General features: G+C 52.7%; 2 protein-coding genes across 3 annotated transcripts; one reads left to right on the plus strand and one right to left on the minus strand.

The window, feature by feature from the left end:
- Positions 1 to 6,037: 6,037 nt before the first annotated feature.
- Positions 6,038 to 8,897, plus strand: CRYAA (crystallin alpha A). The gene is made up of 3 exons (XM_075332740.1): positions 6,038 to 6,299; positions 6,618 to 6,740; positions 8,637 to 8,897. Exons 1-3 carry the CDS (start codon positions 6,111 to 6,113, stop codon positions 8,844 to 8,846), a joined length of 522 nt encoding a protein of 173 aa, XP_075188855.1. The 5' UTR covers positions 6,038 to 6,110; the 3' UTR covers positions 8,847 to 8,897.
- A 334-nt stretch (positions 8,898 to 9,231) lies between these two features.
- Positions 9,232 to 47,276, minus strand: SIK1 (salt inducible kinase 1). 2 transcript variants are annotated; one of them, XM_075334812.1, is made up of 14 exons: positions 47,176 to 47,275; positions 40,903 to 41,047; positions 40,703 to 40,819; positions 37,014 to 37,077; positions 36,778 to 36,939; positions 35,811 to 35,935; positions 35,390 to 35,513; positions 31,920 to 32,122; positions 31,719 to 31,844; positions 23,827 to 23,943; positions 22,365 to 22,503; positions 22,054 to 22,281; positions 10,453 to 10,597; positions 9,232 to 10,376 (listed from the first exon to the last, which is right to left on the minus strand). In XM_075334812.1, the coding sequence occupies exons 2-14, from the start codon at positions 41,044 to 41,046 to the stop codon at positions 10,211 to 10,213; spliced, it is 1,860 nt and encodes a 619-aa protein (XP_075190927.1). In that variant the 5' UTR covers position 41,047; positions 47,176 to 47,275; the 3' UTR covers positions 9,232 to 10,210. The 2 variants fall into 2 exon arrangements, with proteins under 2 accessions (XP_075190927.1, XP_075190928.1); XM_075334813.1 differs by lacking the exon at positions 23,827 to 23,943 and having other exon boundaries at positions 47,176 to 47,276.
- Positions 47,277 to 72,089: the final 24,813 nt, after the last annotated feature.

The following is a 72,089-nucleotide window of genomic DNA, read 5'->3' on the forward strand; positions in this document are numbered from 1 at the left end:
CTTCGTGTATCTGCGAGATGGGATCTGGATTCCTCGTGTATGTGTGAGATGTGATCTGGATTCTTCGTGTATCTGTGAGATGTGATCTGGATTCCTCATGCATATGTGAGATGTGTTCTGGATTCCTCGTGTATCTGTGAGATGTGATCTGGATTCCTCGTTTATGTGTGAGATGTGATCTGGATTCCTCGTGTATGTGTGAGATGTGATCTGGATTCCTCATGCATATGTGAGATGTGATCTGGATTCCTCGTGTATCTCTGAGATATGATCTGATTTCCTCGTGTATCTGTGAGATGGGATCTGGATTCCTCGTGTATCTGTGAGATGGGATTTGGATTCCTCGTGTATCTGAGATGGGATCTGGATTCCTCGTGTGTGAGATCTGATCTGAATTCCTTGTGACAGTTTGAGATCTGATCTGGATTCCTCGTGTGTGTTTGTGTGTGCGTGTGTGTGTGTGAGAGATCTGATCTGGATTCCTCGTGCATGTGTGAGATCTGATCTGGATTCCTCATGGATCTGTGACATGTGATCTGGTCTCCTCGTGTATCTGTGAGATGTGATCTGGATTCCTCATGCATATGTGAGATGTGTCCTGGATTTCTTGTGTATCTGTGAGGTGTGTTCTGGATTCCTCGTGTATCTGTGAGATGGGATCTGGATTCCTCGTGTATCTGTGAGATGGGATCTGGATTCCTCGTGTATCTGTGAGATCTGCTCTGGATTCCTCGTGTATGTGTGAGAGCTGATCTGGATTCCTCGTGTATCTGTGATCTGGATTCCTCATGGATCTGTGATATGTGATTTGGTTTCCTCGTGTATCTGTGAGATGGGATCTGGATTCCTCGTGTATCTGTGAAAACTGATCTGGATTCCTCGTGTATGTGTGAGAGCTGATCTGGATTCCTCGTGTATCTGTGATCTGGATTCCTCATGGATCTGTGATATGTGATTTGGTTTCCTCGTGTATCTGTGAGATGGGATTTGGATTCCTCGTGTATCTGTGAGATGTGATTTGGTTTCCTCATGTATCTGTGAGATGTGATCTGGTTTCATTGTGTAAGTGTGAGATCTGATCTGGATTCCTCGTGTATGTGTGAGATCTGATCTGGATTCCTTGTGTATCTGTGAGATCTGATCTGAATTCCTTGTGAGTATATGAGGGAGGTCTGATCTGGATTCCTTGTATATGTGTGTGAGATCTGATCTGGATTCCTCGTGTATGTGTGAGATGTGATCTGGATTCCTTGTGTATCTGTGAGATGTGATCTAGATTCCTCTTGTATCTGTGAGATCTGCGATCTGGATTCCTCATGGATCTGTGAGATGTGATCTGGTTTCCTCGTGTATCTGTGGGATGTGATCTGGTTTCTTCGTGTATCTGAGATGTGATTTGAATTCCTCGTGGATCTGTGATCTGGATTCCTCGTGTATCTCTGAGATATGATCTGATTTCCTCGTGTATCTGTGAGATGGGATCTGGATTCCTCGTGTATCTGTGAGATGTGATCTGGATTCCTCGTGTATCTGTGAGATGTGATCTGGATTCCTCGTGTATCTGTGAGATGTGTTTTGGATTCTTCGTTGATCTGTGATCTGGATTCCTCGTGTATCTGTGAGATGTGATCTGGATTCCTCGTGTATCTGTGAGATGTGTTTTGGATTCTTCGTGGATCTGTGATCTGGATTCCTCGTGTATCTGTGAGATGTGATCTGGATTCCTCGTGTATGTGTGAGATGTGATCTGGATTCCTCGTGTATGTGTGAGATGTGATCTGGATTACTCGTGTATCTGTGAGATGTGATTTAGATTCTTCGTGGATCTGTGATCTGGTTTCCTCGTGTATCTGTGAGATGTGATTTGGATTTCTCGTGGATCTGTGATCTGGATTCCTCATGTATGTGTGAGATTTGATCTGGTTTTCTCGTGTATCTGTGAGATGTGATCTGGATTCCTCGTGTATCTGTGAGATGTGATCTGGATTCCTCGTGTATCTGTGAGATGTGATCTGTAGTCCTCGTTTATGTGTCTGATGTGATCTGGATTCCTCGTGTATGTGTGAGATGTGATCTGGATTCCTCATGCATATGTGAGATGTATTCTGGATTCCTCGTGTATCTGTGAGATGGGATCTGGATTCCTTGTGTATCTGTGAGATGTGATCTGGATTCCTCGTGTATCTGTGAGATGTGATCTGGATTCCTCGTGTATCTGTGAGATGTGATCTGGATTCCTCGTTTATGTGTGAGATGTGATCTGGATTCCTCGTGTATCTGTGAGATGTGATCTGGATTACTCGTGTATGTGTGAGATGTGATCTGGATTCCTCGTGTATCTGTGACATGTGATCTGGTCTCCTCGAGTATCTCTGAGATGTGATCTGGATTCCTCATGCATATGTGAGATGTGTCCTGTATTTCTCATGTGTCTGTGAGATGTGTTCTGGATTCCTCGTGTATCTGTGAGATGTGTTCTGGATTCCTCGTGTATCTGTGAGATAGGATCTGGATTCCTCGTGTATCTGTGAGATGTGAACTGGATTCCTCGTGTATCTGTGAGATGGGATCTGGATTCCTCGTGTATGTGTGAGATGTGATCTGGATTCCTAGTGTATCTGTGAGATGGGATCTGGATTCCTCGTGTATATGTGAGATGGAATCTGGATTCCTCATGTATCAGAGATATGATTTGGATTCCTCGTGGATCTGTGATCTGGATTCCTCGCGTATCTGTGAGATCTGCTCTGGTTTCCTCGTGTATCTGTGAGATGTGATCTGGATTCCTCGTGTATGTGTGAGATGTGATCTGGATTCCTCGTGTATGTGTGAGATCTGCTCTGGTTTCCTCGTGTATCTGTGAGATGTGATATGGATTCTTCGTGTATGTGTGAGATGTGATCTGGATTCCTCGTGTATCTGTGAGATGGGATCTGGATTCCTCGTGTATGTGTGAGATGTGTTCTGGGTTCCTCGTGTATCTGTGAGATGGGATCTGGATTCCTCGTGTATCTGTGAAAACTGATCTGGATTCCTCGTGTATGTGTGAGAGCTGATCTGGATTCTTCGTGTATCTGTAATCTGGATTCCTCATGGATCTGTGATATGTGATTTGGTTTCCTCGTGTATCTGTGAGATGGGATTTGGATTCCTCGTGTATCTGTGAGATGTGATTTGGTTTCCTCATGTATCTGTGAGATGTGATCTGGTTTCATTGTGTAAGTGTGAGATCTGATCTGGATTCCTCGTGTATGTGTGAGATCTGATCTGGATTCCTTGTGTATCTGTGAGATCTGATCTGAATTCCTTGTGAGTATATGAGGGAGGTCTGATCTGGATTCCTTGTATATGTGTGTGAGATCTGATCTGGATTCCTCGTGTATGTGTGAGATGTGATCTGGATTCCTTGTGTATCTGTGAGATGTGATCTAGATTCCTCTTGTATCTGTGAGATCTGCGATCTGGATTCCTCATGGATCTGTGAGATGTGATCTGGTTTCCTCGTGTATCTGTGGGATGTGATCTGGTTTCTTCGTGTATCTGAGATGTGATTTGAATTCCTCGTGGATCTGTGATCTGGATTCCTCGTGTATCTCTGAGATATGATCTGATTTCCTCGTGTATCTGTGAGCTGGGATCTGGATTCCTCGTGTATCTGTGAGATGTGATCTGGATTCCTCGTGTATCTGTGAGATGTGATCTGGATTCCTCGTGTATCTGTGAGATGTGTTTTGGATTCTTCGTTGATCTGTGATCTGGATTCCTCGTGTATCTGTGAGATGTGATCTGGATTCCTCGTGTATCTGTGAGATGTGTTTTGGATTCTTCGTGGATCTGTGATCTGGATTCCTCGTGTATCTGTGAGATGTGATCTGGATTCCTCGTGTATGTGTGAGATGTGATCTAGATTCCTCGTGTATGTGTGAGATGTGATCTGGATTACTCGTGTATCTGTGAGATGTGCTTTAGATTCTTCGTGGATCTGTGATCTGGTTTCCTCGTGTATCTGTGAGATGTGATTTGGATTTCTCGTGGATCTGTGATCTGGATTCCTCATGTATGTGTGAGATTTGATCTGGTTTTCTCGTGTATCTGTGAGATGTGATCTGGATTCCTCGTGTATCTGTGAGATGTGATCTGGATTCCTCGTGTATCTGTGAGATGTGATCTGTAGTCCTCGTTTATGTGTCTGATGTGATCTGGATTCCTCGTGTATGTGTGAGATGTGATCTGGATTCCTCATGCATATGTGAGATGTATTCTGGATTCCTCGTGTATCTGTGAGATGGGATCTGGATTCCTTGTGTATCTGTGAGATGTGATCTGGATTCCTCGTGTATCTGTGAGATGTGATCTGGATTCCTCGTGTATCTGTGAGATGTGATCTGGATTCCTCGTTTATGTGTGAGATGTGATCTGGATTCCTCGTGTATCTGTGAGATGTGATCTGGATTACTCGTGTATGTGTGAGATGTGATCTGGATTCCTCGTGTATCTGTGACATGTGATCTGGTCTCCTCGAGTATCTCTGAGATGTGATCTGGATTCCTCATGCATATGTGAGATGTGTCCTGTATTTCTCATGTGTCTGTGAGATGTGTTCTGGATTCCTCGTGTATCTGTGAGATGTGTTCTGGATTCCTCGTGTATCTGTGAGATAGGATCTGGATTCCTCGTGTATCTGTGAGATGTGAACTGGATTCCTCGTGTATCTGTGAGATGGGATCTGGATTCCTCGTGTATGTGTGAGATGTGATCTGGATTCCTAGTGTATCTGTGAGATGGGATCTGGATTCCTCGTGTATATGTGAGATGGAATCTGGATTCCTCATGTATCAGAGATATGATTTGGATTCCTCGTGGATCTGTGATCTGGATTCCTCGCGTATCTGTGAGATCTGCTCTGGTTTCCTCGTGTATCTGTGAGATGTGATCTGGATTCCTCGTGTATGTGTGAGATGTGATCTGGATTCCTCGTGTATGTGTGAGATCTGCTCTGGTTTCCTCGTGTATCTGTGAGATGTGATATGGATTCTTCGTGTATGTGTGAGATGTGATCTGGATTCCTCGTGTATCTGTGAGATGGGATCTGGATTCCTCGTGTATGTGTGAGATGTGTTCTGGGTTCCTCGTGTATCTGTGAGATGGGATCTGGATTCCTCGTGTATGTATGTGATCACCCTTTCTTGTGTTTCTTTGCTTTTTTTCCTCTTGTGTATCGCAGTAGGACCGGTGGTGGTCGCAGTAGGACCGGTGGTGGTCGCAGTAAGACAGGTGGAGGTCGCAGTAGGACAGGTGGAGGTCACAGTAGGACAGGTGGCGGGCGCAGTAGGACAGGTGGAGGTCGCAGTAGGACAGGTGGAGGTCGCAGTAGGACAGGTGGAGGTCGCAGTAGGACAGGTGGCGGGCGCAGTAGGACAGGTGGCGGGCGCAGTAGGACAGGTGGAGGTCGCAGTAGGACAGGTGGAGGTCGCAGTAGGACAGGTGGCGGGCGCAGTAGGACAGGTGGAGTTCGCAGTAGGACCGGTGGTGGTCGCAGTCGGACAGGTGGCGGTCGCAGTAGGACAGGTGGCGGTCGCAGTAGGACAGGTGGCGGTCGCAGTCGGACAGGTGGCGGTCGCAGTAGAACAGGTGGCGGTCGCAGTAGGACAGGTGGAGGTCGCAGTAGGACAGGTGGAGGTCGCAGTAGGACAGATGGAGGGCGCAGTAGGACAGGTGGCAGGCGCAGTAGGACAGGTGGCGGTCACAGTAGGACAGGTGGAGGGCGCAGTAGGACAGGTGGAGGGCGCAGTAGGACAGGTGGCGGGCGCAGTAGGACAGGTGGAGGTCGCAGTCTCTAACTTTCCTTCTTGTTTCTCCTGTGACCCGGCCATTTTGCTCCCTCTCAGTGATTTGGGATTTTGCTGGCGCAGGAGAAGCTGGCTGGGCAGACAATGTGCCCCGGGTCAGACAGAGAAATGTGCTGACAGTGGGGTGCGGATGAAGTCATGTCTCTGCGGAAGGCTCTGCATTCCCATGTGAACGGGTGATCCCCTTCTCTTCTCCTGGTATATAAGGGGGTGCCGACACACTGTGGCACATACGACGGTGTCTGGCTTCTCATCTCCGCCATGGACATCACCATTCAGCACCCCTGGATCAAGCGTGCGCTGGGCCCCTTCTATCCCAATCGCCTCTTTGAGCAGATCTTTGGTGAAGGGCTATTTGATTATGACCTTTACCCCTTCTTCTCCTCCACCATCAGCCCTTACTACAGGCAGAGCCTCTTCAGAGGATATATGGATTCTGGCATCTCTGAGGTGAGGGCTCCTTTCATGGCTACTAAAACATGTAGGTCCATGGTCCCTGCTAGAAAGGTACTAGTCCTAGCCGTCCTGACCCTCCCTCCAGCCCTGACCCTCTCCAGCCCTGATGCCCCTCCAGCCCTGACCCCATTCCTGTTAGGCTTCCGTCACGCCCTGCAGTCGGTGGTCTGCCCTTTCTAGGACTTGATCCATGTAGAAATGTCCAATCTCTCTCCCGCTCATCACATTCATTGCAGGCTACTATATGTGACCCCTGGTGTCCGCCCTGGGCAGTCACACGACCTCAGCTCACCTCTGTGTCTATCCTTTCAGGTGCGCTCAGACCGCGAGCGCTTCACCATCAACTTGGATGTGAAGCATTTCGCTCCTGAGGATCTAACTGTGAAACTCCTGGACGACTTTGTGGAGATCCATGGAAAACACAGTGAAAGACAGGTGGGCAATGTGTTCCCAAGATAGAGATGCCAATGGGGGAGTTATGGATAAAAGGATGGATGCATAGATTGATGGATGGATGGGGTGAAGGGACAGACGGATGGGTGGAGGGAGGGATAGATGGACAGGTGGAGCTAGGGATGGATGACGGACAGGTGGAGATAGGGATCGTGGGTTAAAAGACAAAAGGGTGGGTAAAAGGATGGATGGATGGATGGGTGAGGAATGGGACGGATGAGTGGATAGAGGGAAAGATGTGTAAAAGGACATGAGTGTGGGGAGGGACAAACGGGTGAAAATAGGGAGGAATGATGGATGGGTAAAAAAGACGGATGGGTGGGAGAAGGGACAGATAGATGGGGAGGGAGGGGTGGTGGGATGGATGGAAGGGCGGTGGGACAGACGGACGAACAGATGGATGGAGAGAGGGAGGGTGAAGAGTTGGATTGGTAGGGGAAGGGAGGAACGTACGGGTGGAGGGAGGGAAGACGGACGGTTGGAAGGATGGATGGTTGGAAAGAAGGACGGTATGGGGTAAGGGACGGATGAAGGGTGGATAGGTGGGGGAGATACAGATGGGGAAGAGGGGCAGATGGGGGGGGAGAGCTAGACGGACAGATGGTGGAGGAAGGGATGGATGGGTGGTATGAGGAGGGAATGGGGGAAGGGACAGATGGGTGGATGGGGGAAGGGACGACGGGAGGATGGGGGAAGGGACGGACGAGATGGGTGGAAAGAAGGACGTACAGGTGAAGGGAGGAACAGGTGGGTGGATAGAGGGATGAGAGGGAAGGATGAGGAGGGGAGGGACAGACGTGGGACCGATGGGTGGAGAGAGGGACGGACGGGTAAAGGGACGGATGAGTGGATGAATGGGAGACGTGTGGAGAGAGGGATGGGTGGAGGGAGGGACGGATGAGTTTGAGGGATGGACATGTGGAGGGAGGGACGGATGGGTGGACAGAGGGACGGGTGGAGGGAGGGACGGGTGGGTGGACAGAAGGATGGGTGGAGGAGTGGAGGGAAGGACGGACATATGGAGGGAGGGACAGGTGGGTGTATAAAGGAATGGGTGGAGATTGGGACGGATGAGTGGAAAGAGGAATGGGTGCATGAATGGAGGGATGAGTAGAGGGACGGATGGGTGGAGGGAGGGATGGATGGATGAATGGAGAGATGGATGAATGGAGGGAGGGACGGGTGGGTGGACAGAGGGATGGATGGATGGAGGGCCGATTGTTTTTTGGACAGAGGGATGGGTGGAGGGAGGGACAGGTGGGTGGACAGAAGGATGGGTGGATGAGTGGAGGGAAGGACGGACATATGGAGGGAGGGACGGGTGGGTGGACAGAGGGATGGGTGGAGAGTGGGACGGATGAGTGGAAAGAGGGATGGGTGCATGAATGGAGGGATGAGTGGAGGGAGGGATGAGTGGGTGGAGAGAGGGACGGATGGGTGGACAGAGGGATGGATGGATCAGTGGAGGGAGGGATGAGAGGAGAGAGGGATGGGAGGTTGGACAGAGGGATGGGTGGAGAGTGGGACAGATGAGTGGACAGAGGGATGGGTGGATGAATGAATGGAGGGATGAGTGGAGGGAGGGACAGGTGGCGAGAGGAATGGATGGGTTGATAGAGGAATGGAGGGACTGGTGGAGGGATGAATTGATGTAGGCTCCTGCACCTTGGCAGGTGAGTGATGACCGTCCCCACCGCTGCCGGTCTTGGTCACTGGGCCACAATGGGATCGGTATTATCTAGTGCTACAATAGTGTCTCTGCACCCTTAATATGGCGAGTCGCGGGCAGTTGCCGGTTATATGGTGGGAGGATACTGCCACGGGTGTGGTCCAGTCATTGTGGGGGTTACACGTGTATAACATATTCTCTCTGTTCAGGACGATCACGGATACATCTCCCGGGAGTTTCATCGCCGTTATCGCCTCCCACCAAGCCTGGACCAGTCCTCAGTCAGCTGCTCCCTCTCTGCTGACGGCACTTTGACCTTTTCTGGTCCCAAACTACTTTCCAACCTGGATTCAAGCCACAGTGAGAGACCCATCCCTGTATCCCGTGAGGAGAAGCCCACCTCAGCCCCCTCCTCCTAAGCCAGCCCCCCTCCAGTCTCTGCTTTCCTGTGTACAGATTGCAGGGCCAAACCAGCAATAAAGATATCCTGATATCAGTCTTGTGTGTGTCATGTATGGAGCAAGGTCTCTGGATGGAGGGGAGCAGAAGGACCCCTGACCTCATACCCTCTCTCACGGTTCATAGGGGGCAGAAAGGAAAGAGGCCCAAAGCCAAACTAATCGAGGCCCCACGAACGCCGGCCTTTAGTAGCTGCATTATCTATAGCACCAGAAGACAGTAACCCAGTGACAGCCGCCGACATACGTGCAGATGCGAGCGGGGGGCTCCGATCGCCCAATGTCGGGTCACTCTGTGTGAGCCCATCTGCCCCTAGATATTTGGAACATCACGAGAAGAACTCCATCAGGTATGAAAAATAATTTATGTAGTAACATCAGTAGAAATTAGTCATTGACCTGTTAAGTGTCCTCAAGTCCTGCAACATGCAGGAAAATACTCATAACATAAGAGGAGAGACCGCCACAGCAGTCAGATATGGGGGTACAGAGGATGAGGGGCAGCTACGGCCGTCAGATATGGGGGGGTACAGAGGAGGAGCGGTACCTGCGAAGATCAAACATGGGGGAGTACAGAGGAGAGACAGCTGTGGTGGTCAGATATGGGTGGGGTACAGAGAAGAGACAGCTGCAGCGGTCAGATATGGGGGGGTACAGAAAAGAGACAGCTGCAGCGGTCAGATATGGGGGGGTACAGAGAAGAGACAGTTTCGGCGGTCAGATATAAGGGGGTACAGAGGAGAGACAGCTGTGGTGGTCAGATATGGGTGGGGTACAGAAGAGAGACAGCTGCAGCGGTCAGATATGGGGGGGTACAGAAAAGAGACAGCTGCAGCGGTCAGATATGGGGGGGTACAGAGAAGAGACAGTTTCGGCGGTCAGATATAAGGGGGTACAGAGGAGAGACAGTTGTGGCGGTCAGATATGGGTGGGGTACAGAGGAGAGACAGCTGTGATGTCAGATATGGGTGGGGGTACCACAGATGTCAGTGGTAGGGGAGTTCAGATGACGGTGCAGTTGGGGGAGAGGAGTGATCAGACGATTATGAGAAGTTGGAGGACAGAGGAGGAATCGTCTGGTGAGTAGCAGCTTCCTGAGCTCCGCAGTTGGTAGACATTGTGGGGTCATGGCTTCCAGCACTCGTCCTATAGTCATATTGCACACGGGGAGGAGACGTGTGGACGCTTTGTTCTGTGCTTGTGGTTATTGCTTCATCCCGTTCAGTGCTGTGCAGCCTCCTCCAGGGACAGAGTGGCCCCATTGTGCATGGGATATATTGCTAGGCCATCTGCCAAGGAGCAGGTATGAGGTAAAAGTCTAACTCCTACACCCCCCCCTCCGTCACTGCACAGTTCACACTACACGTCATCAGTGGCAGAGGCCACTCGGCTTCTGGGAGGAACTTGTGGTGCAGGTAGCAGTCTGCAGGCTTTCCAGGGAGAAGTGAAGACGGAGCCGTGGCCGGACCGGAGAGGCGAACCTGCAGCAAACTGCAAGAAGAAAGACAATGAGGAGACTCCCCGAGGCTCGGGCAGCGGGACACACATCTGCGGACTGAACACTCACCTCTGCTGCCGCACATCCAGCAGGAACCCTGGGAGGTCCACAGTGCGCCCCCCACAGGTGGAGAGCCCTCGGGGACGCAGCTTACGGAGACACAGAAAGCCACGCACTCGAACAGACCGCCGCAGCTGACGCAGGGTGCTGGCTCCTAACCAAAGAGACGAGGGGTTAATACAGACGATGTGAGCTCCGTACACACAAGAGAATAAACACACAGGCACGGCCAAAACAGCCGGCACCTTCATAATGTCCAGAAAATGAAGTGCTTCTCCCTGAAAGTGACCATAGTTACAGATTGTAATTCACACATTTATTCTCTTTGTAAATACGGGTACACAAAAAAACTGGGGAAACAAAAGCAAATTACATGTAATGTCACAAAAAAACAACATGGTCCAAACAAAACTGTTGTCCCCTCAGCTTGACAGCTGGCCGCGCGCCCTCAGCTTGACAGCTGGCCGCGCGCCCTCAGCCTGACAGCTGGCCGCGCGCCCTCAGCTTGACAGCTGGCCGCGCGCCCTCAGCTTGATATTGGGTTGCACACCTTCAGCTTAATATTTGGCTGCACACTTTACCCTTTGGAATAAATCCCTTCCATCAGTCGCCTCCTATACCCGTCCACAAGCTTCTTCCTCCTCTCACATGGAATCTCGGATTCTTCTTTCTAAATGTCTCCAGGTCTCTCATATCTGAAGGAGTCTACTTTTCTCTTCTCCCAATTTTCAGACCTCTCCACAGGCGTCAATAGAGTTTAGATCCGGACTCATTGCGGCCACTTCAGAACTCACCACGCTTTCTTTCCATCCATTTCTGGGGCTTCTGGAAGTGTTTGGGGCTCATTGTCCTTCTGGAAACCCATGACCTAGGACTATACCAAGCTTTCTGACACTGGGCACTGCATTGCCAGCCAGATTCCTTTGGTATCTTCAGATTTCATGATGTCTTGCACACAGTCAAGACCCCGAATGCCAGAGGCAGCAAATCAACCCCAAAACATCTGACCTCCACCATGTGTGACTGTAAGTAAGTCTTTACTTTGTAGGCCTCATTCTATTTTTGGTAAACAGTAGAATGATGTGCTTTACTATAAAGTTCTATCTTCGTCTCATGTGTCCACAAGACACTTTCTCAGAAGGGTTTTGGTTAGTCACGTACACTTTGGCTTTTTTCTGTCTCTGTGTCAGCAGTAGGGTCCTCCGGGGTCTCCTCTATAGCGTTTCATGTCATTCAGATGTGAATGGATAGTTTGTGCTGACACCTATGCCACTGATGCTGCAGGACAGCTTGAATTTCTCTGGAAGTGGATCGGGGCTTAGCCACCATCCGGACTATCCTGTGTTACAACCTTTCATCAATTGTTCTCCACGTCCAGGGAGATTAGCTACAGTGCCATGGGTTTTAAACTTCTTCATTATGTTATGCAGCATGGACAAGAAGGGAATTTTGTTACTTACCGTAAATTCCTTTTCTTCTAGCTCTTATTGGGAGACCCAGACGATTGGGGTATAGCTACTGCCCTCTGGAGGCCACACAAAGCACTACATTAAAAGTGCAAGGCCCCTCCCCCTCTGGCTATACCCCCCCCGTGGTATCACGGGTTCTCCAGTTTTAGTGCCAAAGCAAGAAGGAGGAAGCCAATAACTGGTTTAAACAAATTAACTCCGAATAACATCGGAGAACTGAAAAACCGTTCAACATGAACAACATGTGTACCCGCAAACAACAAAAAAACATCCCGAAGGACAACAGGGCGGGTGCTGGGTCTCCCAATAAGAGCTAGAAGAAAAGGAATTTACGGTAAGTAACAAAATTCCCTTCTTCTTCAGCGCTCTATTGGGAGACCCAGACGATTGGGACGTCCAAAAGCTGTCCCTGGGTGGGTAAAGAAATACCTCATGTTAGAGCTGCAAAACAGCCCTCCCCTACGGGGGTGTCACTGCCGCCTGCAGGACTCTTCTACCTAAGCTGGCATCCGCCGAAGCATAGGTATGCACCTGATAATGCTTGGTGAAAGTGTGCAGACTGGACCAGGTAGCTGCCTGGCACACCTGTTGAGCCGAAGCCTGGTGACGTAATGCCCAGGACGCACCCACGGCTCTGGTTGAGTGGGCTTTTAGCCCTGAAGGAACCGGAAGCCCCGCAGAACGGTAGGCCTCTAGAATTGGTTCTTTGATCCATCGAGCCAGGGTGGCTTTAGAAGCCTGCAACCCCTTGCGCGGACCAGCGACAAGGACGAAAAGTGCATCGGCACGGCGTATGGGCGCCGTGCGAGAAATGTAGATTCTGAGTGCTCTCACCAGATCTAGCAAACGTAAGTCCTTTTCATACCGGTGAACCGGATGAGGGCAAAAAGAAGGCAAGGAAATATCCTGATTAAGATGAAAAGAGGATACGACCTTAGGGAGAAACTCCGGAATAGGGCGCAGCACAACCTTGTCCTGGTGGAACACCAGGAAGGGAGCCTTGGATGACAGAGCTGCCAGCTCAGACACTCGCCGAAGCGATGTGATCGCAACAAGAAACGCCACTTTCTGCGACAGCCGAGAAAAGGAAACTTCCTTCAGAGGCTCGAAGGGCGGCTTCTGGAGAGCAACTAGTACCCTGTTCAGATCCCATGGATCTAACGGTCGCTTGTACGGGGGCACAATATGACAGACCCCCTGCAGGAACGTGCGCACCTTAGACAGACGTGCTAGACGCTTCTGAAAAAACACGGATAGTGCCGAAACTTGCCCTTTAAGGGAGCTGAGCGACAAGCCCTTTTCTAACCCCGATTGCAGGAAGGAAAGAAACTTGGGTAATGCAAATGGCCAGGGAGACACTCCCTGAGCCGAGCACCAGGATAAGAAAATCTTCCACGTCCTGTGGTAGATCTTAGCAGAATTCGACTTTCTAGCTTGTCTCATTGTGGCAACCACTCCTTGAGATAATCCTGCAGATGCTAGGATCCAGGACTCAATGGCCACACAGTCAGGTTCAGGGCCGCAGAATTCTGATGGAAAAACGGCCCTTGGGACAGTAAGTCTGGTCGGTCTGGCAGTGACCACGGTCGACCGATCGTGAGATGCCACAGATCCGGATACCACGACCTCCTCGGCCAGTTTGGAGCGACGAGTATGATGCGGCTGCACTCGGATCTGATCTTGCGTAGCACTCTGGGCAAGAGCGCCAGAGGCGGAAACACGTAAGGGAGCTGAAACTGCGACCAATCTTGAACCAAGGCGTCTGCCGCCAGAGCTCTTTGATCGCGCGACCTCGCCATGAATGCCGGGACCTTGTTGTTGTGCCGGGATGCCATTAGGTCGACGTCCGGCACTCCCCAGCGGCGACAGATTTCCTGAAACACGTCCGGGTGAAGGGACCATTCCCCTGCGTCCATGCCCTGGCGACTGAGGAAGTCTGCTTCCCAGTTTTCTACGCCTGGGATGTGAACCGCGGATATGGTGGATGCTCTGTCCTCCACCCACATTAGAATGCGCCGGACTTCTTGGAAGGCTTGCCGACTGCGCGTCCCTCCTTGGTGGTTGATGTATGCCACCGCTGTGGAGTTGTCCGATTGGATTCGGATCTGCTTTCCTTCCAGCCACTGCTGGAAGGCTAGTAGGGCAAGATACACTGCTCTGATTTCCAGAACATTGATCTGAAGGGTGGACTCCTGCGGAGTCCACGTCCCCTGAGCCCTGTGGTGGAGAAACACTGCTCCCCACCCCGACAGACTCGCATCTGTCGTGACTACTGCCCAGGATGGGGGCAGGAAGGATCTTCCCTGAGATAATGAGGTGGGAAGGAGCCACCATTGTAGAGAGTCCTTGGCCGTCTGGGAAAGCGAGACTTTCCTGTCCAGGGAAGTTGACTTCCCGTCCCATTGGCGGAGAATGTCCCATTGAAGTGGGCGCAGATGAAACTGCGCAAAGGGAACTGCTTCCATGGCTGCCACCATCTTCCCTAGGAAATGCATGAGGCGCCGCAAGGGATGCAACTGGCCCTGCAGGAGAGATTGCACCCCTGTCTGTAGTGACCGCTGCTTGTTCAGCGGCAGCTTCACTATCGCTGCTAGAGTATGAAACTCCATGCCAAGATACGTTAGTGACTGAGTCGGTGATAGGATCGACTTTGGAAAGTTGATGATCCATCCGAAAGACTGTAGAGTCTCCAGCGTAGCATTCAGGCTGTGCTGACATGCCTCCTGAGAGGGAGCTTTGACCAATAAGTCGTCTAGGTAAGGGATCACCGAGTGTCCCTGAGAGTGCAAGACTGCTACCACCGCCGCCATGACCTTGGTGAAGACCCGTGGGGCTGTCGCCAGACCAAATGGAAGAGCTACAAACTGAAAATGGTCGTCTCCTATCACAAAACGTAGAAAACGTTGATGTTCTGTAGCAATTGGCACGTGGAGATAAGCATCTTTGATGTCTATTGAGGCAAGGAAGTCTCCTCTGGACATTGAGGCAATGACAGAGCGGAGGGTTTCCATCCGGAACCTCCTGGCGTGCACATGTTTGTTGAGCCGTTTTAGGTCCAGAACAGGACGGAACGAGCCGTCCTTTTTTGGAACCACAAAGAGGTTGGAGTAAAACCCTTGCCCTTGTTCCTGAGGAGGGACTGGGATCACCACTCCTTCCGCTTTTAGGGAATCCACCGCCTGCAGCAGAGCATCTGCTCGGTCTGGATGTGGGGAGGTTCTGAAGAACCGAGCTGGAGGACGAGAATTGAACTCGATTCTGTACCCGCGAGACAAAATGTCCGTCACCCACCGGTCTTTGACCTGTGACATCCAAATGCCGGAAAAGCGGGAGAGCCTGCCCCCGACCGGCGATGCGGAGGGGGGGGGCTGGAAGTCATGAGGTAGCCGCTTTGGAAGCGGTACCTCCATTTGCTTTCTTGGGGCGTGTGTGAGTCCGCCACGAATCTGAGTTTCTTTGCGTCCTCTGAGTCCCTTTGGACGAGGTAAATGGTGTCTTGCCCGAACCTCGAAAGGACTGAAACCTCTGCTGCCACTTTTTCTGCTGAGGTTTGGATGTTCTGGGTTGTGGTAAAGAGGAGTCTTTACCCTTGGACTGCTTAATGATGTCAGCCAATGGCTCGCCAAACAGTCTATCTCTAGACAAAGGCAAACTGGTTAAACATTTTTTGGAACCAGCATCTGCTTTCCAGTCCTTTAACCACAAGGCTCTGCGCAAAACTACCGAATTGGCGGACGCCATTGAGGTGCGACTGGTAGATTCTAGGACCGCATTGATAGCGTAAGACGCAAACGCCGACATCTGCGTGGTAAGGTGCGCCACTTGCGGCACTGCTGGATGCATGATAGCATCCACTTTTGCTAAGCCAGCTGAAATAGCCTGGAGTGCCCATACGGCTGCGAATGCCGGAGCAAACGACGCGCCGATAGCTTCATAGACAGATTTTAACCAGAGGTCCATCTGTCTGTCATTGGCATCTTTAAGTGAAGCGCCATCCTCCACTGCAACTATGGATCTAGCTGCAAGTTTGGAAATCGGGGGGTCTACCTTTGGACACTGTGTCCAGCGCTTGACCACCTCAGGGGGGAAAGGGAAACGCGTATCTTTAGATCGTTTAGAGAAACGCCTTTCTGGGTGAGCGTCGTGCTTCTGGATTGATTCTCTGAAGTCAGAGTGATCTAACAAAGCACTCAATTTACGCTTGGGATAAAGGAAACGAAACTTCTCCTGCTCCGCAGCCGCCTCTTCTGCTGAAGGGGCTGGGTTAGAAATATCCAACAGTCTATTGATGGCTGAGATAAGGTCGTTTACCATGGCATCCCCATCCGGGGTATCCAGGTTGAGAGGGGTTCCAGGAGTGGATTCCTGATCACTCTCATCAGACACATCACAGGGAGACTGATTGCGCTGAGACCCTGAGCAGTGTGAAGACGTCGAGGGTCTTTCCCAGCGAGCTCGCTTAGGGTGGCTGGGGCCATCATCTGAGTCATAATCCTCGGCCTGTGAAGCCGGGGACCCCCCTGTGGGCTGGATACATTCCAAGTAAGGGGGACCTGAGGACAGAGGCCTCGCCGTGCCCAAAGACTGAGCCCCATGCATAGATTGCAAGGTTTCAAGGATTTTTGCCATAGACACAGACATATTATCTGCAAAAACTGCAAAGTCTGTCCCTGTCACCAGGGCAGGACTTACAAGCGTCTCAGCCTGGGTCGCTACCTCTCCTGACTCCGGCTGGCGAAGCAGCACCGGGTCGGAGCATTGCACACAATGGGGGTCATCGGAGCCTGCTGGTAGATTAGCCCCACATGCAGCACACGCAGTATACACAGCCCTTTTTGCCTTGGCCGCCTTGCGTTTTGAGGATGACATGTTGCTGCTTCCACAGAGCGATCTGGGATATGCAACCAGAAGCGACCTCACAGTGCAAGAAATACAATATCTATATATCTGTACACAGTACACTGATACACAGTGAGGCACTAGAGGGACCAGCACAGAAAAAACGCTTACCGCCCGCTTAAAAAAGCGGGTGTGTGGTCGCCAGATAGCCCCTAGTCCAGGTCTCCCAGAGCCTTGCGTCCTTCCTCCAGCCAGACTGCATGTAATGGCTGCCGGCGTCTCGAGAGAGGAAGGGGGGCGGGCCCTGGGCGTTCCTGGCCAAGAGCGGGAAGCCTGCTTCCCTCTGTGCCAAGTGAGAGGGCTGGAGCATGTAAATCAGGCTCCAGCCCTCGTCGCTGCTAGCGAACAGCGTCTCTCCCCTACCCTGATTGACAGGGTGGGGGCGGGAACGAATCGGAGCTGCCGGCGTCCTAGGCCCAAAAAGCCGGGGACTAAATTTATAACCGCCGCCGCCGTAAAAGCGCGGACGGCGGATCCCCGGCGCACCACAAGTCACAGCAGCGCCGCCCGGTCCAGAGGGGGTCGGCGCTGCGTTCCCATACACAAAAAAGTCCCCCAGTAATCTGTAGGGACACCAACTCCACGTTGTGGTCCCCGGCGCACTACAACACCCAGCCAGCCCGGAGTGTGTCTGTGCCTGCCGGGGACACAGAGTACCTGTATGATGCAGGGCCTGTCCCTGATGGTACTCCTGCTCCGAATCCATCAGGTTCTAATGGGTCTGTGGATGGAGCCCGGCGTCAGAGCTGAGAGGCCGGCAGGATCCCACTTCCACAGAGCCCTACCAGGGGATGTGGAAGGAAAACAGCATGTCAGGCTCCAGCCCTGTACCAGCAATAGGTACCTCAACCTTACAACACCATCCAGGGGTGAGAAGGGAGCATGCTGGGGACACTATATGTGTCCTCTTTTCTTCCATCCGAACTAGTCAGCAGCTACTGCTGACTAAAATCTGTGGAGCTATGCATGGAATGTCTGACCTCCTTCGCACACAAAGCTAAAACTGGAGAACCCGTGATACCACGGGGGGGGTATAGCCAGAGGGGGAGGGGCCTTGCACTTTTAATGTAGTGCTTTGTGTGGCCTCCAGAGGGCAGTAGCTATACCCCAATCGTCTGGGTCTCCCAATAGAGCGCTGAAGAAAGGAACATCAAGATCTCTGGAGACTGACTTGTGACATTGAGATGATTGATATTCTTCCACAATTTTAGTTCTCACGTCATCAGACTGTGCTCTTCTCCTCTTTCTGTTCTCCATGCTTAATGCGGCACACACAGACTCACAATGCAAAGATTGAGGAAACTGCTCCCCATTTTATCTGGTTTCAGGTGTGATTTTCATATTGCCCACACCTGTTACTTGTCACAGGTGAGTTTCAACAAGCATCACATGCTAGAAAGTTGCATATGTGCAAGTTTGGAAAGGTGCAAACAATTTCGTCCAGACCATTTGGTGGGGGGGGATTTTATCTTATTTTTTCTCTTTGTGTGTTGCGTGTTTTTTTCTGATATGTACAAAGTAAATAAGTGTGTGCATAATAAAACGTGTAATTACAATACATTTCTGGGAGAAATACTTCAGGTTTTGGAACAATTTCAAGGGTGGCAACACTTTCAGCCATGACTGTATACACACGCACAGATCGTACAAGAGTGTGATAAATTATTATATATTTACTATATACGTACAAACTATATGTAATACATATATACATACACACCGTATTTTTCAGTTTATAAGACGCACTGGAATAAAAGACGCACTCCTAATTTAGAGAAAATAAGGGTGAAAAAAAGGGGGGTCTGTCTTATCCGGTGGTGTCTAGGGAAGCGGCAGCGGTGGTAGATCATGGTCACAGGAGGCAGGGGCAGTGGTGGAGCAGGGTGATGCTGTGGGCAGTGTGGTGAATGTCCCAGATGCTGTCCCAGAAACTATCGGTGGTGGCGGCTGTACTGGGGCGGCTAGGCTAGAGCAGCGGCTGGTGAGGGGTTCAAATAATGGCGACTGGAGACAGCGCATGCGCAGATTGAGCTCTAGGCTGAATGACAAGCTGGGATCTCATCTGTGCATGGGCCACCTCTGGGGTGCCATTTTCCTTAAGTCCAGTGCTGGGAGATCAATGGGCCGGAGGCGGCGCGTGCACAGAGGAGATCTTGAGACAAGAGCTCCATTTGTGCATGCACCGACACTGGGCACCATTATTTGAAGCCCCAGCCTAGTGGCCATTGCCCAGTCGCCGCAGACCTTGCACAGCTGCCGCAGCATTGCCCCTGTCTCCTGCTACCCCTCTCCACCACCCTCCAGTAAGCTAAATATGGATTTTAAGACGCGCCCCTCACTTTCCTCCCAAATTCTCCGAGAACGGAGGAGACGGCCGGCCACCGAATACCGAGTACGGAGGAGACAGACAGCCACTGAATACCAAGAACGGAGGAGACGGACGGCCACCGAGTACGGAGGAGACGGACGGCCACCGAATACAGAGTACGGAGGAGACGGACGGCCACGAATACCGAGTACGGAGGAGACGGACGGCCACTGAATACCGGGTACGGAGGAGACGGACGGTCACCGAATACCGAGTACGGAGGAGAGGGCCGGCCACCGAATTCCGAGTACGGAGGAGATGGACGGTCACCGAATACAGAGTACGGAGGAGAGGGACGGCCACCGAATACCGAGAACGGAGGCGAGGGACGGCCACCGAATACCGAGTACGTAGGAGACGGACGGCCACCGAATACCGAGAACGGAGGAGAGGGACGGCCACCGAATACCGAGAACGGAGGAGAGGGACGGCCACCGAAAACCGAGTACGGAGGAGACGGACGGCCACCAAATACCGAGAACGGAGGAGACGGACGGCCACAGAGTACGGAGGAGACGGACGGCCACCGAATACCGAGAACGGAGGAGACAGACGGCCACCGAATACCGAGTACGGAGGAGACAGACGGCCACCGAATACCGAGTACGGAGGAGAGGGACGGCCACCGAATACAGAGTACGGAGGAGACGGACGGCCACGAATACCGAGTACGGAGGAGACGGACGGCCACTGAATACCGGGTACGGAGGAGACGGACGGTCAACGAATACCGAGTACGGAGGAGAGGGCCGGCCACCGAATTCTGAGTACGGAGGAGATGGACGGTCACCGAATACAGAGTACGGAGGAGAGGGACGGCCACCGAATACCGAGAACGGAGGCGAGGGACGGCCACCGAATACAGAGTACGGAGGAGACGGACGGCCACCGAATACCGGGTACGGAGGAGACGGACGGTCACCGAATACAGAGTACGTAGGAGACGGACGGCCACCGAATACCGAGTACGGAGGAGAGGGACGGCCACCGAATACAGAGTACGTAGGAGACGGACGGCCACCGAATACCGAGAACGGAGGAGACGGACGGCCACCGAATACAGAGTACGGAGGAGAGGGACGGCCACCGAATACCGAGTACGGAGGAGACGGACGGCCACCAAATACCGAGAACGGAGGAGACGGACGGCCACAGAGTACGGAGGAGACGGACGGCCACCGAATACCGAGAACGGAGGAGACAGACGGCCACCGAATACCGAGTACGGAGGAGAGGGACGGCCACCGAATACAGAGTACGTAGGAGACGGACGGCCACCGAATACCGAGAACGGAGGAGATGGACGGCCACAGAGTACGGAGGAGACGTACGGCCACCGAATACCGAGTACGGAGGAGAGGGACGGCCACCGAATACAGAGTACGTAGGAGACGGACGGCCACCGAATACAGAGTACGGAGGAGACGGACGGCCACCGAATACCGAGTACGGAGGAGACGGACGGCCACCGAATACCGAGTACGGAGGAGACGGACGGCCACCGAATACCGAGTACGGAGGAGACGGACGGCCACTGAATACCGAGTACGGAGGAGACGGACGGCCACCGAATACCGAGTACGGAGGAGACGGACGGCCACCGAATACCGAGTACGGAGGAGACGGACGGCCACCGAATACCGAGTACGGAGGAGACGGACGGCCACCGAATACCGAGTACGGAGGAGACGGACGGCCACCAAATACCGAGTACGGAGGAGACGGACGGTCACCGAATACAGAGAACGGAGGAGACGGACGGCCACCGAATACCGAGTACGGAGGAGACGGACGGCCACCGAATACCGAGTACGGAGGAGACAGACGGCCACCGAATACCGAGTACGGAGGAGAGGGACGGCCACCGAATACAGAGTACGTAGGAGACGGACGGCCACCGAATACCGAGAACGGAGGAGACTGACGGCCACAGAGTACGGAGGAGACAGACGGCCACCGAATACCGAGTACGGAGGGGAGGGACGGCCACCGAATACCGAGTACGGAGGGGACAGACGGCCACCGAATACCGAGTACGGAGGAGAGGGACGGCCACCGAATATCGAGTACGGAGGAGAGGGACGGCCACCGAATACCGAGGAGACGGACGGCCACCGAATACCTAGAACGGAGGAGACGGACGGCCACCGAATACCGAGTACGGAGGAGACGGAAGGTCACCGAATACTGAGAATGGAGGAGACGGACGGCCACCGAATACCGAGAATGGAGGAGACGGACGGCCACCGAATACCGAGTACGGAAGAGACGGGTGGCCACCGAATACTAAGGATGGAGGAGGCGGACGGTCACCGAATACCGAGAACGGGGAGAGGGGCGGCCACCGAATACTAAGGATGGAGGAGACGGGCGGTCACTGAATACTAAGGATGGAGGAGACGGGCGGTCACTGAATACTGAGGATGGAGGAGACGGGCGATCACTGAATACTAAGGATGGAGGAGACGGGCGGTCACTGAATACTAAGGATGGAGGAGACGGGTGGTCACTGAATACTGAGGACGGTGGAGACGGGCGGTCACTGAATACTAAGGATGGACGATACGGGCGGTCACTGAATACTGAGGATGGAGGAGACGGGCGGTCACTGAATACTGAGGACGGTGGAGACGGGCAGTCACTGAATACTGAGGGGATTTATATTTCTATTATCTTCCCCCACTTTTCATATTTTTTAACTATTTGCACACTTATTTGTGGAAACCTTCTTGTTCTTAGTTTGCAGCATTTTTCCGCACCTGCCCAGAACCTTTGCTCCGTACACGTATAATATGTGCAGATATCTCTGCGCAGTGATGAGTGCAGGGAGTGATCCGTGCTCTGCACCCCGTGTAGCCCCCAGTAAGGACTTACCCATGGTCAGGTAGGTGTCTGATGCTCGGCGCCCCTCCTGGAAGGTGACGGGCAGGAGCCAGTTGGGGGCCGGGACTCCCTGGTGCTGCAGGACAGGAGTCGCTGACTGAGTAGTTAGGGGCGCTGTCGCGTTCGGGTTACTGGTCCCCAATGGCGGACGGAGGTCGGAAGGTCTCAAACAATTCTCTAGACTGTCACAGGGGGAAGGCATGGAGGAAAGAAGAATATCTGTAAGAGAAGGAAAATTAGTGAGTGCACACACCACGCCGGCACCAACAGCAGCACAGAGGACTCCAGCAGCGGCCTTCTACCTGGTGTCACTAGCCTGGGGCGTCTGCTCTTCAGGATCTTCTCATACAGATGTGGGCCCTCAAGTAACGAAGACTCCTGAGGTAGCGGATGACAAAGGGACGAGGCAGGAGCGGACGGCCCCCCAAGATACAGCAGCGACTGAGACAAGAACAAGATGGAAGCATGAGCGAGTATACAGTGTACACATGGAGGGGTGGGCGATAATGAGCGAGTATACAGTATACACATGGAGGGGTGGGCGATAATGAGCGAGTATACAGTATACACATGGAGGGGTAGGTGATAATGAGCGAGTATACAGTATACACATGGAGGGGGTAGGTGATAATGAGCGAGTATACAGTATACACATGGAGGGGTGGGCGATAATGAGCGAGTATACAGTATACACATGGAGGTGTAGGTGATAATGAGCGAGTATACAGTATACACATGGAGGTGTAGGTGATAATGAGCGAGTATACAGTATACACATGGAGGGGTGGGCGATAATGAGCGAGTATACAGTATACACATGGAGGGGTGGGTGATAATGAGCGAGTATACAGTATACACATGGAGGGGTGGGCGATAATGAGCGAGTATACAGTATACACATGGAGGGGTGGGCGATAATGAGCGAGTATACAGTATACACATGGAGGGGTAGGTGATAATGAGCGAGTATACAGTATACACATGGAGGGGTAGGTGATAATGAGCGAGTATACAGTATACACATGGAGGTGTAGGTGATAATGAGCGAGTATACAGTATACACATGGAGGGGTGGGCGATAATGAGCGAGTATACAGTATACACATGGAGGGGTGGGTGATAATGAGCGAGTATACAGTATACACATGGAGGGGTGGGCGATAATGAGCGAGTATACAGTATACACATGGAGGGGTGGGCGATAATGAGCGAGTATACAGTATACACATGGAGGGGTAGGTGATAATGAGCGAGTATACAGTATACACATGGAGGGGTGGGCGATAATGAGCGAGTATACAGTATACACATGGAGGTGTAGCTGATGAGCGAGTATACAGTATACACATGGAGGGGTGGGTGATAATGAGCGAGTATAGAGTATACACATGGAGGTGTAGCTGATGAGCGAGTATACAGTATACACATGGAGGGGTAGGTGATAATGAGCGAGTATACAGTATACACATGGAGGGGTAGGTGATAATGAGCGAGTATACAGTATACACATGGAGGGGTGGGCGATAATGAGCGAGTATACAGTATATACATGGAGGTGTAGCTGATGAGCACTAGGTGTAGGGTCGATCATAGAGGTGGTCTTCCCTCCTGGTGAATTGTGTGTCACAGTATCCCGCATGGTGGTGACGCACATCTCCTCTAATGAGTGGGTGCAGATGGCGGCCGCCGTCCTCTGACACGTACACAGGTGAACACTTCTGTGTGACTACAGGGATGGACACAAGTTACGTGTAAACGTCTCACCTGCAGCCGACCGCTGAGCTCACAATCCGAATCTGTCATAGCCTGCTGCTGACACAGGAGAGAGGAGGCGGCTGCGGAGGAGGCGGCTGCGGAGGAGGAGGCTGCGGAGGAGGAGGCCTGCGGGGGAGGAGGAGGAGAATGGGTCAGAAATGGCACCAGTGGACAAAGCGCCCTGTACATCGTCCTGTCACCCCCTCCCCACAGGTGTAAGCATATGTGTGTACGTGGGGCCGCCCGTCAGTGTGCGGCGACCGAAATTCAGTGTTCAGTCTCAGTATTCGGTGACGTCTCCTCCATCCTCAGTATTCGGTGACGTCTCCTCCATCCTCAGTATTCGGTGACGTCTCCTCCATCCTCAGTATTCGGTGACGTCTCCTCCATCCTCAGTATTCGGTGACGTCTCCTCCATCCTCAGTATTCGGTGACGTCTCCTCCATCCTCAGTATTCGGTGACGTCTCCTCCATCCTCAGTATTCGGTGACGTCTCCTCCATCCTCAGTATTCGGTGACGTCTCCTCCATCCTCAGTATTCGGTGACGTCTCCTCCATCCTCAGTATTCGGTGACGTCTCCTCCATCCTCAGTATTCGGTGACGTCTCCTCCATCCTCAGTATTCGGTGACGTCTCCTCCATCCTCAGTATTCGGTGACGTCTCCTCCATCCTCAGTATTCGGTGACGTCTCCTCCATCCTCAGTATTCGGTGACGTCTCCTCCATCCTCAGTATTCGGTGACGTCTCCTCCATCACTTCCTATCATCACTTGCACACAGGTTATGGATTGCTGCAAAAATCTTGGAAAACTGATGCCCGATCCTCTGTGTATGCGTCTTGTGCGGATCCTTCTGTGTCTTGATCCTTGATCCCCTGTGTATGCGGCTCGTGCGGATCCTTCTGTGTCTTGATCCCCGGGTCCTCTGTGTATGTGGTTTGTGCGGATCCCTCTGTGTCTTGATCCTCGATCCCCTGTGTATGTGGTTTGTGCGGATCCCTCTGTGTCATGATCCCCAATCCTCTGTGTATGCGGCTCGTGCGGATCCTTCTGTGTCTTGATCCTCGATCCCCTGTGTATGCGGCTCGTGCGGATCCTTCTGTGTCTTGATCCTCGATCCCCTGTGTATGAGGCTTGTGCAGATCCCTCTGTGTCTTGATCCCGGATTCTGTGTATGTGGTTTATGCGGATCCTTCTGTGTCTTGATCCCCGGTCCTCTGTGAATGAGGCTTGTGCGGATCCCTCTGTGTCTTGATCCCGGATTCTGTGTATGAGGCTTGTGCGGATCCCTCTGTGTCTTGATCCCGGATTCTGTGTATGTGGTTTATGCGGATCCTTCTGTGTCTTGATCCCCGGTCCTCTGTGAATGAGGCTTGTGCGGATCCCTCTGTGTCTTGATCCCGGATTCTGTGTATGAGGCTTGTGCGGATCCCTCTGTGTCTTGATCCCGGATTCTGTGTATGTGGTTTGTGCGGATCCTTCTGTGTCTTGATCCCGGATTCTGTGTATGTGGTTTGTGCAGATCCTTCTGTGTCTTGATCCCCAATCCTCTGTGTATGTGGTTTGTGCGGATCCTTCTGTGTCTTGATCCCCGGTCCTCTGTGTATGTGGTTTGTGCGGATCCTTCTGTGTCTTGATCCCCGGTCCTCTGTGTATGAGGCTTGTGCGGATCCCTCTGTGTCTTGATCCCGGATTCTGTGTATGTGGTTTGCGCGGATCCTTCTGTGTCTTGATTCCCGGTCCTCTGTATATGAGGTTGCGCGGATCCCTCTGTGTCTTGATCCCGGATTCTGTGTATGAGGTTTGAGCGGATCCTTCTGTGTCTTGATCCCGGATTCTGTGTATGAGGCTTGTGCGGATCCCTCTGTGTCTTGATCCCGGATTCTGTGTATGAGGTTTGTGCGGATCCCTCTGTGTCTTGATCCCGGATTCTATGTATGAGGCTTGTGCGGATCCCTCTGTGTCTTGATCCCGGATTCTGTGTATGTGGTTTGTGCGGATCCTTCTGTGTCTTGATCCCGGATTCTGTGTATGTGGTTTGTGAAGATCCTTCTGTGTCTTGATCCCCGATCCTCTGTGTATGTGGTTTGTGCGGATCCTTCTGTGTCTTGATCCCTGGTCCTCTGTGTATGAGGCTTGTGCAGATCCTTCTGTGTCTTGATCCCGGATTCTGTGTATGAGGCTTGTGCGGATCCCTCTGTGTCTTGATCCCCGGGTCCTCTGTGTATGTGGTTTGTGCGGATCCTTCTGTGTCTTGATCCCGGATTCTGTGTATGTGGTTTGCGCGGATCCTTCTGTGTCTTGATTCCCGGTCCTCTGTATATGAGGTTGCGCGGATCCCTCTGTGTCTTGATCCCGGATTCTGTGTATGAGGTTTGTGCGTATCCCTCTGTGTCTTGATCCCGGATTCTGTGTATGTGGTTTGTGCAGATCCTTCTGTGTCTTGATCCCGGATTCTGTGAATGTGGTTTGTGCGGATCCCTCTGTGTCTTGATCCCGGATTCTGTGTATGAGGCTTGTGCGGATCCTTCTGTGTCTTGATCCCGGATTCTGTGTATGAGGCTTGTGCGGATCCCTCTGTGTCTTGATCCCGGATTCTGTGTATGTGGTTTGTGCAGATCCTTCTGTGTCTTGATCCCGGATTCTGTGAATGTGGTTTGTGCGGATCCCTCTGTGTCTTGATCCCGGATTCTGTGTATGAGGCTTGTGCGGATCCTTCTGTGTCTTGATCCCGGATTCTGTGTATGAGGCTTGTGCGGATCCCTCTGTGTCTTGATTCCCGGTCCTCTGTATATGAGGTTGCGCGGATCCCTCTGTGTCTTGATCCCGGATTCTGTGTATGAGGTTTGTGCGTATCCCTCTGTGTCTTGATCCCGGATTCTGTGTATGTGGTTTGTGCAGATCCTTCTGTGTCTTGATCCCGGATTCTGTGAATGTGGTTTGTGCGGATCCCTCTGTGTCTTGATCCCGGATTCTGTGTATGAGGCTTGTGCGGATCCTTCTGTGTCTTGATCCCGGATTCTGTGTATGAGGCTTGTGCGGATCCCTCTGTGTCTTGATCCCGGATTCTATGTATGAGGCTTGTGCGGATCCCTCTGTGTCTTGATCCCGGATTCTGTGTATGTGGTTTGTGCGGATCCTTCTGTGTCTTGATCCCGGATTCTGTGTATGTGGTTTGTGAAGATCCTTCTGTGTCTTGATCCCCGATCCTCTGTGTATGTGGTTTGTGCAGATCCCTCTGTGTCTTGATCCCCGGTCCTCTGTGTATGAGGCTTGTGCGGATCCTTCTGTGTCTTGATCCCGGATTCTGTGAATGTGGTTTGTGCGGATCCCTCTGTGTCTTGATACCGGATTCTGTGTATGAGGCTTGTGCGGATCCTTCTGTGTCTTGATCCCGGATTCTGTGTATGAGGCTTGTGCGGATCCCTCTGTGTCTTGATCCCGGATTCTGTGTATGTGGTTTGTGCGTATCCCTCTGTGTCTTGATCCCGGATTCTGTGTATGAGGTTTGTGCGGATCCTTTTGTGTCTTGATCCCGGATTCTGTGTATGAGGCTTGTGCGGATCCCTCTGTGTCTTGATCCCGGATTCTGTGTATGAGGTTTGTGCGGATCCCTCTGTGTCTTGATCCCGGATTCTATGTATGAGGCTTGTGCGGATCCCTCCGTGTCTTGATCCCGGATTCTGTGTATGTGGTTTGTGCGGATCCTTCTGTGTCTTGATCCCGGATTCTGTGTATGTGGTTTGTGAAGATCCTTCTGTGTCTTGATCCCCGATCCTCTGTGTATGTGGTTTGTGCGGATCCTTCTGTGTCTTGATCCCTGGTCCTCTGTGTATGAGGCTTGTGCAGATCCTTCTGTGTCTTGATCCCGGATTCTGTGTATGAGGCTTGTGCGGATCCCTCTGTGTCTTGATCCCCGGGTCCTCTGTGTATGTGGTTTGTGTGGATCCTTCTGTGTCTTGATCCCCGGTCCTCTGTGTATGTGGTTTGTGCGTATCCCTCTGTGTCTTGATCCCGGATTCTGTGTATGTGGTTTGTGCGGATCCTTCTGTGTCTTGATCCCCGGGTCCTCTGTGTATGAGGCTTGTGCAGATCCTTCTGTGTCTTGATCCCGGATTCTGTGTATGAGGCTTGTGCGGATCCCTCTGTGTCTTGATCCCCGGGTCCTCTGTGTATGTGGTTTGTGCGGATCCTTCTGTGTCTTGATCCCGGATTCTGTGTATGTGGTTTGCGCGGATCCTTCTGTGTCTTGATTCCCGGTCCTCTGTATATGAGGTTGCGCGGATCCCTCTGTGTCTTGATTCCCGGTCCTCTGTATATGAGGTTGCGCGGATCCCTCTGTGTCTTGATCCCGGATTCTGTGTATGAGGTTTGTGCGTATCCCTCTGTGTCTTGATCCCGGATTCTGTGTATGTGGTTTGTGCAGATCCTTCTGTGTCTTGATCCCGGATTCTGTGAATGTGGTTTGTGCGGATCCCTCTGTGTCTTGATCCCAGATTCTGTGTATGAGGCTTGTGCGGATCCTTCTGTGTCTTGATCCCCGGGTCCTCTGTGTATGAGGCTTGTGCGGATCCCTTTGTGTCTTGATCCCGGATTCTGTGTATAAGGCTTGTGCGGATCCTTCTGTGTCTTGATCCCGGATTCTGTGTATGAGGCTTGTGCGGATCCCTCTGTGTCTTGATCCCGGATTCTGTGTATGAGGTTTGTGCGGATCCCTCTGTGTCTTGATTCTGGATTCTGTGTATGAGGCTTGTGCGGATCCTTCTGTGTCTTGATCCTCGATCCCCTGTGTATGAGGCTTGTGCGGAGCCTTCTGTGTCTTGATCCCCAGTCCTCTGTGTATGTGGTTTGTGCAGATCCTTCTGTGTCTTGATCCCCGGGTCCTCTGTGTATGAGGCTTGTGCGGATCCCTCTGTGTCTTGATCCCGGATTCTGTGTATCTTGTGCGGATCCCTTTGTGTCTTGATCCCGGATTCTGTGTATGAGGCTTGTGCGGATCCTTCTGTGTCTTGATCCCGGATTCTGTGTATGAGGCTTGTGCGGATCCCTCTGTGTCTTGATCCCGGATTCTTTGTATGAGGTTTGTGCGGATCCCTGTGTGTCTTGATCCCGGATTCTGTGTATCTGGTTTGTGCAGATTCTTCTGTGTCTTGATCCCCGGGTCCTCTGTGTATGAGGCTTGTGCGGATCCCTCTGTGTCTTGATCCCGGATTCTGTGTATGAGGCTTGTGCGGATCCTTCTGTGTCTTGATCCCGGATTCTGTGTATGAGGCTTGTGCGGATCCCTCTGTGTCTTGATCCCGGATTCTTTGTATGAGGTTTGTGCGGATCCCTGTGTGTCTTGATCCCGGATTCTGTGTATCTGGTTTGTGCAGATTCTTCTGTGTCTTGATCCCCGGGTCCTCTGTGTATGAGGCTTGTGCGGATCCCTCTGTGTCTTGATCCCGGATTCTGTGTATGAGGCTTGTGCGGATCCTTCTGTGTCTTGATCCCCGATCCTCTGTGTATGTGGTTTGTGCGGATCCTTCTGTGTCTTGATCCCCGGGTCCTCTGTGTATGAGGCTTGTGCGGATCCTTCTGTGTCTTGATCCCGGATTCTGTGTATGAGGCTTGTGCGGATCCCTCTGTGTCTTGATCCCGGATTCTGTGTATGAGGTTTGTGCGGATCCTTCTGTGTCTTGATCCCGGATTCTGTGTATGAGGTTTGTGCGGATCCCTCTGTGTCTTGATCCCGGATTCTGTGTATGTGGTTTGTGCAGATTCTTCTGTGTCTTGATCCCCGGGGTCCTCTGTGTATGAGGCTTTTGCGGATCCCTCTGTGTCTTGATCCCGGATTCTGTGTATGAGGCTTGTGCGGATCCTTCTGTGTCTTGATCCCGGATTCTGTGTATGAGGCTTGTGCGGATCCCTCTGTGTCTTGATCCTCGATCCCCTGTGTATGAGGCTTGTGCGGATCCTTCTGTGTCTTGATCCCGGATTCTGTGTAAGAGGTTTGTGCGGATCCCTCTGTGTCTTGATCCCGGATTCTGTGTATGTGGTTTGTGCGGATCCTTCTGTGTCTTGATCCTCGATCCCCTGTGTATGAGGCTTGTGCGGATCCCTCTGTGTCTTGATCCCGGATTCTGTGTATGAGGTTTGTGCGGATCCCTCTGTGTCTTGATCCCGGATTCTGTGTATGAGGTTTGTGCGGATCCTTCTGTGTCTTGATCCTCGATCCCCTGTGTATGAGGTTTGTGCGGATCCCTCTGTGTCTTGATCCCGGATTCTGTGTATGTGGTTTGTGCGGATCCCTCTGTGTCTTGATCCCGGATTCTGTGTATGTGGTTTGTGCGGATCCTTCTGTGTCTTGATCCCCGGTCCTCTGTGTATGAGGGTTGTGCGGATCCCTCTGTGTCTTGATCCGGGATTCTGTGTATGCGCCTTGTACGGATCCTTCTGTGTCTTGATCCCCGGTCCTCTGTGTATGTGGCTTGTGCGGATCCCTCTGTGTCTTGATCCCAGACAGATGGGATGATGTGAGATGGGGGCTCTGGGGTCGGATGTCACGGGTGGTTTTTGTCCAGGGAGGAAGGGGTATATAAACACTAAGGGAAGGCTGATGATCAGCAGCTGGGTGGAAGGCGAGCTCCTGCTGGATCCAAAAGGGGGAGATGAGTCCAGTAGGCAAGCTCCTATAGCAATGAATGCTGCCAGCAGGGACAATGGAAAGTCAGGAGTGTTCTGTGCAGCCAGACGCTGTGACCTTCTATGGCCAGAAACCACATGACTGGGTCACACGTGACATCGAATCATCACCCCGAGACTTCTCCTCCTTAGTGACATTGGCTGGATGTTGGGGGTCATTGTCCAGCTGCAGGATTTCTCAGCATTGAGGACACCATGAATTCGGACCTCTCACCATCTCCATCTGCTGAAGTGCAGCCCTGTACTTGCCGGACCCCATCGTGCTTCCTGCGGACCCCCATCGTGCTTCCTGCGGACCCCCATCGTGCTTCCTGCGCACCCCCATCATGCTCCCTGCGGACCCCCCCATCGTGCTTCCTGGGGACCCCCCCATCGTGCTTCCTGGGGACCCCCCCATCGTGCTTCCTGCGGACCCCCATCGTGCTTCCTGCGGACCCCCATCGTGCTTCCTGGGGTCCCCCATCGTGCTTCCTGCGGACCCCCATCGTGCTCCCTGCGGACACCCATCGTGCTCCCTGCGGACACCCATCGTGTTTCCTGCGGACACCCATCGTGCTCCCTGCGGACCCCCATCGTGCTCCCTGTGGACCCCCATCGTGCTCCCTGCGGACCCCCATCGTGCTCCCTGCGGACCCCCATCGTGCTTCCTGCGGACCCCCATCGTGCTCCCTGCGGACACCCATCGTGCTCCCTGCGGACACCCATCGTGTTTCCTGCGGACACCCATCGTGCTCCCTGCGGACCCCCATCGTGCTCCCTGCGGACCCCCATCGTGCTCCCTGCGGACCCCCATCGTGCTCCCTGCGGACACCCATCGTGTTTCCTGCGGACACCCATCGTGCTCCCTGCGGACCCCCATCGTGCTCCCTGCGGACCCCCATCGTGCTCCCTGCGGACCCCCATCGTGCTTCCTGCGGACCCCCATCGTGCTTCCTGGGGACCCCCATCGTGCTTCCTACGGACCCCCATCGTGCTTCCTGCGGACCCCCATCGTGCTTCCTGCGGACCCCCCCATCGTGCTTCCTGGGGACCCCCCCATCGTGCTTCCTGGGGACCCCCCCATCGTGCTGCCTGCGGACCCCCATCGGTTTTGGAGGCGACGAGCGATCACCACATATGCATTTCTTTTTTCCCCTCACTTAGTAATTGATAGGACTGGTGGCATCTTGCTGTTTTTTCCCTTTGCCCCCACTGGCCGCGCCCCCCCAGACTCCTTACCTTCACACCATCCAATGAGGCTTTGACTTCGGGTGCCGGGGTCTGTCCAAACCTCGACTCCTGCAGCCGCTCCACCAAGAGGTAGTAGATGGCGGCGTAATGATCATAGGTGTCATTCTGCAGAGCCTGAGAGGGAGAGGAGCGTCAGTGGCGGCATAGCCGGGGGGGGAGCCACACCGGGCGGACAGTACAACCACTCACCTGCAGGGTGCGCTCTCTGTCAATACCCAGACTCTGCATGATGGCCAGGACTTGTGTGCACGGCTGAGGAGCCGGGCAGTCGGGATGTGGGAGGGGAGCATGGGGGGCCGCACCCTGGAACCACTGGTGCTGTCTGATCTGTGCAATGCTCAGCCGCTTCCCTGGATCCACCACCAGCATCCGGCGCAGCAGAGACTCGCAGTCTGGGGGCAACAGCGAAAGAGTCAGTCTCTGGGGGGGGCTCAAATACGACCAACACGTATGGCACAGGTAGCCACTGCTGGCAGTGACCACCCGACCACACAACAGCGACTACCCGACCACACAACAGCGACCACCCGACCACACAACAGCGACCACACAACAGCGACCACCCGACCACACAACAGCGACCACCCGACCCCACCACAGCGACCACCCGACCCCACCACAGCGACCACCCGACAGCACGCACCCGACCCCACCACAGCGACCACCCGACAGCACGCACCCGACCCCACCACAGCGACCACCCGACCACACAATAGCGACCACCCGACCACACAACAGCGACCACCCGACCCCACCACAGCGACCACCCGACAGCACGCACCCGACCCCACCACAGCGACCACCCGACCACACAACAGCGACCACCCGACCACACAACAGCGACCACCCGACCACACAACAGCGACCACCCGACCCCACCACAGCGAGCACGCGACAGCACGCACCCAACCCCACCACAGCGACCACACAACAGCGACCACCGACCCCACCACAGCGACCACACAACAGCGACCACCCGACCCCACCACAGCGACCACCCGACCCCACCACAGCGACCACCCGACCCCACCACAGCGACCACCCGACCCCACCACAGCAACCACCCGACCCCAGCACAGCAACCACCCGACCCCACCACAGCAACCACCCGACCCCACCACAGCAACCACCCGACCCCACCACAGCAACCACCCGACCCCACCACAGCGACCACACCACAGCAACCACCCGACCCCACCACAGCGACCACCCGACCACACAATAGCGACCACCCGACCACACAACAGCGACCACCCGACCCCACCACAGCGACCACCCGACCCCACCACAGCGACCACCCGACCACACAACAGCGACCACCCGACCACACAACAGCGACCACCCGACCACACAACAGCGACCACCCGACCCCACCACAGCGAGCACGCGACAGCACGCACCCAACCCCACCACAGCGACCACCGACCCCACCACAGCGACCACACAACAGCGACCACCCGACCCCACCACAGCGACCACCCGACCCCACCACAGCGACCACCCGACCACACAACAGTGACCACCCGACCACACAACAGCGACCACCCGACCACACAACAGCGACCACCCGACCCCACCACAGCGAGCACCCGACAGCACGCACCCAACCCCACCACAGCGACCACACAACAGCGACCACCGACCCCACCACAGCGACCACACAACAGCGACCACCCGACCCCACCACAGCGACCACACAACAGCGACCACCCGACCCCACAACAGCGACCACCGACCCCACCACAGCAACCACCCGACCCCACCACAGCGAGCACCAGACCCCACCACAGCGACCACACAACAGCGACCACCGACCCCACCACAGCGACCACCCGACAGCGAGCACCGGACCCCACCACAGCGACCACCCGACAGCACGCACCCGACCCCACCACAGCGACCACCCGACCCCACCACAGCGAGCACCTTACCCCACCACAGCGACCACCCGACCCCACCACAGCGAGCACCCGACCCCACCACAGCGACCACACAACAGCGACCACCGACCCCACCACTACGAGCACCCGACCCCACCACAGCAACCACCCAACCACAGAACAGCGACCACCCGGCCACACAACAGTGACCACCCGACCACACAACAGTGACCACCCGACCACACAACAGTGACCACCCGACCACACAACAGTGACCACCCGACCACACAACAGCGGCCACACAACAGCGACCACACAACAACGACCACACAACAGCGACCACACAACAGCGACCACCCGACCCCACAACAGCGACCACCGACCCCACCACAGCAACCACCCGACCCCACCACAGCGAGCACCAGACCCCACCACAGCGACCACACAACAGCGACCACCGACCCCACCACAGCGACCACCCGACAGCGAGCACCGGACCCCACCACAGCGACCACCCGACAGCACGCACCCGACCCCACCACAGCGACCACCCGACCCCACCACAGCGAGCACCTTACCCCACCACAGCGACCACCCGACCCCACCACAGCGAGCACCCGACCCCACCACAGCGACCACACAACAGCGACCACCGACCCCACCACTACGAGCACCCGACCCCACCACAGCAACCACCCAACCACAGAACAGCGACCACCCGGCCACACAACAGTGACCACCCGACCACACAACAGTGACCACCCGACCACACAACAGTGACCACCCGACCACACAACAGTGACCACCCGACCACACAACAGTGACCACCCGACCACACAACAGCGGCCACACAACAGCGACCACACAACAGCGACCACACAACAGCGACCACACAACAGCGACCACCCGACCACACCACAGCGACCACACAACAGCGACCACCGACCCCACCACAGCGACCACACAATAGCGACCACCGACCCCACCACAGCGACCACACAATAGCGACCACCGACCCCACCACAGCGACCACACAACAGCGACCACCCGACCACACCACAGCGACCACACAACAGCGACCACCCAATAGCGACCACCGACCCCACCACTGCGACCATCCGACTCCACCACTGCGAGCACCCGACCCCACCACTGCGAGCACCCGACCCCACCACTGCGAGCACCCGACCCCACCACTGCGACCATCCGACTCCACCACTGCGAGCACCCGACCCCACCACTGCGAGCACCCGACCCCACCACTGCGAGCACCCGACCCCACCACTGCGAGCACCCGACCACACCACTACGAGCACCCGACCACACCACAGCAACCACCCAACCACAGAACAGCGACCACCCGACCACACAACAGCGACCACCCGACCACACAACAGCGACCACCCGACCACACAACAGCGACCACCCGACCACACAACAGCGACCACCCGACCACACAACAGCGACCACCCGACCACACAACAGTGACCACCCGACCACACAACAGTGACCACCCGACCACACAACAGTGACCACCCGACCACACAACAGTGACCACCCGACCACACAACAGTGACCACCCGACCACACAACAGTGACCACCCGACCACACAACAGCGACCACCCGACCACACAACAGCGACCACCCGACCACACAACAGTGACCACCCGACCACACAACAGCGACCACCCGACCACACAACAGCGACCACCCGACCACACAACAGCGACCACCCGACCACACAACAGCGACCACCCGACCACACAACAATGACTCACCCTGAGACATGAAGTACGGGATCCGGAAACGGCCGTCCAGGACCCGCTGTCGCACGGCTGGAAGGTTTGGTCCATCGAAAGGAAACGATCCACAGAGCAAAACATACAGGACGACCCCCAAACTCTGCGCAAAAGAGACGGCACGTAAGAGGGGAGCGGGAGCTGGTGACATCACTGCATGGGTGCCGAGACATGCAAACACCGTATATATGGAAAATACCACATGGCGGGCGCCAATACATGTGCAAACACCGTGTGTACAGAGTATCCGACACCAAGGGGGTGATCTATACACATACCGTACATACAGAGTATACTACAGCGGGGGGAATAAGATATACACACCATATATACAGAGTATCCTACACACATGCCGTATACACAATGTACATCATTTACCCGCCAGATTACGTGTCCTCACCCAGACATCCAGTAGAGGGCCCTCATACTCCTTTCCCTGGAACACTTCTGGAGCAGCATAGGGGGGGCTCCCACACCAGGTGCTGAGGGGCCGACCCTCCATGTAGAAGTTACCAAACCCAAAATCTGCAGAGAAACAATAAGAAGCTCCTTACAACCTGCCATCCCCTTGTGTCATCATCCCTTATGCCCTTCTCACCAGGCCCTGTATTACCCCCCTCCTCACCAGGCGCTATGCTACCCCCTCCTCGGGGCATCTTCGCGGCACAACCCCCCCTTCCTCGGGGCATCTTCCCGGCACAACCCCCCCCTTCCTCAGGGCATCTTCCCGGCACAACCCCCCCCTTCCCCGGAGCATCTTCCCGGCACAACCCCCCCTTCCCCGGAGCATCTTCCCGGCACAACCCCCCCCTTCCCCGGGGCATCTTCCCGGCACAACGGCACAACCCCCCCCTTCCTCGGGGCATCTTCCCGGCACAACCCCCCCTTCCTCAGGGCATCTTCCCGGCACAACCCCCCCTTGCTCGGGGCATCTTCCTGGCACAACCCCCCCCCCCTTCTCGGGGCATCTTCCCGGCACAACCCCCCCCCCCCCTTCTCGGGGCATCTTCCCGGCACAACCCCCCCCTTCCTCAGGGCATCTTCCCGGCACAACCCCCCCCTTGCTCGGGGCATCTTCCTGGCACAACCCCCCCCTTCTCGGGGCATCTTCCCGGCACAACCCCCCCTTCTCGGGGCATCTTCCCGGCACAACCCCCCCCCTTCCTCGGGGCATCTTCCTGGCACATTCCCCCCCCTCCTCGGGGCATCTTCCCGACACAATCCCCCCCTCCTCGGGGAATCTTCCCGACACAACCCCCCCCTCCTCGGGGCATCTTCCCGACACAATCCCCCCCTCCTCGGGGCATCTTCCCGGCACAATCCCCCCTTCTCGGTTGGGGCCTGCCCTCTCTGCACCTGCGGCTTACCGGCCAGCTTCACGTCCATGCCCTCGCTCAGCAGCAGGTTCTCGGTCTTTAGGTCTCGGTGGACGATGTTCTGGGAGTGACAATACTCCACGGCAGACAGGATCTGCAGGAATTTGACCCGAGCCTCCTCCTCGGAGAGACGCCCGCGAATGGTCAGGTAATCTGCAGAACACAGAGAGGTCAGATCACCGCACAAACTAGGTCTGCACCCCCAGTAACACCGGTGCCGCACTCACCAAAGAGCTCCCCGTTTCTGGCGTATTCTGTGACTATATAAATCATGTCTTTGGTCTCCATCACCTACAACACAAGAGAAGATTAATGGCCATGAGGGGCGCAGTATATGGGGGGCTCAACTGAGGTCAATGAGGGGCGCAGTATATAGAGGGGGGTCATCTGAGGTCAATGAGGGGCGAAGTATATGTGGTGGTCATCTGAGGTCAATGAGTATATGGAGGGAGTGATCTGAGGACAGTGAGGGGCACAGAATATGGTATGCGCCATCTGAGGTCAATGAGGGGCACAATATATGGACGGGGGGGGGTCATCTGAGAAAGGCGAGGAGCGCAGTATATGGTAAGGGTCATCTGAGGGGGTAGTGGGGGTAAATTTTAGGACAGCGAGGGGCGAAGGTGGGGTCATCTGAAGACATTAAGGGACGCAGTATATGGGGGTCATCTGAGGATAGTGAGGAGCACATAATATGGTATGCGTCATCTGATGTCAATGAGGAGTGCAGTATATGGAGGGAGGGGTCATCTGAGGAAGCTGAGGGGCACAGTATATGGTATGGGTCATCTGAGCATGGCGAGGGGTGCTGTATAGGGGGGGGGTAACTGGAGGACAGCAAAAGGCGCAGTATATGGTATGGGTCATCTGAGAATGGCGAGGGGCGCTGTATATGGGGGGGGTAACTGAGGACAACGAGGGGCACAGTATATGGAGCAGTCATATGAGGACGGTGAGGGACGCAATATATGGGGGGTAATCTAGGGACAACGAGGGGCTCAGTATATGGAGTGGCCATCTGAGGACGCGGAGGGACGCAATATATGGTGGGTAATCTGAGGACAGCAATACAGTGTATGGGAGGGGGGGGGGGGGGTCATCTGAAAACAATGAGGGGTGCAGTATATGGGGGTCATCTGAGGATAATGAGAGGTGCACTATATGGGGGGGAGATCATCTGAGGATGGGGAGTGGCGCAGTATATGGAGGGGGATCATCTGAGGATTGGGAGGAGTGGGATATATGGGAGGGGTCATCTGAGAATGGGGAGGGGTGCAGTATATGGGAGGGGTCATCTGAGGACAGTGAAGGGCGTAGTATATGGGAAGGTCATCTGAGGATAGCGAGGGGCGCAGTATATGAAAGGGGTCATCTGAGGACAGTGAAGGGTGCAGTATATGGGAAGGTCATCTGAGGACAGTGAAGGGCGCAGTATATGGGAAGGTCATCTGAGGATAGCGAGGGGCACAGTATATGGGGGGGGGGGGTCATCTGAGGTCAATGAGGAGTGCAGTATACAGAGGGGGGGTCATCTGACATCAATGAGGGGCGCAGTATGTGGGGGGGGTTCATTTGAGATCAATGAGGGGTGAAGTATATGGAGGGGGTCATCTATGGATGGCAAGGAGCACAGTATATAGGGGGGTATCTAAGAACAATGAGGGACTCAGTATATGGGTGGGGTCCCCTAAGAACAGTATATAGGGCAGGTCACCTGAGGTCAATGAGGGGCAAAGCATATTGAGAAAGTCATATGAGGACAATTGGGGGGCGTAGTATATGGGGGGGGGTCATCTGAGGACGGCGAGGGGCGCAGTATATGGGGAAAGTCATCTGAGGACAATGAGGGGCGCAGTATATATGAGGGGTCATCTGAGGACAGTGAAGGGCGTAGTATATGGGAGGGGTCATCTGAGGTCAATAAGGGGCGCAGTATATAGGAGGGGTCATCAGAGGACAGTGAAGGGTGCAGTATATGGGGGGGGTCATATGAGGAAGGTGAGGGTGCAGTATATGGGGGGTCATCTGAGAACAGTGAAGGGCGTAGTATATAGGAGGGGTCATCTGAGGTCAATAAGGAGAGCAGTATATAGGAGGGGTCATCAGAGGACAGTGAAGGGCGCAGTATATGGGGGGGTTCATCTGAGGACAGTGAAGGGCGCAGTATATGGGAGGGTCATCTGAGGACAGTGAAGGGCACAGTATATGAAAGGGGTCATCTGAGGACAGTGAAGGGCGCAGTATATGGGAGGGGTCATCTGAGGACAGTGAAGGGCGCAGTATATGGGAGGGGTCATCTGAGGACAGTGAAGGGCACAGTATATGAAAGGGGTCATCTGAGGACAGTGAAGGGCGCAGTATATGGGAGGGGTCATCTGAGGACAGTGAAGGGCGAAGTATATGGGAGGGGTCATCTGAGGACAGTGAAGGGCACAGTATATGAAAGGGGTCATCTGAGGACAGTGAAGGGTGCAGTATATGGGGGGTCATCTGAGGACAGTGAAGGGCGCAGTATATGGGAGGGGTCATCTGAGGACAGTGAAGGGCACAGTATATGAAAGGGGTCATCAGAGGACAGTGAAGGGCGCAGTATATGGGGGGTCATCTGAGGACAGTGAAGGGCGCAGTATATGGGGGGTCATCTGAGGACAGTGAAGGGCGCAGTATAGTCATCTGAGGACAGTGAAGGGCGCAGTATATGGGGGGTCATCTGAGGACAGTGAAGGGCGCAGTGTATGGGCGGGGTCATCTGAGGATAGTGAAGGGCGCAGTATATGGGAGGGGTCATCTGAGGACAGTGAAGGGCGCAGTATATGGGAGGGGTCATCTGAGGACAGTGAAGGGCACAGTATATGAAAGGGGTCATCTGAGGACAGTGAAGGGCGCAGTATATGGGAGGGGTCATCTGAGGACAATGAAGGGCGCAGTATATGGGAGGGGTCATCTGAGGACAGTGAAGGGCGCAGTATATGGGGGGTCATCTGAGGACAGTGAAGGGCGCAGTATATGAGCGGGGTCATCTGAGGACAGTGAAGGGCGCAGTGTATGGGCGGGGTCATCTGAGGACAGTGAAGGGCGCAGTATATGGGAGGGGTCATCAGAGGACAGTGAAGGGCGCAGTATATGGGGAGGGGTCATCTGAGGAAGGTGAGGGTGCAGTATATGGGGGGTCATCTGAGGACAGTGAAGGGCGCAGTATATGGGGAGGAGTCATCTGAGGACAGTGAAGGGCGCAGTATATGGGAGGGGTCATCTGAGGACAGTGAAGGGCGCAGTATATGGGAGGGGTCTTCTGAGGAAGGTGAGGGTGCAGTATATGGGGGGTCATCTGAGGTCAATAAGGAGAGCAGTATATAGGAGGGGTCATCTGAGGACAGTGAAGGGCGCAGTATATAGGAGGGGTCATCTGAGGACAGTGAAGGGCGCAGTATATGGGGGGTCATCTGAGGACAGTGAAGGGCGCAGTATATGGGGGGTCATCTGAGGACAGTGAAGGGCGCAGTATATGGGGGGTCATCTGAGGACAGTGAAGGGCGCAGTATATGGGGGGTCATCTGAGGACAGTGAAGGGCGCAGTATATGGGGGGTCATCTGAGGACAGTGAAGGGCGCAGTATATGGGGGGTCATCTGAGGACAGTGAAGGGCGCAGTATATGGGAGGGGTCATCTGAGGACAGTGAAGGGCGCAGTATATGGGAGGGGTCATCTGAGGACAGTGAAGGGCGCAGTATATGGGGGGGTCATCTGAGGACAGTGAAGGGCGCAGTATATGGGGGGTCATCTGAGGACAGTGAAGGGCGCAGTATATGGGGGGTCATCTGAGGACAGTGAAGGGCGCAGTATATGGGAGGGGTCATCTGAGGACAGTGAAGGGCGCAGTATATGGGGGGTCATCTGAGGACAGGCCTAGACTCACCTGGTAGAGGCGGATGATGTTAGGGTGGCGCAGGCGTTTCATGATCTGGACTTCCCTGTAGATCTTCTCCAGGTTGACGAGGTCCAGTCGTGTTTTATCAATGATTTTAATGGCGACCTGAGAGATGATGAATGGTGAGAACTGGCGACGATATAGTCTGCACCCCCTTAACCCCCCCACGACTTCTGTCACCCCAATACCTGCGTATTAGTCACTCGGTGCCTCGCCAGTTTCACCACTGCGAAGTTGCCCTTCCCAAGTGTCCTTCCAATGTCGTAAAACCCAACACGGAGAGGTCTACGAGTGGTGCTGCCCGACGCACAGACGTCCATGAGAATCACCATGCTGCAACAGGGAGGGAGACAGTGAGGGGCGTCACACATGGGAGCTGGTGCGGCCGGGGTGTCAGAGAACATGAGGGGGAAGATTCGGGGGCGTCTCTCTCCGTCCCCGTGTATCGGGCGTCTCTCTCAGTCCCAGTGTATCGGGCGTCTCTCTCCGTCCCCGTGTATCGGGCGTCTCTCTCCGTCCCCGTGTATCGGGCGTCTCTCTCCGTCCCCCGTGTATCGGGCGTCTCTCTCCGTCCCCCGTGTATCGGGCGTCTCTCTCTCTCTCTCTCTCTCAGTCCCCGTGTATCGGGGCGTCTCTCTCTCTCTCTCAGTCCCCGTGTATCGGGCGTCTCTCTCTCTCTCTCTCAGTCCCCGTGTATCGGGCGTCTCTCTCTCTCTCAGTCCCCGTGTATCGGGCGTCTCTCTCTCTCTCTCTCAGTCCCCGTGTATCGGGCGTCTCTCTCTCTCAGTCCCCGTGTATCGGGTGTCTCTCTCTCTCTCTCAGTCCCCCGTGTATCGGGCGTCTCTCTCTCTCTCAGTCCCCGTGTATCGGGCGTCTCTCTCAGTCCCCGTGTATCGGGCGTCTCTCTCTCTCTCTCAGTCCCCGTGTATCGGGCGTCTCTCTCTCTCTCAGTCCCCGTGTATCGGGCGTCTCTCTCTCTCTCTCTCAGTCCCCGTGTATCGGGCGTCTCTCTCTCTCAGTCCCCGTGTATCGGGGCGTCTCTCTCTCTCAGTCCCCGTGTATCGGGTGTCTCTCTCTCTCTCTCAGTCCCCGTGTATCGGGCGTCTCTCTCTCTCAGTCCCCGTGTATCGGGCGTCTCTCTCTCTCTCAGTCCCCGTGTATCGGGCGTCTCTCTCTCTCTCAGTCCCCGTGTATCGGGCGTCTCTCTCTCTCTCAGTCCCCGTGTATCGGGCGTCTCTCTCTCTCTCTCTCAGTCCCCGTGTATCGGGCGTCTCTCTCTCTCAGTCCCCGTGTATCGGGCGTCTCTCTCTCTCAGTCCCCGTGTATCGGGCGTCTCTCTCTCTCAGTCCCCGTGTATCGGGCGTCTCTCTCTCTCAGTCCCCGTGTATCGGGCGTCTCTCTCTCTCTCAGTCCCCGTGTATCGGGCGTCTCTCTCTCTCAGTCCCCGTGTATCGGGCGTCTCGCTCTCTCTCAGTCCCCGTGTATCGGGCGTCTCTCTCTCTCTCTCAGTCCCCGTGTATCGGGCGTCTCTCTCTCTCAGTCCCCGTGTATCGGGCGTCTCGCTCTCTCTCAGTCCCCGTGTATCGGGCGTCTCGCTCTCTCTCAGTCCCCGTGTATCGGGCGTCTCGCTCTCTCAGTCCCCGTGTATCGGGTGTCTCTCTCTCTCTCTCAGTCCCCGTGTATCGGGCGTCTCTCTCTCTCAGTCCCCGTGTATCGGGCGTCTCTCTCTCTCTCAGTCCCCGTGTATCGGGCGTCTCTCTCTCTCTCAGTCCCCGTGTATCGGGCGTCTCTCTCTCTCTCTCTCAGTCCCCGTGTATCGGGCGTCTCTCTCTCTCTCAGTCCCCGTGTATCGGGCGTCTCTCTCTCTCTCTCAGTCCCCGTGTATCGGGCGTCTCTCTCTCTCTCAGTCCCCGTGTATCGGGCGTCTCTCTCTCTCTCTCTCAGTCCCCGTGTATCGGGCGTCTCTCTCTCTCTCTCTCTCTCTCTCTCAGTCCCCGTGTATCGGGTGTCTCTCTCTCTCAGTCCCCGTGTATCGGGCGTCTCTCTCTCTCAGTCCCCGTGTATCGGGCGTCTCTCTCTCTCTCAGTCCCCGTGTATCGGGCGTCTCTCTCTCTCTCTCTCAGTCCCCGTGTATCGGGCGTCTCTCTCTCTCTCTCTCAGTCCCCGTGTATCGGGCGTCTCTCTCTCTCAGTCCCCGTGTATCGGGTGTCTCTCTCTCTCTCTCAGTCCCCGTGTATCGGGCGTCTCTCTCTCTCAGTCCCCGTGTATCGGGCGTCTCTCTCTCTCTCAGTCCCCGTGTATCGGGCGTCTCTCTCTCTCTCTCTCAGTCCCCGTGTATCGGGCGTCTCTCTCTCTCTCTCTCAGTCCCCGTGTATCGGGCGTCTCTCTCTCTCTCTCTCAGTCCCCGTGTATCGGGCGTCTCTCTCTCTCTCTCTCAGTCCCCGTGTATCGGGCGTCTCTCTCTCTCTCTCTCAGTCCCCGTGTATCGGGCGTCTCTCTCTCTCAGTCCCCGTGTATCGGGCGTCTCTCTCTCTCTCAGTCCCCGTGTATCGGGCGTCTCTCTCTCTCAGTCCCCGTGTATCGGGCGTCTCGCTCTCTCTCAGTCCCCGTGTATCGGGCGTCTCTCTCTCTCTCTCTCTCAGTCCCCGTGTATCGGGCGTCTCTCTCTCTCTCTCTCTCAGTCCCCGTGTATCGGGCGTCTCTCTCTCTCAGTCCCCGTGTATCGGGCGTCTCGCTCTCTCTCAGTCCCCGTGTATCGGGCGTCTCGCTCTCTCTCAGTCCCCGTGTATCGGGCGTCTCGCTCTCTCTCAGTCCCCGTGTATCGGGCGTCTCGCTCTCTCTCAGTCCCCGTGTATCGGGCGTCTCGCTCTCTCTCAGTCCCCGTGTATCGGGCGTCTCGCTCTCTCTCAGTCCCCGTGTATCGGGCGTCTCTCTCTCTCTCTCAGTCCCCGTGTATCGGGCGTCTCTCTCTCAGTCCCCGTGTATCGGGCGTCTCTCTCTCTCTCTCAGTCCCCGTGTATCGGGCGTCTCTCTCTCAGTCCCCGTGTATCGGGCGTCTCTATCTCTCTCTCAGTCCCCGTGTATCGGGCGTCTCTCTCTCTCAGTCCCCGTGTATCGGGCGTCTCTCTCTCTCTCAGTCCCCGTGTATCGGGCGTCTCTCTCTCTCTCAGTCCCCGTGTATCGGGCGTCTCTCTCTCTCTCTCAGTCCCCGTGTATCGGGCGTCTCTCTCTCTCTCTCTCAGTCCCCGTGTATCGGGCGTCTCTCTCTCAGTCCCCGTGTATCGGGCGTCTCTCTCTCTCTCAGTCCCCGTGTATCGGGCGTCTCTCTCTCTCTCAGTCCCCGTGTATCGGGCGTCTCTCTCTCTCTCAGTCCCCGTGTATCGGGCGTCTCTCTCTCTCTCTCTCAGTCCCCGTGTATCGGGCGTCTCTCTCTCTCTCAGTCCCCGTGTATCGGGCGTCTCTCTCTCTCTCTCTCAGTCCCCGTGTATCGGGCGTCTCTCTCTCTCTCTCTCAGTCCCCGTGTATCGGGCGTCTCTCTCTCAGTCCCCGTGTATCGGGCGTCTCTCTCTCTCTCAGTCCCCGTGTATCGGGCGTCTCTCTCTCAGTCCCCGTGTATCGGGCGTCTCTCTCTCTCAGTTCCCGTGTATCGGGCGTCTCTCTCTCTCAGTCCCCGTGTATCGGGCGTCTCTCTCTCTCTCAGTCCCCGTGTATCGGGCGTCTCTCTCTCTCTCAGTCCCCGTGTATCGGGCGTCTCTCTCTCTCTCAGTCCCCGTGTATCGGGCGACTCTCTCTCAGTCCCCGTGTATCGGGCGTCTCTCTCTCAGTCCCCGTGTATCGGGCGTGTCTCTCTCTCTCTCAGTCCCCGTGTTTCGGGCGTCTCTCTCTCAGTCCCCGTGTATCGGGCGTGTCTCTCTCTCTCTCAGTCCCCGTGTATCGGGCGTCTCTCTCAGTCCCCGTGTATCGGGCGTCTCTCTCAGTCCCCGTGTATCGGGCGTCTCTCTCAGTCCCCGTGTATCGGGCGTCTCTCTCAGTCCCCGTGTATCGGGCGTCTCTCTCAGTCCCCGTGTATCGGGCGTCTCTCTCAGTCCCCGTGTATCGGGCGTCTCTCTCAATCCCCGTGTATCGGGCGTCTCTCTCTCTCTCAGTCCCCGTGTATCGGGCGTCTCTCTCTCTCTCTCTCAGTCCCCGTGTATCGGGCGTCTCTCTCTCTCTCAGTCCCCGTGTATCGGGCGTCTCTCTCTCTCTCAGTCCCCGTGTATCGGGCGTCTCTCTCTCTCTCTCAGTCCCCGTGTATCGGGCGTCTCTCTCTCAGTCCCCGTGTATCGGGCGTCTCTCTCTCTCTCAGTCCCCGTGTATCGGGCGTCTCTCTCTCTCTCAGTCCCCGTGTATCGGGCGTCTCTCTCTCTCTCTCTCAGTCCCCGTGTATCGGGCGTCTCTCTCTCTCTCAGTTCCCGTGTATCGGGCGTCTCTCTCTCTCTCTCAGTTCCCGTGTATCGGGCGTCTCTCTCTCTCTCTCTCTCAGTCCCCGTGTATCGGGCGTCTCTCTCTCTCTCAGTCCCCGTGTATCGGGCGTCTCTCTCTCTCTCAGTCCCCGTGTATCGGGCGTCTCTCTCTCTCTCAGTCCCCGTGTATCGGGCGTCTCTCTCTCTCTCAGTCCCCGTGTATCGGGCGTCTCTCTCTCTCTCTCAGTCCCCGTGTATCGGGCGTCTCTCTCTCTCTCAGTCCCCGTGTATCGGGCGTCTCTCTCTCTCTCTCAGTCCCCGTGTATCGGGCGTCTCTCTCTCTCTCTCAGTCCCCGTGTATCGGGCGTCTCTCTCTCTCTCTCTCAGTCCCCGTGTATCGGGCGTCTCTCTCTCTCAGTCCCCGTGTATCGGGCGTCTCTCTCTCTCTCTCAGTTCCCGTGTATCGGGCGTCTCTCTCTCAGTTCCCGTGTATCGGGCGTCTCTCTCTCTCTCAGTTCCCGTGTATCGGGCGTCTCTCTCTCTCTCTCAGTCCCCGTGTATCGGGCGTCTCTCTCTCTCTCAGTCCCCGTGTATCGGGCGTCTCTCTCTCTCAGTCCCCGTGTATCGGGCGTCTCGCTCTCTCTCAGTCCCCGTGTATCGGGCGTCTCGCTCTCTCTCAGTCCCCGTGTATCGGGCGTCTCGCTCTCTCTCAGTCCCCGTGTATCGGGCGTCTCGCTCTCTCTCAGTCCCCGTGTATCGGGCGTCTCGCTCTCTCTCAGTCCCCGTGTATCGGGCGTCTCGCTCTCTCTCAGTCCCCGTGTATCGGGCGTCTCGCTCTCTCTCAGTCCCCGTGTATCGGGCGTCTCGCTCTCTCTCAGTCCCCGTGTATCGGGCGTCTCGCTCTCTCTCAGTCCCCGTGTATCGGGCGTCTCGCTCTCTCTCAGTCCCCGTGTATCGGGCGTCTCGCTCTCTCTCAGTCCCCGTGTATCGGGCGTCTCGCTCTCTCTCAGTCCCCGTGTATCGGGCGTCTCGCTCTCTCTCAGTCCCCGTGTATCGGGCGTCTCTCTCTCTCTCTCTCAGTCCCCGTGTATCGGGCGTCTCTCTCTCTCTCTCAGTCCCCGTGTATCGGGCGTCTCTCTCTCGCTCAGTCCCCGTGTATCGGGCGTCTCTCTCTCAGTCCCCGTGTATCGGGCGTCTCTCTCTCAGTCCCCGTGTATCGGGCGTCTCTCTCTCAGTCCCCGTGTATCGGGCGTCTCTCTCTCAGTCCCCGTGTATCGGGCGTCTCTCTCTCTCTCTCTCAGTCCCCGTGTATCGGGCGTCTCTCTCTCTCTCTCAGTCCCCGTGTATCGGGCGTCTCTCTCTCAGTCCCCGTGTATCGGGCGTCTCTCTCTCAGTCCCCGTGTATCGGGCGTCTCTCTCTCTCTCAGTCCCCGTGTATCGGGCGTCTCTCTCTCTCTCAGTCCCCGTGTATCGGGCGTCTCTCTCTCTCTCAGTCCCCGTGTATCGGGCGTCTCTCTCTCTCTCAGTCCCCGTGTATCGGGCGTCTCGCTCTCTCTCAGTCCCCGTGTATCGGGCGTCTCTCTCTCTCTCTCAGTCCCCGTGTATCGGGCGTCTCTCTCTCTCTCAGTCCCCGTGTATCGGGCGTCTCTCTCTCTCTCAGTCCCCGTGTATCGGGCGTCTCTCTCTCTCTCTCAGTCCCCGTGTATCGGGCGTCTCTCTCAGTCCCCGTGTATCGGGCGTCTCTCTCAGTCCCCGTGTATCGGGCGTCTCTCTCAGTCCCCGTGTATCGGGCGTCTCTCTCAGTCCCCGTGTATCGGGCGTCTCTCTCAGTCCCCGTGTATCGGGCGTCTCTCTCAGTCCCCGTGTATCGGGCGTCTCTCTCAGTCCCCGTGTATCGGGCGTCTCTCTCAGTCCCCGTGTATCGGGCGTCTCTCTCAGTCCCCGTGTATCGGGCGTCTCGCTCTCTCAGCCTCAGTCCCAGTGTTTGAGTGTCTCTATCAGTACCCTTGTATATCTTACCTGTCTCTGTCCTGGGGGGTTTCTCCTCTCAGTCCCGGGTGTTTTCCTCTCAGTCCCGGGTGTTTTCCTCTCAGTCCCGGGTGTTTTCCCCCTCAGTCCCGGGTGTTTTCCCCTCAGTCCCGGGTGTTTTCCTCTCAGTCCCGGGTGTTTTCCTCTCAGTCCCGGGTGTTTTCCTCTCAGTCCCGGGTGTTTTCCTCTCAGTCCCGGGTGTTTTCCTCTCAGTCCCGGGTGTTTTCCCCTCAGTCCCGGGTGTTTTCCCCTCAGTCCCGGGTGTTTTCCCCTCAGTCCCGGGTGTTTTCCCCTCAGTCCCGGGTGTTTTCCCCTCAGTCCCGGGTGTTTTCCTCTCAGTCCCGGGTGTTTTCCTCTCAGTCCCGGGTGTTTTCCTCTCAGTCCTGGGTGTTTCTCCCTCAGTCCCGGGTGTTTTCCTCTCAGTCCCGGGTGTTTTCCTCTCAGTCCCGGGTGTTTTCCCCTCAGTCCCGGGTGTTTTCCCCTCAGTCCCGGGTGTTTTCCCCTCAGTCCCGGGTGTTTTCCTCTCAGTCCCGGGTGTTTTCCTCTCAGTCCCGGGTGTTTTCCTCTCAGTCCTGGGTGTTTTCCTCTCAGTCCCGGGTGTTTTCCTCTCAGTCCCGGGTGTTTTCCTCTCAGTCCCGGGTGTTTTCCTCTCAGTCCCGGGTGTTTTCCCCTCAGTCCCGGGTGTTTTCCTCTCAGTCCCGGGTGTTTTCCTCTCAGTCCCGGGTGTTTTCCCCTCAGTCCCGGGTGTTTTCCTCTCAGTCCCGGGTGTTTTCCTCTCAGTCCCGGGTGTTTTCCTCTGAGTCCCGGGTGTTTTCCTCTGAGTCCCGGGTGTTTTCCCCTCAGTCCCGGGTGTTTTCCTCTCAGTCCCGGGTGTTTTCCCCTCAGTCCCGGGTGTTTTCCCCTCAGTCCCGGGTGTTTTCCTCTCAGTCCCGGGTGTTTTCCTCTCAGTCCCGGGTGTTTTCCTCTCAGTCCCGGGTGTTTTCCTCTCAGTCCCGGGTGTTTTCCTCTCAGTCCCGGGTGTTTGCCCTCTCAGCCCCCGGGTGTTTTCCTCTCAGTCCCGGGTGTTTTCCTCTCAGTCCCGGGTGTTTTCCCCTCAGTCCCGGGTGTTTTCCTCTCAGTCCCGGGTGTTTTCCTCTCAGTCCCGGGTGTTTTCCCCTCAGTCCCGGGTGTTTTCCTCTCAGTCCCGGGTGTTTTCCTCTCAGTCCCGGGTGTTTTCCTCTCAGTCCCGGGTGTTTTCCTCTCAGTCCCGGGTGTTTTCCCCTCAGTCCCGGGTGTTTTCCTCTCAGTCCCGGGTGTTTTCCCCTCAGTCCCGGGTGTTTTCCCCTCAGTCCCGGGTGTTTTCCCCTCAGTCCCGGGTGTTTTCCTCTCAGTCCCGGGTGTTTTCCCCTCAGTCCCGGGTGTTTTCCTCTCAGTCCCGGGTGTTTTCCTCTCAGTCCCGGGTGTTTTCCCCTCAGTCCCGGGTGTTTTCCTCTCAGTCCCGGGTGTTTTCCTCTCAGTCCCGGGTGTTTTCCTCTCAGTCCCGGGTGTTTTCCCCTCAGTCCCGGGTGTTTTCCTCTCAGTCCCGGGTGTTTTCCCCTCAGTCCCGGGTGTTTTCCTCTCAGTCCCGGGTGTTTTCCCCTCAGTCCCGGGTGTTTTCCCCTCAGTCCCGGGTGTTTTCCCCTCAGTCCCGGGTGTTTTCCTCTCAGTCCCGGGTGTTTTCCTCTCAGTCCCGGGTGTTTTCCTCTCAGTCCCGGGTGTTTTCCTCTCAGTCCCGGGTGTTTTCCTCTCAGTCCCGGGTGTTTTCCTCTCAGTCCCGGGTGTTTTCCCCTCAGTCCCGGGTGTTTTCCCCTCAGTCCCGGGTGTTTTCCTCTCAGTCCCGGGTGTTTTCCTCTCAGTCCCGGGTGTTTTCCTCTCAGTCCCGGGTGTTTTCCCCTCAGTCCCGGGTGTTTTCCTCTCAGTCCCGGGTGTTTTCCTCTCAGTCCCGGGTGTTTTCCTCTCAGTCCCGGGTGTTTTCCTCTCAGTCCCGGGTGTTTTCCCCTCAGTCCCGGGTGTTTTCCTCTCAGTCCCGGGTGTTTTCCCCTCAGTCCCGGGTGTTTTCCTCTCAGTCCCGGGTGTTTGCCCTCTCAGCCCCCGGTACGTCTCTCAGCCTCCGCTGTCCCGGCTTTCATACTTCTCACCCGGTTCCAGTCTTCTTCCTATAATCATCACGTGTTTCTCACTATCTGCGTTCCATGACTCCGCCCACACAGCCATCGCCCCGCCTTATTGACGTAATGACTACGTAAACGTTCCCAGAACTCCACCCGGTTGCCTGGTGACCGGGAATTCTGACGCGAACATTGATGTCTCTGCTGCCATGGTTACCAGGCGATGACGTGAGAGAACAGCTGGTGCCGTAGTCGTCGGGTTTCATTTAACACCAAAAGCGTCTGCGCAGAACAAGTGTGACGTCACCGAGGGGGAGGCGGAGCCCTGGTGGCCAACGCGGGAACTGCAGGAGCGCTGGAAGGAGAAATATATACTGTATACACGTGAGGGGTATTATATATATACCTGAGGCCGGGGGAGACATATACACAAGAGGGGATATTATATATACCAGAGGGGAGACATATACACAAGAGGGGATATTATATATACCTGAGGGGAGATATTATATATACCTGAGGGGAGATATATATACACATGAGGGGATATTATATATACCTGAGGCCGGGGGAGACATATACACAAGAGGGGATATTATATATACCAGAGGGGGGATATTATATATACCTGAGGGGAGATATATATACACATGAGGGGATATTATATATACCTGAGGGGAGATATATATACACATGAGAAGATATTATATATACCTGAGGGGAGATATACTGTATATATACACATGAGGGGATATTATATATACCTGAGGGGAGATATACTGTATATATACACATGAGGGGATATTATATATACCTGAGGGGAGATATACTGTATATATACACATGAGGGGATATTATATATACCTGAGGGGAGATATACTGTATATATACACATGAGGGGATATTATATATACCTGAGGGGAGATATACTGTATATATACACATGAGGGGATATTATATATACCTGAGGGGAGATATACTGTATATATACACATGAGGGGATATTATATATACCTGAGGGGAGATATATATACACATGAGGGGATATTATATATACCTGAGGGGAGATATATATACACATGAGGGGATATTATATATACCTGAGGGGAGATATACTGTATATATACACATGAGGGGATATTATATATACCTGAGGGGAGATATACTGTATATATACACATGAGGGGATATTATATATACCTGAGGGGAGATATACTGTATATATACACATGAGGGGATATTATATATACCTGAGGGGAGATATACTGTATATATACACATGAGGGGATATTATATATACCTGAGGGGAGATATACTGTATATATACACATGAGGGGATATTATATATACCTGAGGGGAGATATACTGTATATATACACATGAGGGGATATTATATATACCTGAGGGGAGATATATATACACATGAGGGGATATTATATATACCTGAGGGGAGATATATATACACATGAGGGGATATTATATATACCTGAGGGGAGATATATATACACAAGAGGGGATATTATATATACCTGAGGGGAGATATATATACACAAGAGGGGATATTATATATACCTGAGGGGAGACATATACACATGAGGGGATATTATATATACCAGAGGGGAGATATATATACACATGAGGGGATATTATATATACCTGAGGGGAGATATATATACACATGAGGGGATATTATATATACCAGAGGGGAGATATATATACATATGAGGGGATATTATATATATACCTGAGGGGAGACATATATACACATGAGAAGATATTATATATACCAGAGGGGAGATATATATACACATGAGGGGATATTATATATACCAGAGGGGAGATATATATACACATGAGGGGATATTATATATACCAGAGGGGGGGATATTATATATACCTGAGGGGAGATATATATACCAGAGGGGAGATATATATACACATGAGGGGATATTATATATACCTGAGGGGAGATATATATACACATGAGGGGATATTATATATACCAGAGGGGAGATATATATACACATGAGGGGATATTATATATACACATGAGGGGATATTATATATACCAGAGGGGAGATATATATACACATGAGGGGATATTATATATACACATGAGGGGATATTATATATACCAGAGGGGAGATATATATACACATGAGGGGATATTATATATACACATGAGGGGATATTATATATACACATGAGGGGATATTATATATACACATGAGGGGATATTATATATACACATGAGGGGATATTATATATACACATGAGGGGATATTATATATACCAGAGGGGAGATATATATACACATGAGGGGATATTATATATACCTGAGGGGAGATATATATACACATGAGGGGATATTATATATACCAGAGGGGAGATATATATACACATGAGGGGATATTATATATACACATGAGGGGATATTATATATACCAGAGGGGAGATATATATACACATGAGGGGATATTATATATACACATGAGGGGATATTATATATACACATGAGGGGATATTATATATACCAGAGGGGAGACATATACACGAGGGGATATTATATATACCTGAGGGGGAGACATATACACATGAGGGGATATTATATATACCTGAGGGGAGATATATATACACATGAGAAGATATTATATGTACCAGAGGGGAGATATATATACACATGAGGGGATATTATATATACCTGAGGGGAGATTTATATATATACACATGAGGGGATATTATATATACCTGAGGGGAGATATACTGTATATATACACATGAGGGGATATTATATATACCTGAGGGGAGATATATATACACATGAGGGGATATTATATATATACCTGAGGGGAGATATATATACACAAGAGGGGATATTATATATACCAGAGGGGAGATATATACACAAGAGGGGATATTATATATACCTGAGGGGAGATATATATACACATGAGGGGATATTATATATACCAGAGGGGAGATATATACACAAGAGGGGATATTATATATACCTGAGGGGAGATATACTGTATATATACACATGAGGGGATATTATATATACCTGAGGGGGAGACATATATACACATGAGGGGATATTATATATACCTGAGGGGAGATATACTGTATATATACACATGAGGGGATATTATATATACCTGAGGGGAGACATATATACACATGAGGGGATATTATATATACCTGAGGGGAGACATATATACACATGAGGGGATATTATATATACCTGAGGGGAGATATATATACACATGAGGGGATATTATATATACCTGAGGGGAGATATATATACACATGAGGGGATATTATATATACCTGAGAGGAGATATATATACACAAGAGGGGATATTATATATATACCTGAGGGGAGACATATACACATGAGGGGATATTATATATACCAGAGGGGAGATATATATACACATGAGGGGATATTATATATACCAGAGGGGAGATATATATACACATGAGGGGATATTATATATACCTGAGAGGAGATATATATACACAAGAGGGGATATTATATATATACCTGAGGGGAGATATATACACAAGAGGGGATATTATATATACCAGAGGGGAGATATATATACACATGAGGGGATATTATATATACCTGAGAGGAGATATATATACACAAGAGGGGATATTATATATATACCTGAGGGGAGCTATATATACACATGAGGGGATATTATATATACCAGAGGGGAGATATATATACACATGAGGGGATATTATATATACCAGAGGGGAGATATATATACACATGAGGGGATATTATATATACCTGAGAGGAGATATATATACACATGAGGGGATATTATATATACCTGAGAGGAGATATATATACACAAGAGGGGATATTATATATATACCTGAGGGGAGATATATACACAAGAGGGGATATTATATATACCTGAGGGGGAGATATATATACACATGAGGGGATATTATATATACCTGAGGGGGAGACATATGCACATGAGGGGATATTATATATACCTGAGGGGAGATATACTGTATATATACACATGAGGGGATATTGTATATATACCTGAGGGGGAGACATATATACACAAGAGGGGATATTATATATACCTGAGGGGAGATATGCTGTATATATACACATGAGAGGATATTGTATATACCTGAGGGGGAGACATATATACACATGAGGGGATATTATATATACCTGAGGGGGAGACATATGCACATGAGGGGATATTATATATACCTGAGGGGAGATATATATACACATGAGGGGATATTATATATACCTGATGGGAGATATACTGTATATATACACATGAGGGGATATTATATATACCTGAGGCCGGGGGAGACATATACACAAGAGGGGATATTATATATACCTGAGGGGAGATATATATATACACATGAGGGGATATTGTATATACCTGAGGGGGAGATATATATATACACACATGAGGGGATATTATATATACCTGAGGGGAGATATATATATACACATGAGGGGATATTATATATACCTGAGGGGGAGATATATATACACATGAGGGGATATTATATATACCTGAGGGAAGATATATATACACATGAGGGGATATTATATATACCTGAGGGGAGACATATACACATGAGGGGATATTATATATACCTGAGGGGAGATATATATACACATGAGGGGATATTATATATACCTGAGGGGGAGATATATACACATGAGGGGATATTATATATACCTGAGGGGGAGACATATACACATGAGGGGATATTTTATATACCTGAGGGGGAGATATATATACACATGAGGGGATATTATATATACCTGAGGGGGAGACATATACACAAGAGGGGATATTATATATACCTGATGGGAGATATACTGTATATATACACATGAGGGGATATTATATATACCTGAGGCCGGGGGAGACATATACACAAGAGGGGATATTATATATACCTGAGGGGAGATATATATATACACATGAGGGGATATTGTATATACCTGAGGGGGAGATATATATATACACACATGAGGGGATATTATATATACCTGAGGGGATATATATATATACACATGAGGGGATATTATATATACCTGAGGGGGAGATATATATACACATGAGGGGATATTATATATACCTGAGGGAAGATATATATACACATGAGGGGATATTATATATACCTGAGGGGAGACATATACACATGAGGGGATATTATATATACCTGAGGGGAGATATATATACACATGAGGGGATATTATATATACCTGAGGGGGAGATATATACACATGAGGGGATATTATATATACCTGAGGGGGAGATATATACACATGAGGGGATATTATATATACCTGAGGGGGAGATATATATACACATGAGGGGATATTATATATACCTGAGGGGGAGATATATATACACATGAGGGGATATTATATATACCTGAGGGGGAGACATATACACATGAGGGGATATTATATATACCTGAGGGGAGATATATATACACATGAGGGGATATTATATATATACCTGAGGGGAAGATATATACACACATGAGGGGATATTATATATACCTGAGGGGGAGACATATACACATGAGGGGATATTATATATACCTGAGGGGGAGACATATACACATGAGGGGATATTATATATACCTGAGGGGAGATATATATACACATGAGGGGATATTATATATATACCTGAGGGGAAGATATATATACACATGAGGGGATATTATATATACCTGAGGGGGAGACATATACACATGAGGGGATATTTTATATACCTGAGGGGGAGATATATATACACATGAGGGGATATTATATATACCTGAGGGGGAGACATATACACATGAGGGGATATTATATATACCTGAGGGGAGATATATATACACATGAGGGGATATTATATATATACCTGAGGGGAAGATATATATACACATGAGGGGATATTATATATACCTGAGGGGATATTATATATACCTGAGGGAAGATATATTGTCACGCTCCCCGGTGCCCATGCCATGCTCCCCGGTGCCCGTGCCACGCTCCCCGGTTCCTCTGCCACGCTCCCCGGTTCCTCTGCCACGCTCCCCGGCTCCCTTGCCATGCTCCCCGGCTCCCCTGCCACGCTCCCCGGCTCCTCTGCCACGCTCCCCCGCTCCCGGACCTCGCATCCCCGCTCCAGTGCCACGCTCCCCGGTCCCCCGCTCCTCAGCCTCCATGCTCCCTCACCTGCGTCCTCCTGGCAACCCGGTACCCGATCCCGGCGCCCGTCAGCTGTCCTGAGCCGGCCCGGCACTCCTGCCTCCTGTACACCGCATCCTGCTGTGGCTTCTGGCACTCGGGCCTCACGCATGCGCATTAGGGCGCGCGCGCGGTCATTGACCTTTTCTTAAAAGGGCCAGCGTCCTCCAACAGGATATTGAAGATGCAGGTACAGGGTATATAGGGAGTTCCTTTCCAAGTGGGCGGGGCCTGTTCTTCGTGTTTGCTAAGCTAGGAGTCAGGTCTCCCTGTGCCTTGGTCCGTACTTACCTATCTCTCTTGTAGAGTCGCTCCTGTCTCGCCAACCGGTCCTGACGATTCCAGAACCCCGAATGGTGACTGTCCGCCATCTCGTCAGTCCCTACCATCTCCGATCCCTGGATCCGTGTGGTGACCCACCTCCTCGCTCCGTTGGTTCCGGATTCTGCCTGACATCATCTCGGCCTCCGAACCTGAGCTCCGTCACCCGGACTACCCTCAGAGACTCCGTGGTCCCAGGGACTTCTTCACTCCACTCCTCTGTACGGACTGTCCTGCTATCCGTAGTGCTCCGGCTACCGGGCACCTTGCCCTCAGTGAGGTGTTCAGCCCAGTGGATCCACCTCCTGGGCCTACCCGTCCTCCTGGTCCTAACAGTAAGAACAGGCCATGGATCCCGCCGAAACACTAGCGGCCTAGCTGGGAAACCTGCAGCAGGAACTCGGTCCCGCATGCTGGCCTTCATGTCCTCGGTGGATACCCGCCTGAACACGCTGCAAGCAACTGCCACGTCCCTGGCATCTCAGGCTTCAACAGCACAGTCCACGGCCGCAGTTCCAGTGGCGGCTTCCTCGGAAGCCTCTAAACTCCGCTTGGCCTCTCCACCCCGATATGCCGGAGATCCTAAGACCTGCAGAGGATTCAAGAATCAGTGCTCCCTCCACTTTAAGCTGCTTCCGCACCTGTTTGCCTCCGACCAAGCCAAGGTGGCGTTTGTGATATCCCATCTAGAGGGTGAGGCACTGGCCTGGATGAACCCCTTGTGGGAGAGGGAGGACCCTGTAACTACTAACATCCAGGAATTCCTGCAGGCGTTTAGAACCACTTTTGACGAACCCGGACGTGCCGCCGCGTCCGCCTCATCACTCCTCAGGCTACGTCAGGGGACCTTGACGGTGGGCCAATATGCCATCCGCTTTCGCACCTTGGCCTCAGAATTGGGGTGGAACAATGAGGCCCTCACCGCCGCCTTCTGGGAAGGACTCTCCAGTCGTATTAAGGACGAGCTGGCAGGCCGCGATGTTCCTTCCACTCTGGATGCCCTGATTGCACTAGCCACCCGCGTTGACCTCCGTTTTCAGGAACGATCCAAAGAGGTGTCCCGCGAGAGACGTCCGATACGGCATTCCTCTCCTCCGCAGAAGCCCGTCGTACCTCAGTCGGCATCGTCTGGCGTCTCTGTCCACGAACCCATGCAGATTGATCGTTTGCGGCAGTCCGAACAACGCCGAGCAGAACGGCTCGCCAAGGGTCTCTGCTTCTACTGCGGAGAGGGCACACACCTGCTACGCTCCTGTCCAGAGAGGCCGGGAAACTCCAAAGCCTAGGGTTGGTAGGAGAGGCCACCCTAGGTGCTGGGACTCTCTCAGACCCGGTTACGTGGACTGTTCAAGTGACAACGGGAGAGACGCGGTTCACGGCAGAGGCGTACCTCGATTCCGGGGCAGCAGGCAATTTCATCCAGCAGGCCACGGTGGACAAGTACCAGGTGCCGGTTACTCCACTCGACAAACCCCTCGTGATTGCCTCTGTAGATGGGAGACCCCTCTCTGACACCATCTCGTGGATTACCAAGCCAGTAGAACTACGTATCGGTGCCCTGCACACCGAGAACATCACTCTCTACGTCCTCCCACACATGTCTCATCAAATCCTGCTGGGACTTCCCTGGTTACGGACACACGAACCGTCGGTCAGCTGGCGTACTGGTGAAATTACCCGATGGGGCTCCTCTTGCCACGAGAACTGCCTGAAGTCCATACAGCCCATCCGACGACCTCCGGTTCCGGTGTCCCTACCAGGACTGCCTTCGGCCTATTGGTCCTTCGCGGACGTCTTTGATAAAAAGGAGTCAGAGGTATGCCGCCACATCGTCCTTACGACTGTGCCATCGACCTACTCCCGGGAACTACACCACCTCGAGGACGGATATATCCTTTGTCCCCTGCTGAAACAAGAGCCATGTCTGCCTACATCAATGAGAACCTGGCAAGGGGATTCATCCGGAGATCCTCCTCTCCTGCTGGAGCAGGCTTCTTCTTCGTTAAGAAGAAAGAGGGCGACCTGCGCCCATGCATTGACTACCGGGGATTGAACCAAATCACCGTAAAGAATAAATACCCCCTGCCGCTCATCCCCGAATTGTTTGATCGGCTTAGAGGAGCTCGTGTGTTTACCAAGTTGGATCTTCGTGGTGCCTACAACCTGGTCCGCATCCGCTCTGGGGACGAATGGAAGACCGCATTTAACAGTCGCGATGGGCACTACGAGTATTGTGTGATGCCCTTCGGCCTGTGTAGCGCACCGGCAGTCTTTCAAGAATTAGTGAACGACGTGTTCCGGGACCTTCTCTACGTCTGTGTGGTGGTATATCTGGATGACATCCTGGTCTTCTCTCCGGACCTCCAGACCCACAGAGAGAACGTGCAGCTGGTACTACAAAGACTGAGAGAGAATCGTCTGTACGCCAAGTACGAGAAGTGTGTCTTCGAGCAGTCTTCTCTTCCCTTCCTGGGTTACGAAATCTCCGATACCGGCCTGCAGATGGACCCAGAGAAGGTCTCTTCCATTCTCAACTGGCCCCCTCCTTCCGGACTGAAGGCAATTCAGTTTCTTGGATTTGCGAACTATTACCGTCAGTTCATCCCTCACTTCTCTGCCCTGACTATGCCTCTCTCTGCCTTGACCAAGAAGGGGACTAATCCAAAGGACTGGTCACCTGCGGCCGACGCCGCGTTTGGCTCCCTGAAACGGGCATTTGCTTCCTCTCCTGTGCTCCACCGTCCTGAGTTAAACCGACAGTTCACCTTGGAGGTGGATGCCTCCTCCTCTGGAGCCGGAGCAGTGCTCATGCAGAAGTCCTCCTCCGGGAAGATGGTTACTTGCGGTTTCTTCTCCAAGAGCTTCTCAGCACCTGAACGCAACTACACCATCGGTGACCGAGAGCTATTAGCAGTCAAACTAGCCCTGGAAGAATGGCGCTACCTTCTGGAGGGAGCAGTGTACCCCGTGATCATTTACACGGACCACAAGAACCTGGAATACCTGCGGTCTGCTCAGCGACTGAACCCACGACAAGCCAGGTGGTCCTTGTTCTTTGCCAGGTTCGATTTTCAGCTCCATTTTCGGCCCGCGGATAAGAATGTGCGAGCAGATGCCTTGTCCAGGTCATTCGTGCCCATGGAACAGGAGGAGGAGACATCCCAGCCCATCATCTGCCCAAGTAAAATCATTCCGGTGGCTCCTGTCACTCTGGCCCAGACACCGCCCGGGAAGACCTATGTCTCTGAAACTGACAGACAAAAAGTGTTGCATTGGGGCCATGCCTCGAAAATAGCCGGCCATGCTGGTCAGAAGAGAACATGGAGTACAATTGTACGTCACTACTGGTGGCCATCCCTTCGCACGGACGTCGCGTCTTTTGTCTCAGCCTGATCCTCTTGTGCCCGGAACAAGGCGCCCAAACACCTGTCATATGGTCGCCTTCTGCCGCTGCCAATTCCCTCCGTTCCGTGGCAACACATTGCAATGGACTTTATTACAGACTTGCCCTTGTCCGCCGGACACACAGTCATATGGGTCGTGGTGGATCGATTCTCTAAAATGGCTAATTTCGTCCCTATCGCTGGACTCCCCTCTGCCCAGGAACTCGCTGACGCCTACATACAGCACATCTTCCGGTTGTATGGCTTTCCCTCACACATTGTGTCCGACAGAGGAACTCAGTTTACCTCCCGCTTCTGGAGGGCCCTCTGCAAACATCTGGGAGTGGCTCTGGACTTTTCTTCAGCCTACCATCCTCAGTGGAATGGCCAAGTGGAACGAGTCAATCAGATCCTGACCTCCTTCTTGCGTCACTACGTTAACACCCATCACGACGACTGGTCCACGCTCCTTCCTTGGGCTGAATTCTCCCATAACCATCACATCAGTGAGTCCTCCTCCAGCTCTCCCTTCCATGTCGTTTACGGACTTCAGCCTTCCGTCCCATTACCTGTATCTTCTTCCTCGGATGTCCCTGCTGCTGATACCGCAGTCCGTGACTTTTCAACAATTTGGGACTCTGTCAAGACGTCCCTTGGACGTGCTTCCCTGCGGATGAAGAGACACGCGGACAAAAGGCGTCTGGATCCTCCGTGTTTCTCTCCAGGAGATCTGGTCTGGCTTGCTTCCAAATATGTCCGATTGAAGCTACCATCATACAAGCTGGGTCCTCGCTACATCGGGCCGTTTAAAGTCCTCAGCAAAATAAATGAGGTCTCCTACAAGCTGCAGCTCCCGGCCACGATGAGAATACCCAACTCCTTCCACGTCTCCCTGCTTAAGCCGGTTGTCCTTGGTCCCTTCTCCGCTGCTGCCAGCCCTGCTCCTCCTCCTATTGCTGATGATGACATCTATGCGGTAAGGGATATCGTGGCCATGAAGACCGTACGGGGCCGACAGTTCTTCCTGGTGGACTGGTCTGGGTATGGTCCTGAGGATAGGTCCTGGGAACCCCGGGAGAATGTGGGTACTCCTCTGATACGTGCCTTCCTGTCCCGGTTGCGGGGAGGGGGGCGTGGGGGAGGGGGTACTGTCACGCTCCCCGGTGCCCGTGCCTTGCTCCCCGGTGCCCGTGCCACGCTCCCCGGCTCCCCTGCCACACTCCCCGGCTCCCGGACCTCGCATCTTCGCTCCCGTGCCACGCTCCCCGGTCCCCCGCTCCTCAGCCTCCATGCTCCCTCACCTGCGTCCTCCAGGCAACCCGGTCCCCGGTCCCGGCGCCCGTCTGCTGTCCTGAGCCGGCCCGGCACTCCTGCCTCCTGTACACCGCATCCTGCTGTGGCTTCTGGCACTCGGGCCTCGCGCATGCGCATTAGGGCGCGCGCGCGGTCATTGACCTTTTCTTAAAGGGCCAGCGTCCTCCAACAGGATATTGAAGATGCAGGTACAGGGTATATAGGGGGTTCCTTTCCAAGTGGGCGGGGCCTGTTCTTCGTGTTTGCTAAGCTAGGAGTCAGGTCTCCCTGTGCCTTGGTCCGTACTTACCTATCTCTCTTGTAGAGTCGCTCCTGTCTCGCCAACCGGTCCTGACGATTCCAGAACCCCGAACGGTGACTGTCCGCCATCTCGTCAGTCCCTACCATCTCCGATCCCTGGATCCGTGTGGTGACCCACCTCCTCACTCCGTTGGTTCCGGATTCTGCCTGACATCATCTCGGCCTCCGAACCTGAGCTCCGTCACCCGGACTACCCTCAGAGACTCCGTGGTCCCAGGGACTTCTTCACTCCACTCCTCTGTACGGACTGTCCTGCTATCCGTAGTGCTCCGGCTACCGGGCACCTTGCCCTCGGTGAGGTGTTCAGCCCAGTGGATCCACCTCCTGGGCCTTCCCGTCCTCCTGGTCCTAACATATATATACACATGAGGGGATATTATATATACCTGAGGGGAGATATATATACACATGAGGGGATATTATATATACCTGAAGGAAGATATATATACACATGAGGGGATATTATATATACCTGAGGGGAGATATATATACACATGAGGGGATATTATATACACCTAAGGAGAGATATATATATATATATATATATATATATACACATGAGGGGATATTATACCTGAGGGGAGATATATATATATATATAAATATATATATATATATATGTGAGCAAGGATGGTTGACCTTAGGGAGATCAACATCCACCACCATCACGTGTTTCTCAACGCAGTGATTCTAGAGCAATGCCCCCTGGGAAATATTCAAAGCAAGACTTTTACTAGGCAATGCTCCCACTAGCCAGATTCCTACTCCACACTGATGAGGGGCAAATACCCCGAAACGGCTGTCTGTGGATGGATACCATCTTTGGCATAGGTGGTCTCCTTGACTGGAGACTGCCCTTCCCGTGGTTGTTCCTTCCCGGTGAAAGACCTGGCTAGTTTCCTGCCAGCGTTGAGAAACATGTGATGGTGTCTCCGCAGGCCTTCTTGCTTTGTATATATATATATATATATATATATATATATATATATATACACACATGAGCGGATATTATATATATTCCTGAGGCCGGGGGAGACATATACACAAGAGGGGATATTATATATACCTGAGGGGAGATATATATACACATGAGGGGATATTATATATACCTGAGGGGAGATATATATACACATGAGGGGATATTATATATACCTGAGGGGAGATATATACACATGAGGGGATATTATATATACCTGAGGGGGAGACATATACACAGGAAGGGATATTATATATACCTGAGGGGAGATATATATACACATGAGGGAATATTATATATACCTGAGGGGAGATATATATATATATATACACATGAGGGGATATTATATATACCAGAGGGGAGATATATATACACATGAGGGGATATTATATATACCTGAGGGGAGATATATACACAAGAGGGGATATTATATATACCTGAGGGGAGATATATATACACATGAGGGGATATTATATATATCTGAGGGGAGCTATATATACACATGAGGGGATATTATATACACCTAAGGGGAGATATATACAGTTAGGTCCAGAAATCTTTGGACAGTGACACAATTTTCGTGAGTTGGGCTCTGCATGCCACCACATTGGATTTGGAATGAAACCTCTACAACAGAATTCAAGTGCAGATTGTAACGTTTAATTTGAAGGTTTGAACAAAAATATCTGATAGAAATTGTAGGAATTGTCACATTTCTTTACAAACACTCCACATTTTAGGAGGTCAAAAGTAATTGGACAAATAAACCAAACCCAAACAAAATATTTTTATTTTCAATATTTTGTTGCGAATCCTTTGGAGGCAATCACTGCCTTAAGTCTGGAACCCATGGACATCACCAAACGCTGGGTTTCCTCCTTCTTAATGCTTTGCCAGGCCTTTACAGCCGCAGCCTTCAGGTCTTGCTTGTTTGTGGGTCTTTCCGTCTTAAGTCTGGATTTGAGCAAGTGAAATGCATGCTCAATTGGGTTAAGATCTGGTGATTGACTTGGCCATTGCAGAATGTTCCACTTTTTTGCACTCATGAACTCCTGGGTAGCTTTGGCTGTATGCTTGGGGTCATTGTCCATCTGTACTATGAAGCGCCGTCCGATCAACTTTGCGGCATTTGGCTGAAACTGGGCTGAAAGTATATCCCTGTACACTTCAGAATTCATCCGGCTACTCTTGTCTGCTGTTATGTCATCAATAAACACAAGTGACCCAGTGCCATTGAAAGCCATGCATGCCCATGCCATCACGTTGCCTCCACCATGTTTTACAGAGGATGTGGTGTGCCTTGGATCATGTGCCGTTCCCTTTCTTCTCCAAACTTTTTTCTTCCCATCATTCTGGTACAGGTTGATCTTTGTCTCATCTGTCCATAGAATACTTTTCCAGAACTGAGCTGGCTTCATGAGGTGTTTTTCAGCAAATGTAACTCTGGCCTGTCTATCTTTGGAATTGATGAATGGTTTGCATCTAGATGTGAACCCTTTGTATTTACTTTCATGGAGTCTTCTCTTTACTGTTGACTTAGAGACAGATACACCTACTTCACTGAGAGTGTTCTTGACTTCAGTTGATGTTGTGAACGGGTTCTTCTTCACCAAAGAAAGTATGCGGCGATCATCCACCACTGTTGTCATCCGTGGACGCCCAGGCCTTTTTGAGTTCCCAAGCTCACCAGTCAATTCCTTTTTTCTCAGAATGTACCCAACTGTTGATTTTGCTACTCCAAGCATGTCTGCTATCTCTCTGATGGATTTTTTCTTTTTTTTCAGCCTCAGGATGTTCTGCTTCACCTCAATTGAGAGTTCCTTAGACCGCATGTTGTCTGGTCACAGCAACAGCTTCCAAATGCAAAACCACACACCTGTAATCAACCCCAGACCTTTTAACTACTTCATTGATTACAGGTTAACGAGGGAGACGTTCAGAGTTAATTGCAGCCCTTAGAGTCCCTTGTCCAATTACTTTTGGTCCCTTGAAAAAGAGAAGGCTATGCATTACAGAGCTATGATTCCTAAAGCCTTTCTCCGATTTGGATGTGAAAACTCTCATATTGCAGCTGGGAGTGTGCACTTTCAGCCCAAATTATATATATAATTGTATTTCTGAACATGTTTTTGTAAACAGCTAAAATAACAAAACTTGTGTCACTGTCCAAATATTTCTGGCCCTGACTGTATGACTGTATAGATTTGTCTGTTTATATGTATTTTTGTGAGTTTGTCTTTAAATATGTATATGTACGTGTTCGTATTGGTGTCTGTGTGTGGATGGGGCCCACAAAAACCTGGAGCCGGCCCTGCGAAGCATGATCGGACCACACCATAGGGTCTATAGTACAGGCCGGGTCGTGTGAGAGTAGGTGGTGACTAATAAAAAAAAGGTCTATTCTACTGTACATATCATGGACAGGAGAATAGAAAGTGTAGTCCCGTGTTTTAGGGTGTAGGGTACGCCAGACATCGATGATTCTCAAGTCTAGTAATTTACTCCTGAGACCTCGCAGTTTCACTGCAGGAACAGAAGACCTACCCGAGCAGGAGTCAACAGTCCGATCAAAGATAAGATTGAAATCACCTCCGAGAATTATAGAGCCTTCAGCAAATTCAGAGAGAGTGTTCAGGTATTTTTGGCAAATCCTGGCCGGGTCCTGGTTGGGGAGATAAAGATTAGCAATGGTAAATAACTTGGTACAGATCTTAAGTTTGATAAAAATGAATCGCCCCTCTGGGTCAGGCTTAACTGATAAAACCTGAGCTGGGCGAGATTTATGTAGAGCGATGCTAACTCCCTTGGATTTTGCGACTGAATTGGTACTCTGAAACCAGGAAGTATAATACCTATGCTTAAATGCGGGAATGTGGTCTGTTTTAAAATGGGTCTCCTGAAGCAGTTGAATATGGATTATTTTTTTATGCATGTTATAGAGGATCTTGGATCTCTTCTCTGGTACATTAAATCCTCTAACATTTAGAGAGCATAAGTTGAGGTTCGCCATCTTAGAAGCCCTATCTCCTAGGCGCCCAAGGGAAAAGTGAGAAGATGGGGAGGGAGAAGAAAGAAACTAAGATTAAAGAAAAGAGAGCAAAAAGAGTAGTAGAACGGAAAAAGAAACCAGAATAATAGAGAATAATATCAAAACTTGTCTTTACTGAGCCTCCTGAGTCCTAGCTCAGAAGGCAATCAAAACTGAGAGAATACTCGTAACCAGTGTTCTAGGAACACACCCTAGTGTGGGAGGTGACTGAAAACTATGTCGCCTGCAGGACGGCTGCTACACCACCTAACTAGTTAATACCGAAAAGGGGTAAAAGAAAAGAAAAGGAAACCACAGGTGGTCACCCACCCGACCAAAATGGGAGTAACATATATAGCAGCTCAGGCTCGATGTGAATAATCACAACAACAAGGTGAGAAATGTAGTGAGAAAGATAAACTTCCGCCCCTAACTTACAATTCGTGAGGTTTTTAGGAGAGGCATACATACCCATGGAGGTTCAGGTATCCCAACTCAGCATTGGAGCATGCCAAGAGGAGAGGCACAGAATCCAGCATCTCAGCATTATTAGAATTGGTGATGCCCAGGGAAGGGGAGGGGGGAAGGGGAAGAGGAAAAGAGGGGGGAGAGGGGGTATGGGGGGAAGGAGGAGAAAAAAGAAAAAGGGGGGGGTTTGGGGAAGGGGGGGACGGACACAGGGCAGTATTGGTTAGGCATCAGATTAGGCCATAACAACCTTCATTCCTCCTTCAAACAACTCTTATATCCCAGAAATCCCGAGAGTTCAAGTCTCCGCCGATGAGGTTCTCGGCGACTTCTGAGATCCTTGTCGCTGAGTACGGTGTTGATCAGAGGGGAAGGAACCTCCACGACGGACCACCCTCTGGGGTGGAGGTGTAGTATATGGCCAGTCCAGTAGCTTTATCCCAGGGAGATCCAGAGCCGAAAGGAAGTCTGGTAGGTCAGCCGGAGATCTCAATATGATCAGATTGGGACCCTTCCTGACTTGTAGTTGAAAAGGATAGCCCCAGGAATAAGCAATATTGTTGTTGCGTAGAATCTCCAGTAGGCGTCTCAGGGCTCTCCTTTTTGCAAGTGTTGATCGGGAAAGATCCGCCAGAAGTTGTATGGGAGTTCCTTTAAAATCAAGCGTACCTTTATCTCTTGCTTTTCTCATAATATTCTCCTTGACCTGAAAGAAGTGTACCCTGCAAATAATGTCCCTTGGCCTCTCTGAATCCGGGTTTCTAGGCCCCAGTGCACGATGTGCTCTGTCCATCTCAATGCGTGTTTCAAGGGGACGTTCCAGCAAGGAGTTAAACATCCTCTGCAGTGTAGAGGTCAGATCCTGAGGCCCAACTGACTCCGGCAAACCACGAATGCGCACATTATTTCGTCTGTTGTGGTTTTCAGCATCTTCTATCATGTCAAACAAGAGGTGGATCTGTTGAGCCTGCTGATCTATAAGCTGTTGTTGTGAGCTTTGCTGAGAGTATAAATCCTGGGTGGACGATTCAAGGGCCCACACGGAGTTAGTCAGTGAGGACATACCCTCCTTCAAGGAGTGAATTTCAGTTTTACAAACAGCCTCCTGGCGGGCAATGTATCCCTCCATATCCATTTTGGTTGGCATAGCATTGATTTGAAGCCTTAAAGCTGATAGTTCTGAGCCTTGGTCTTCCCTATAGTGTTGCAAGGGAGTAGCTGTGTTCTCCCCTCCATGGCAGGGGGGGGCGAGCAAGCTCTGCTCAATGGCCTCTCCTGAGCCAGCTGCTGGGGTATTTGAGTGTTGTGGGGCAGGGGATGACCGCGGGGTACCTGGTGAGTTGGAGCAGTCAGGAAGGGAGGCAGGAGATCCTCTGCTCTGTGAAGCCCCAGGGGGAGAAGCGCGCCCTGGAGCCAACTTCCCACTGCTCACCCCTCCCCCATCATCCACCACAGGCCGGTCTCCGGTGCTTTCCCCAGGAGCCATCCATCCAGGAGCCTGCGATGCCGGGTCAGTCTGCAGCCTCTCACCCGATTGTTGTGCAGAGCGGGCGGGGGAAGCAGGAGAGCGCTCAGGCTGTGACAGCCGGTTCGCAGCAGCACACGTCCCGGTCGCCATTACAGGCCTGGGAGGACGCTGGGCCTCAGTCAGGTATGGCACGATACCTTGCCCCCCGCGGCTGGAAGTCCCTCTGGCAGGCGTCTGTGACCGGAGACCCGCTTTCCCTCTCATCTGACCCCGGTGCTCGCCCTTGATAGATGGTGGATGGCGGTGTTTGCAGCCGTTGCTGAGGAGCTCCTACAGTGTTCGTCCTGCCGGCGCCATGTCCAGGCCACGCCCCCACCAAGATCCAACTTTAACAAGGGCATGGGAAAATGTGAAGGTCTCTGAGGGAAACCCAGTGTACCCAGGGGCTCAAAATGTGTTTCCACATGTGGCAGTGCAACAGGGCATGCTATACCACATTGACAAGATGCGAGGAGTGGTGGTGGAACAGCTAGTGGTACCCAAATCCTTTCGTCAGGTGGTTTTAGACCTGGCACATAAACATCCCTTGGGGGGCCACCTGGCTGGAGAAAAGACAAAAGACCGTATTCTGCAACGTTTCTTTTGGCCGGGTCTGGTGGGAGATGTAACTCGGTACTGTCAATCCTGTCCTACATGCCAGTTGACTGCGCCTATGACACATTTTAGAAGCCCCCTGGTACCCTTGCCAATAATAGAGGTGCCCTTTGAGAGGATAGCAATGGATATGGTCGGTCCATTAGTTAAATCTGCCAGGGGTCATCAATACATTTTGGTGGTACTGGATTACGCCACCCGTTATCCGGAGGCTGTACCCTTACGGAATGCCAATGCAAAAGCAATTTCAAAGGAGCTTTTGAACATGTTTTCTCGCACAGGCATTCCGAAAGAGATACTTACGGATCAGGGGACCCCCTTTATGTCTCGTATTCTCAAAGAACTATGTAAATTTACTAAAAATCTCCCACCTGCGTACCTCAGTATATCACCCTCAGACGGACGGTCTGGTCGAGCGCTTTAATAAAACCCTAAAGGGGATGTTGAAAAGGGTAGTGGATAAGGACGGGAGGGATTGGGATACTCTCCTGCCATATCTCTTGTTCGCCATACGAGAGGTACCCCAATCCTGCACGGGCTTTTCACCTTTTGAATTGGTCTATGGGCGGTGTCCCAGAAGCCTGTTGGATATTGCCAAGGAGACTTGGGAGCAAGAGGTGACTCCTTACCGCAGTTTAGTTGAACAAATAACACTTATGCAGGACAGAATTGCGGCAGTTATGCCAATTGTCAAAGAATGTTTGGAGCGCGCACAATGCGCCCAAAGCAGGGTGTACAATCGGGCGGCTATAACACGAGTTTTTCAACCCGGGGATCGAGTGTTAGTCTTGGTACCTACTGTAGAAAATAAATTTCTTGCAAAATTGCAGGGGCCATACGAGGTGCTGGAAAGAATAGGTGAAGTGAATTATAAGGTACACCAACCAGACAAGAGAAAACCCCAACAAATCTACCACGTAAACTTGCTTAAGTCCTGGCGGGACAGAGAGAGTCTGGTAGTGGGAAACTACCCTTGATAGTGGGCCTCAAGTGGCACCAACTTCTGAGGTAAGTGACCCCCAGATAGTACCACCAGAGGTGGGTATTGCAGATGTGGCGCCCTGGACAAGCCAGGACGTCACAGGTACTACAACAACACACCCCACACCCCGGCTAGGCACACCGAAGTCAAACAAAAATCCTTGTTGCCTCCCTCCAGGGGCTGATGTCCACACCAGGGGGTGGAGCCAGGCAGTTGGCCCCACCCACCGAGGAGTTCACAGTCCTGGAGGCGGGAAAAGGAAGGCAGTTCAGTTGCGGGGTGGTAGAGTGAAGTGGTAGTGGAGGAGACTGACCGTGTCCGGATGCGTGGCCCGGGGCACATACAGCAAGGTTGGCAGACGGTGGTGACCGTCTGCAGGAGAGGCTGATTGAAGTAAACCGTAAGGACCGGGGACGGGCGGTGGCCCGCCAGTACCGGATCGGGGAGCGAAGAGAAGCCAGCACCATTCGGCAGGGCTTACGGACCGTAAAACCGGTCAAATCAGTTAGCGCAGGGAACCTCCGGAGTTCCCCAGCAGTCAAGACCCGATTGAAGGCAACCGCTCAAACCGTGAAGGGAAATACAGTCACCGCCAAGGCTACAGTTCCCAGGGCCAGAGCCTGCGGGCAAAAGGGGCTCCCTCAGCATCCATCTAAGCTGGGGAGCGGGTTACCGGTGGGAAGCCATCGCAACCGTGAACATAACACAGGTGCAGGGAAAGGCAGTCACCGCCAACCTACCGGGAGAACTACCGCAGCCATCTGTGGGACCCGTCCATCCAGCTGTTTGCTTTACCGGAGACTTTGCATTCGTCATTGGCTGAGTGAGTACCACTGTGCCGTGCGGCACCGCGCTGCCCCCGCGACCCTGCACCTCACCAGGCCCCGTAACCCGCCTGCTATTCCTCCCTCACCGGGCCCCAGGATAACCAACCCCCCTACCCACGGAGGGGAAAAACAACATCAAAGCTGCTCCTTGTCATCGCTCCCGGGATCCCCATCCAGAGCAGCGGTGGTGTCACAACCTCACCACAACCGTGGGTGGCGTCACGGACAATATCCCTAAACCAAACCACCCCCTTTCACTCATGGGCGAGGAGCGCCGCTCGAGTCCCCGGGATCTGGCCCACCGCTCGAGCAGCAGCAGCCGGACCCGAGCAGTGGGTGAGTGCAGCGTCCCCTCCCCGCCCGCGACACAGACACGCTATCCAAGACCCAAATACAAGAAACCAAGGAGTTCGTACAGAGAAATGCAGATATTTTTTCAGAACTACCTGGCCGTACTCACCTAATTAAACATGACATTGTCACCGACCCTCAGACACGTGTACGGTTAAAACCGTATCGAATTCCTGAGGCTCGGAGACAAGCCATTGCCCGGGAAGTAGAGAAAATGCTGGCGCTCGGGGTTATTGAGGAGTCCCGGAGTGAGTGGGCTAGTCCTATCGTGCTGGTGCCCAAGCCCAATGGGACTATCCGGTTCTGTAACGATTTTCGCAAGTTGAATGAGGTATCGAAATTCGATGTCTACCCCATGCCAAGAGTTGATGAACTTATAGAGAGACTAGGTTCAGCCAGATACATATCCACTATTGACTTAACAAAAGGTTATTGGCAGATTCCCCTCACTGACTCTGCCAAAGAGAAAACTGCCTTTGTTACGCCACAGGGACTGTTCCAGTACCGGGATATGCCATTTGGTTTGCATGGAGCCCCAGCCACCTTCCAACGACTAATGGATATTGTCCTAAAGCCCCATGTCCAGTATGCATCCGCATATTTGGACGATATCATTATCTTTAGCGATAACTGGGAAACTCATTTGCCAAAGGTGCAAGCTGTCTTGGACTCTCTAAGGACTGCCGGCTTGACTGCCAATCCCAAGAAGTGTACATTGGGGTTGGAAGAAGCTCGCTATCTGGGATACATCATTGGTAGAGGAGTTCTAAAACCTCAGGCAAACAAAGTGGACGCCATTCAGAATTGGCCACAACCGGTCACCAAAAGACAGGTCAGAGCCTTTTTGGGGATCGTTGGTTATTACCGGCGGTTCATCAAAAATTTTGCTACCATCGCAGCCCCACTCACGAATCTTACCAAGGGGTCAACCTCTGTCTCAATAAAGTGGAACGCAGAAGCAGAGGACGCCTTTCAAAGGTTGAAAAAGGCTTTATGTGACCAACCAGTGTTGGTTACCCCAAACTTTACACGGGAGTTTATTGTTTAAACAGATGCCTCTGGTGTTGGCCTCGGCACGGTGTTTTCACAAGAAGTGAACGGCGAGGAACACCCAGTGGGCTATCTAAGCAGCAAACTTACGGAGGCAGAACAAAAATACAGTGTGGTTGAGCGAGAAGCCTTAGCTGTAAAGTGGGCCCTGGAAACCCTGCGCTATTATTTACTAGGATGCCGATTTAGGCTAGTGACGGACCATTCACCCCTGACATGGATGTCCCAGGCAAAAGAGGGCAATGCGCGGGTGACACGCTGGTTCTTGGCGTTACAAAATTTTAAATTTTCAGTGGAGCACAGAGCAGGCACGGCACATGGGAATGCAGACGCGTTGTCTAGAACGCACTGCTTGCTAAGTCATTGTGTCCGACCCCACGGGCTCGAACAGAGGGGGGGAGTATGTGAGATGCCGAGGGGAGAAGTACTAGAGAACAGGTATGTTTCCCCTCGGTTCATTTCATATCTCACCATGTATTGATTGTGGAGCGGTTGGCCCATGCAAATGGGCTGGGAAAAGTTGGGAAAGTTATGTCTGGCTCAGCAATAAGTTAGTCACTGAAGCCTGTATATTTCATTGTAATTTTGGGCTCGGTTTTTCCTGGAGCAATCAGTAGGAATGGCAGTGGGACTGGTTGCTCCCTTCTCCACATTCAATCCAGGGTTTTGATTCCTCACTGGATCAGCTGAAATAATCAGGAGGCATTCAGTACAGGGAGACTGCTGAGGAGAGCAGGACAGGCTCATGGCTGCTGGTGCTGAGACTCCATACCTCCGTTTGCTGTGCTGAGGAACCCACACAGTAAGAGAATACTGTTTTGTTTGTTACATAGGTTTATTCTGCTGTTAGTTAGTGGCCAGATGGCCTTAGACGTTTATTTTCCTGTTTTTGCATGTGTAACACTGAGGGATAAGTGTACACAATAAACACGGCAGTGGCCGTATCTGTTTGGAACCTGCCAGTCTGCCGCTGTCATCTGTGAATCCATAGCCACTCGCATGGACCAAAGCAAAGATCCCAGCTGAGCTATATCCCCTGTCTCACAATATATATACTGTACATACATGGCGGGAGATATATATACTCATGAGGGGATATATATATATATATACAGTATATATATGGGGGATATTTTATATATATTGTCAGCGTGTGGATCTATAAGTGTGCAGATAATGAATTAGGCCGAATTGGGCCGGAAGAGACCGGAAGGTAACTGGATACATATACACTGTAAACAATGTTTGTGTGTCTGTTCACTTTCACCCCTATAATCAGTGGCGTAACTAGAGTGCGATGGGCCCGGTGCGAAATGTATGGTCACCCGTAGATTTCTAAATCACATATACGGTATATATATATATATATATATATATACACACACACACACACACACACACACATAT

The sequence above is a fragment of the Anomaloglossus baeobatrachus genome, chromosome 2 (assembly GCF_048569485.1).
Source record: "Anomaloglossus baeobatrachus isolate aAnoBae1 chromosome 2, aAnoBae1.hap1, whole genome shotgun sequence".
Lineage (NCBI taxonomy): Eukaryota > Metazoa > Chordata > Amphibia > Anura > Aromobatidae > Anomaloglossus > Anomaloglossus baeobatrachus.

Coding starts and splice junctions, on each gene's coding strand:
- CRYAA (XM_075332740.1), top strand. CDS start 6,111: ATGGACATCACCATTCAGCACCCCTGGATCAAGCGTGCGCTGGGCCCC. Junction 6,300..6,617: donor TGGATTCTGGCATCTCTGAG/GTGAGGGCTCCT, acceptor CTATCCTTTCAG/GTGCGCTCAGACCGCGAGCG. Junction 6,741..8,636: donor GAAAACACAGTGAAAGACAG/GTGGGCAATGTG, acceptor CTCTCTGTTCAG/GACGATCACGGATACATCTC.
- SIK1 (XM_075334812.1), bottom strand. CDS start 41,046: ATGGTGATTCTCATGGACGTCTGTGCGTCGGGCAGCACCACTCGTAGA. Junction 35,514..35,810: donor GCCCTCTACTGGATGTCTGG/GTGAGGACACGT, acceptor TCTTTTGCGCAG/AGTTTGGGGGTCGTCCTGTA. Junction 22,282..22,364: donor CCCCAGGCTAGTGACACCAG/GTAGAAGGCCGC, acceptor CTTCTCTTACAG/ATATTCTTCTTTCCTCCATG.